At 43.3% G+C, this 67,319-nt stretch overlaps 1 long non-coding RNA gene and 1 pseudogene across 1 annotated transcript; both read left to right on the top strand.

Moving 5' to 3' along the window:
• Nucleotides 1-7,814: 7,814 nt before the first annotated feature.
• Nucleotides 7,815-42,498, top strand: LOC119857643. Its single transcript, XR_005293651.1, has 4 exons — nucleotides 7,815-7,944; nucleotides 8,083-8,269; nucleotides 34,400-34,497; nucleotides 42,299-42,498. It is a non-coding gene; the product is annotated as an uncharacterized LOC119857643 (long non-coding RNA).
• A 393-nt stretch (nucleotides 42,499-42,891) lies between these two features.
• Nucleotides 42,892-43,847, top strand: LOC119857642 (annotated as a pseudogene).
• Nucleotides 43,848-67,319: the final 23,472 nt, after the last annotated feature.

Below are 67,319 nucleotides of genomic sequence, written 5' to 3'. Positions count from 1 at the left end.
GGATGACATGGGCCAGGGTTTTCCCCCTTCTTCCTCTACCTGTCAAGAGTGGAATTCAGCACATCAGGACCCAAGATCTATTGGAGGCCTGATCATCTGGCTGGAGGCTGAGTGTGTCACTGTTTTGCCTTGGGGAAGCTTCTCCTCAAGTCCTAGCTCCAACTGGGAGTTAACAAATCCCTTTGTGTGGGTGGAGGTTGATCATCCTATCCATGGCCTGTCCTCCATTTTGGACTTTTTTCCAAACAAAGGTCCTAGTGCAGTGAGTATTGAGAAGCAGATAAGAGACTAGGAGAAGTACAGACTGGGGTTGGGGGCATAGTGAAGGGAGCCACAAGGTTACTGCCAGCTAGAGGTGGGGGAGTGGTGAGGGGAAGCACTGGCTGGGCACGGAGAAGGGTAAATGTGGAGATGATGGTGTATAGGCTTCTTGTCTGGATTTTCCTTTCTCATGGGAGAAAGAAAAATAATTCCAACTGCCCTCCCTTGGAGTTCTCTGGATCGTGGGAATGGCTGAGGGTATTTCCAGGCTCTGACACATGTTCATGTCAGATTTATTGTTCTCCATAACTTGCATAACACATGCTGTTTGCCGGCCTGGAAAAAACAACCACTTTTGATACCACACGAGCGTTTTGAAACCTCTTTAGGACCTGGGAGAGGGGGAGCCAAAAAACTGCAGTGCTCAGGGTCCCACTATAATCAGATTGAGTTCTGTTTGAGAGAGAAAAGTGACCAAGTTGGAATTGCCCTTGGAACCCTTCCGAGGTGCAGAAATGGGTGACGCACCAAAAGAATCTTTGGCCAAAAGGTTGTCTAGGATCAGTGTTTAAATTCTTCTGGTTCACAGCAGTCCAGAGCTAGATAATTTGAGGGAACCATTCACCATCTCTCATAAACATATGCTGTCTGCTCACCTGCATTTTTGGGGTGACCTTTTCTTTTGAAGTGCCAATTTTGACAATGGCCTCTTTACTTGACCAGGCTCAGGAATGTAGGTGTGAGACAAGATACGATGGTGTGGTTTGAGGGTCAGATTAACTCTCTGATCAGAGACTCCTTTTATTTAGAACACTGCTAGACTTCAGCCTATCCACCCCAATGATACAAGGATAATGGTCCGGTTTAAACTGTCATCTGTTGTTTAATTGACTAGCGTGTAAAGTGCCCCACAGGTTTTGACTTTGGAAGGAAGGTCCAGTAGTTAGGGCCATAGTCTGAGACTAGAGAGACCTGGATTTAATTCCTGGCTCTACCATGGATTTCCTCTGTGACCCTGGGCAAGCTGACTAGTAGCTCTGTAAGCTGAGGATAATAGCACTGTCCCACTTCACAGATGTTTTGTGAGTAGAAATGATGATCAGATGGTGAGGCAGCCATATAAACACCTAAGAGATGTATAGAAATTGCTGAACTTCCAATTTCTACAGCCTACTGATTTTTTTTCAACTGTTTTCTTCAATATTGAAGTTGATACACTGCTTTCTAATTCAGTTTCGTATTACTTAAGTTACTGCTTAAGCATTCCTAATCAGTGACTTTTTTTCCCTCCTGTCAGGGTTCCCTCCCCACTCTGAACTCTAGGGTACAGATGTGGAGACCCGCATGAAAAACCCCCCAAGCTTATTTTTACGAGCTTAGGTTAAAACTTTCCCAAGGCACATATTTCGCCTTGTCTTTGAACAGTATGCTGCCAACACGTGATTTAGACAAAGAACAGGGAAAGGACCACTTGGAGTTCCTATTTCCCCAAAATATCTCCCCAAGGATATCCCCCCTTACACCCTCTTTCCTGGGGAGGCTTGAGAATAAAGAAGGTAAGCACAAACCGGCCTTGGATTTTTAAGACCCAAAAAAACCAATCGGATTCTTAAAAAACAGAACTTTATTAGAAGAACAAAAAAAATGGTAAGAGAACAACTCTGTAAGATCAGAATGGAAGATAATCTTACAGGCAGTCGGATTCAGAACGTAAGGTTTTGCCTAGAAGGATTCTCTAAGTTACAAAAAGACACAAAAACAGGAATACATATTTCCTCCAGCACAGTGAATTTCACAAGCCAAAACAAAGAAAACCTAACGCATTTTCTAGCTAGATTACTTACTAACTTTACAGGAGTTGGAAGGCTTGCATCCTTGATCTGTTTCTGGCAAAGGCATCACACAGACGAACAAAAGTCTTTTCCCTCCCCCCTCAAGATTTGAAAGTATCTTGTCCCCTTGTTGGTCATTTTGGGTCAGGTGCCAGCTAGGTTACCTTAGCTTCTTAACCCTTTACAGGTAAAAGGACTTTGCTTTTGGTCAGGAGGGATTTCATAGCACTGTATACAGAAAGGTGGTTACCCTTCCCTTTATATTTATGACACTTCCCTAGTAAATCAACTTTAAAACAAGACATCATGCTACAGTGTTTTTGAATATAAATATGTTCATTACAATGTTAGTAGTAGTATATTTGCTCAATGTGACTTTTAGCATAAGCCACACATTTTTGACTGTGAGCACTCTTACAAGAGTTTGTGTTTTTACTTGTAAGTGAATTTAAAATCAATAAGCTCAAGGAATAGCAAAATCCATACATCTGTCTGAAAAATATTTGGGCGCGTCTCCTAACATTCAAGTGATGTGTGTTGGTCTCCTGTTCTGATCTGATTGAAGTCAACAAATAACATTCCTGCTACTTAGTCATCAGTAATAAATAATTGATGCCAAAAAGTTTATGGCTCTCAATGCCATGTAATCTAGCTTCTCTTACGGCTTTTAAAAGCCTAATGAGTGAGCGCTGCAGCTCTTTGGTCTTTTAAACCTGAATTTAGCTGGAAAGCATTTTAGTGGTAAGATGGCCTGACATGGATAAATAGAGGTGATTTCAATGCGAATACCCCTGGAGACGGGTGAATGCTACAGAAATCTATCTGAGCATCCATCTTCTGCGGTTTTCTGGAGGCCCCTGTAACTGTGCTATCTATGCACTCTCCAACAATTCAAGACAGCACTGAGGGTTCCCTCATTGACATACTCTCATAGCCTCCCTTGTTTCTGTGGGGATATTTGTCCGTTGGCCTTTTCACATATAAGTTTGCACAAAAACACCCACTAGCACTAGAAACCTAACATTATGGTCACCTGATCAGGTACTGGAAACAGTACATGTCATATAACTGACCAATCATATAATTTGCCTTAAAAAATAAAAAGAGCAAAGGCTGAACCAGTGGCCACTTTCTGAACAAGCTGTAGGCAGAAACGGTTCTTCAAACAACTGCAGAAAGGGAATGGGTCTGTAAAATTCAGTTAGGCAATTTGCAGATGGAAAAATTAAGCTTCACGGAATGAATATATTGCACTCTGTGAACAGTTTGACCAGCTGTAGCCACCACTATAGGTAGGGTCTTGCTCTATTACTGGGTGATGGATGTAAGACTTGTGTAGTTGTGAGCACTCAACCCTGATCAGATGGCTAATAAATGGTCCAGCAGGCATGTGTTTGTATGGTGTGTGTCACTTGAATGGTGCATGCCTCGGCCACAGAGCTGTTTGTCCATCAGGCGAGTTTATTACCAAGGCTAGAATTACCCTGGAGGATTCAAGCCACAGATTCTGGAAAGGAGACAGAAATGGAAAACTCGCAGGATCTGCCAGCTGCAGGTTAATATTTTTAATTTTTTATTTTTTTATAGTCTAAATACTATAGAGATTTTTACAGTGCTGCATTTGAACATTTAAGTAATTGGGAGCAAATGAAAAGCTGAGAGTAGATAGACGATCCCTTCTCACTTAGAGAACGGGCAAATACTCGGAGACAAATGACAGAATAGGCTTGGTGTCCCTAGATCCTGCCTTGTCCACACACTTTGAAGTGCAATGTGTTTGCCTCTTTAGTTTTGCTTGGATTGCTGATTGCTTCTGAAGGCAGATATGAAGCCAAACTCTCCCTTGAAAGGGCCCCATTGAACAGCTGTAAAATGACAAACCTCACACATTTAGGCATTCCTTACACACCCAATACATAAGATGACACCAACTCAGCTGATTTGAGGGAGGTGTTCTGACAGCCTGATGACATTACTTTCAGTACAGATAAGCCCAGGAGGTTATCTCAAGTGCAGCGATATCCTTTAAAAAAGTGAGGAGGAGAATCTACTTTGCACCATGTCACCATGGATAAAAACCTTTTGATGAGTGACAGCACACAGTTAGTGTGTTCCAAGATCCAATGCCTTCTAAGGGCATCTGAGCATGAAGAGGCGCAGCCAGATACAAACAAGAGTCAATGAAGCAGACATAATATATGGCCAATATTTTCAAGCTCGGGTGCCTATATTTAGGTACCTACATCTATTTATAGGCCCTTAAATAAGTAGCCTGTTTTGACAAAGGAGCTGAGCACTTTATGCACCCATTGACTTGAATGAAATACAGGGGTGCCCACCCTTCTAAATGTCAGATCGCTTTTAAGTAGCTGCCTAAATGTAGGTATTTGGTTTTGAAAATATACATTTATGTTGGCTTTTGCGCTACTTTTACTCTTGGACATATGTTGCTAAACTTGGATCCCTGTGCAAACTCTTCCAAAACATAGAGAGTTTTGATTTTCCAGGGGTCTGGTTCAGGCTCATCTCCAGTCATCTTTAATTGCTTATTAGAAATAAGAATTAATAACCCTGCTAAAAATAAACAGAATTCAGCTGGCAACATTTGTTTAGCTTAAGTTTAGGATTTTGTGGTGTCTGATGTCAAGCAGTTAGCCAAAACTCTCAAACGAGTGAGGCCATTTAGTGGCCCGTTTCTTCCACCTGCAAAACGCCTTATGGGCATTCCGAGTGCCTAAAGAAGCAAAGATCTGGTCCACCAATGTAGCCATTCCTGGAGTAAATATCCTGTTGCTTATGACCTCGCAATATAAGCCAATGCTGATTGGCCAAAACTGACATCACTCCTAGAATGCTGCCTTTAAAAGCACCACATGCAGGAGAATGCCATAAAAAGACTATTCTCCTCCTTTCGTGCTCCTTTCAGTATGTGGAGTAGCAGTACGTAATTTATGGAGCTAGGTAAGTGCTGGCAGCCAACTCCATACTTCTGTCCCTTTATCATATCCTGTTGTTGCTTTCCAGTGAAAAATACCAGCAGACATTCAAGGTTATTTCCGTTTCATGGTATACTGTGTTTGCAGCCTGATTACATCGACACCACTTAGAGGTTTCCTGGTGTGCTCTAGTTTTACTGCTCTTGCATCGTGGATTTCTCTTTACAGACAATATAGCATTAAGGCTGCAACGTTTTTGGTTGGAATAGTCCTGTATTTTCTGACCAGGCTTTGACTTTTTTCCAGCTTCTTGTTTTTGTTTTTGCTATCTTCCGGCTGATACTTACTGAATTGCCCAGACTGTCTGCTCCTCAGATGTTTTAGTTCATGTGCTTGATAGACATTTGATATTAAGTAGAATCCTTACCAAGAATGGGATTCAAAAAAGGAGTTTATATGAACAGCCAGAGCTAAAATAGCAAGAATTCTAACACACCATGTACACACATGAGTTTTGGAAGGGTTACAAAACTCTCATACTTCAGGGTATAAGCCAACCTATATCTAAAATAGGTTAGGAAGTAAGTTTCCCCTTGGACTAGCTATTTCATAACTGTTTCTTAGAGAAATGCAAGAAATTCTGCAGAAACATCTGGCCTAGATGGAGCACGAGTCTGATTTGGACAGAGGGTACTGGATTAGCTGAATCACAGCTCTGTTCTGATTTGGCTGTCTTAATTCTTTTTATATTCTGGACTGTAAACTGTATATGGATTGAAGCTTTGGCTCTCCTGTTCTTCTGTGCTTTAAAATGCATGAAAGGGATTAGGATTCAATTTGTTCTCCATTCTGAATACTTGTTCTTCAACTGCATGTTAAGCTCAGCTAACAGGTTGTGTCCCTGACCATTGATGGATCTATCCTCCATGAATTTATGTAATTCTTTTTTAATCCAGTTATCTTTTGGCCTTCACAACATTCCATCACAATGAGTTCCACAGGTTGACTCTGTTTTGTGAAGAAGTACTTTGTTTTAAACCTGCTGCCTATTAATTTCATCAGGTGACCCCTGGTTTTTGTATTATGTAAAGAGGTAAATAATACTTCCTTATTCATTTTCTCCACATGCCTTATGACTTTATAGAGCTCTGTCATATCCTTCCTTCATCACCTCTTTTCTAAGATGAGCAGTGCCAATCCTTTTAATGGCTCCTCAGATAGAAGCTGTTCCATACCCCCAAGACATTTTTGTTGCCCTACCATAGGTGCCAATTCTCTGGGTGCTCCAGGGCTGGAGCGCCCATGGAGAAAAATAAGAAGGTGCTTAGCACCCACCGGCAGCCAAGCTACCTACTCTCCCCTCTGCCCCACTAAATCCCTCCCACACTGGCAATCCTGCTGATCACTCATCCCTCTCCCTCCCAGCGCCTCCTGCCCAGCGCGAAGAGCTGTTTCACGGCATTCAGGTCAGCTCTGGGAGGGAGGGGGAGGAGTGGGGACACGGTGCACTCAGGGGAGGGGGCAGAAAGAGGAAGGGGCTTGGGAGAAGGGGTGGAGTGGGGGCAGGGAAGGGGTGGGGGCTAGGGGGAAGATGTGAAGTGGGAGAGGGACCTGGTGGGGGGGGTAAAGCACCCACTCCCAGGGGAAGTTGGCATCTATGTGCCCTTCTCTGAACTTTTTCCAATTCTAATGTATCTTTTGAGATGGGATGACCAGAACTGCATGCATTATTCAAGTTGTGGGCATACCATGGATTACATAGTGGTATTATGAAATTTTCTGTTTTATCTATCCCTTTCCTAATGGTTCCTAACATTGTTCGTTTTCTTGACTGCTGCTGCACACTGAGCATGTTTTCAGAGAACTATTCATGATGATACCAAGATCTTTCTTGAGATCTAACAGCTAATTTAGGCCCCATCATTGTATGTGTACAGTTGGGATTGTTTTTTAGTGTGTACTACTTTGCATTTATCAACATTGAATTTTATCTGCCATTTTGTTGACCAGTCACCCAGTTTTGTAAGATCCCTTTGTAACTCTTTGCAGCCTTTTTTTAACTTAATTATCTTGAATAATTCTGTATCATCAGCAAACTTTGCCACCTCACTGTTTACCCTTTTTTCAGGATGATTTATGAACAGCCCAGGTTCCAGTACAGATAACTGGGGGACCTTGCTATCTATGTCACTCCACTGTGTAAACTGGCCATTTTTTCCTACCCTTTGTTTCCTAACTTCTAACCAGTTACTGATCAATCAGAGGACCTTCCCTCTTATCCCAGGACTGCTTCCTTTGCTTAAAAGCTTCTTCCTTTGCTTTGGTGAGGGACCCTGCCAAAGGCTTTCTGAAAGCCTAAGTACACTATAGCCACTGGATCACCCTTGTCCACATGCTTGCTGACCTGTTCAAAGAAGTTTAATAGATTGGTGAGGCATGATTTCCTTTTACTAAAGTCATGTTGAATCTTTCCCAACAAATAGTGTTCATCTGTTTCTGATGATTCTGTTCTTTAAGTTAGTTGCAGCCAGTTTGCCTGGTACTAAAGTTAAGCTTACTGGCCTGTAACAGCCAGTGTCGTAGGTCAGCTAGCTTTTAAGGGAGTCATGCATTCAGCCTCACCTGTAACTAGTTTACCTCTCAGACTAGCAATCAGGTGATGGAAAGAATCCTGTGACTAGGATCCAGGCTTGTTGGGAGGAAACCATGTGATTAGGCACCAGGCCCTCAGCTGGGGGAGGACTAAAAACCTTGAACCAAGGACTGGGATCCAGTAGGAAATATGCTGTTACTTAAATGTTCTTCTGTTAACCAGCCAGATTCTCACCAGGGGAGAGGTATAGTGAAAACATCTGCAATATGGAGTTTGATTCACTGTGGGAAAAGGACATTTGAGGCAAGGGAAGCCAGATTAGGTAAACCCTGCTGCAGATAGTAACCTAAAGGCATTATCCACTGCTAATAGCAATTGTAACTAATACAGTGTAAATGTATGGCTGTCCCCAGCATATGTATGCAGATGTCTAGAGAAGGGGAATTCAACTCTCTTTCAGGTTGTACTGTCCACCATAAACTTCTATAGATCTGAGTCTCTTTAGACTGCTCTGGCCATATAAAGGGACCTTAAAGTGGGGACGGAGAGCAAATCAACGCAGTGCCTTAGTATGGAGATGAGAATCAAACCTTACAGTTCTCTCCCTTCATTGCTGTCTCAGTGAATGCATGCACAGTATGTGCCCGGTGAGTTCTAGTTTGGATTATTCTTTTAACTTCTTCAAAGTCATTGGATAACATTTCTAAAGAAGGTCATTGCCCTGCCTTTTCCTTGGCAGTTTAAATAAAGCTAGTCTTTCATAGCCATTGCAGCTCTGTTAGAAAGAAACAATTGATTTAAAGTTTGATTTGAATTTTTTTACAAGTTTGTATGTTTTTACAAAATTGATTTTCAAATGTGACCTAAACCCTGTTCTGTTTTTGCTAGGTTAATTGTAGGTTTATTATTTACTTGATGTTTAAATGTATATATTTCAGAAGATCAAAATTAGGGATAAATATAGCTGTAAAAAACATTGCCTAGATTTTTAGTGGAGCTCATGGTAGAAATCTCCTGCTAGATGTTGCAGTAGTTGTAATTCATTTTCTTCTTCACATATATACCTGAGACTCTTGAGATAAATTTTCAGATTCCACCGGATACTTTCTCTATCAGATTATCAAATTAAAGGCGTGAAACTCCAAGCTACTCCAGGGTGACAAGACAAACCTTGCTCTCTGGGAAAATGAATTAACCTACTGGAATTCCAGATATGAGGGCCCAGATCTGATAAATCAGTGTAGCTCTGTTGAGCTCAGTGATGTTAGGCTGGTTTACACTGACTGAAAATCTGGCTCTGTGAATGAGAACCTTAATGGATACATTACTTTGAATTTTGACAGCAGGTTTTTCCATACAGGACAGTAACCAAAAGCTGCCCACTGTAATCAAACTTAAGGGCTTGTATGTTTGGCTATTTTTCTCTGCTGCTATTCAAATCTTAATGAATATTGAACATTTGCATCTAAACCCAAATGTACTTTGATAGTAACAGGAGATTTGGAAACCTTAACTCCAGTGTCAGTTCTACAAGGGGGATACAGTGTGTGATTCTGGCAGTGATCTTCCCATGTGGGCTTATGTTTAGAGAAAAGCTGTTATCTCTTCCACTATAACTACCTGTAATTTATTACGTTTGATTGTCAAGGTTCATCTGTTGGGATCCTTTACTCCCCTACCAACTCTTTTGAAGGGATTATTCTGGATTTACAGCAGTGTCAATGAGAAAAATCTGCCCCTCAGTCTTGTTTTGCTTTCCTAACACGGCTAATTATTAGAGATGCTGTCAGGAAGCCTAATCTTCTGTAAGAGCTTTCAACAATAAAGTTGAGTATGTTGTTGTTTCTTCTGTACTATTTCCATCTCCAGTGCATTTCCTTTCTCTAGAGAGAAAGGGGTTTGGAGTAACACTCCTGCAGTAGATAACAGGGTGGCAGTGAGTGAAGAAAGGAACAGTGTTTGTTTTCTACAGCTCTGTCCCATGAATAGCCCTTGAAAAATAGCACCAGAAGGAGATGCACGTGGATAAGGAGGGTTGCCAACTGATGTAGGGGCCGATTCTGTTCTCATTGATGTTGATGGCAAAACTCCCATTGAGTTCCATTTATTATTTGTTTCTGCCCGTGCATCTTGGAGACTTTCATCTACAATGTCACGAGCCCGACTGTGACAGCTCAGGAAGAGTAAGTAAAGTTAAAGCCTTACAAACTACTGCCTCTAAAGACATAAACATAAAGCCCCTTTCCCCTGGGAAGAGGAGTTACAGCAAAGGTGGAATTCAACCATCTGCTGAGCCCTGCTCCACTCCAGTTACAGCTCCAGCTGGAAGCAAGACTCGGTGTAGTGCTGTCCTCAGAAGCTGTAGCACAAGCATAGCTCCTGTCCTGCTACCCTTCCTCTCCTGTGTAGGTGGGAGTTCCCAGAGGGGTGGTGTCATGGCTAGAACACTGCTGCACTCAGGGAAGCCCTGCTGAAGTCTGCTGAATAACGTCTTGGGGCTAGAGTCTGCAGGTGGTTTAGAGCAGCCCTGGAGCTGCCCTAAACTATGTTTGGGATGAACTGGCCCCAGGATTCCAGAAAATCAACCACCCCACAACGTCAGCCTCACTCATAGGATGCTGACCACAGCTGATGGTTGAGCGATTGTCTGCTTGTTTCTGTGCATAAATAGCCCCATTTCTGCTGCCATCTTAAAAACAAAAACGCTAGGAAACCACCATATGTTACTGTCTATTCAAAACCATCTATCGTTCATTAGTAGTGCAGAAGGCTAAGTAGCCCCTAAACATGCTCCCATGCAGGGATCTCACCAGATTTGCCCTTGTGTCTTTTTCCGCATGACACATGCAATTTTGGGTTCTTCTTCTAAATATCTCCATGTTTTTATACCACCCCTCTCTTTCTTTGTCTGCTTGGAGTATATGACATTACACCACCCCTGTGATGGGGCTGTATAATGCCCTGTCACCTAGAGACTTTGTAAAGTGCTGTGTAAATGAAGCAGAGAGGGAGGAAGCATTTTGTTTTGGCTCCTCCACGGAGGCCAAGTAAATAGTTAAGTAGAAATAGAATAATAGACTTTGGGGGACAAAGTAACAATTCAGCTGAAGGTGCTTGGGGGAATGTTGTTCCAGAACTGAGGGCTGGGAGACTGAGTAACAATGGCTTCAGTTTATGTTGAGCTTCACACGCTTTATGATCTGTTGCCAAGATCAACCCGGGAGAGAGGAACTGAAAAATAACACGAATCGTGTGGCAGCAGAGATACCCGGCAGCATATCCTGCTCCCTGTAAATATGCCTGGGAGTTAAAAGAGAAATATTGGTGCTATTGTGATGAAGTTAGATTTAAAAATAGAAAGAAACATAGTTTTGGGGGTGATAAAAATTGTGCTCCAGTTGGGCTTCTTTATAATGCAGGTCTGGAAAGAAAACGCTTCATGGGTTTTGTAAGTGCATATAAAAGCATTTTGCTTCTCTGTTAAAACGTGAGTGCTCTGCCTTATCTACATTTTCATTGTGATAATGCTACTCTGGTTGCTCTAAGAGGTTTAGATGGGTTTTACATACCATCATCTATTGTTGTACATAAATATCTGCAGCACTATACTAGATTTCCTATTGCCATATATTCGGTGGAAGGCTAGCTAGGGCCCTGAGCCTGCAAACATTTGCACACATTGCTTAGCTTTATGTCCAGTGACATCAATTGATGTGCTCAGAGTGAGTGAAGTGAAGCACGTGCCCCAGTCCTTTGTAGGATTGAGGCCAGGCAGTTTTCAGAGAACTTGCCTGGCAGTTAAGTCTAGTGGAAGCAAACTTTCTCCAGAAATGCTTTGCCCATGGAAGCTGTTGTGATCCAATTTCAACTGCTGCTAAATTTACTTCTCGTTCTGTTCTTGAGGGCCATGTTTTTGTTGTGGTGACATTCAGTAATTAATCTGGTGGAGTCCACTTGTTTAATTCTGTCCATCAAATTAGCATAATCGGCACATTTCTGTTAATAAATATGAATAAATAAGATGCTGATCCTGAGATGCAGACATCGTGCTGCAGTGAGGGTCCAGGGCTGTCCCCTTCTCTCTGAGCCTGGGTCTCCTGGAAGCTAGCATCATCCCGCTCCAGATAGCAAGAGGATTTGGAAAGGGACAGGTCTGGGAGGGAGCTAATGGGGCTGTGACCTCCAGGAGGAGCTCAGAGCATCACTTAGTGGCACTCTCTGCATACACCAGCATGTTGAGGATGACAGGGGTGGGACCAGGGGGATATTTTAGGGCCTGAGACACTACTGAGGCCCCCAGACCATTTTTAGGGAAGCTCAGGCCATGGTCTGATGTTTGGGATGGGCAGGAATCACTGCACACGAATGCTGAAATTCTCTTTTGTAATGGGAAAATGTGAATTCTCATTGCTGATGTCAATTTGGAACCCTAGTGCCTTGAGAAATGCAATCAAAGGAACTGGCTAAGCTCTGAGATCCGTTGCATTAATATGTCAGAAACACGGGTACCTTTGTTTTGCTTTTTCTTTAATAGGATATATACTTTCTGGGACTAATGGGAGGAAGAAGTTCATTTCAGCCATATCCTCCTCCAGGCCCGCCGACAGTAATTCCAGGGCCAGTGCTGTCCCTAGGCGGGTGCTGGGCTCAGGGTGGAAGTGATGAATCAGTCACTTCCAGGCCGACTGTGCTGGCCAATCGTGCCCGCCTGCAGGGCCCGGAGCAGTTGCCCCGATTTGCCTAACCCTAGGGATGGCTCTGCCCATGGCAGAACAGTCAATGGGACCCCTAGAAAGGTCCGCCTGACATTTGGGATGCTGCACCTGTGCTGGCTGGTGCTCAGCAAGCTGCTGCTGGGAGCACTTTTCCGCCACGGCCAGGGCTTCCAAATGCCTGCCCGGCTGCCTCTGATGGTACCACCCTATGGCATGCCCAGGTGATTTAAAAGGGCCTGGGGCTCCCAGCCGCCGGCACCGCTACTGTGGCAGTGGCTGGGGGCCCCCAGGCCCTTTTAAATTGCCCGGCCCCTGGGCAATTGGCCCCTTTGTCCCCCCCCACCCCCCAGTCAGTGGGCCTGTCCTCCTCCACTTCTGGATTTTCAAGCACATGTATTGGGATGTGGGGGGCTGCAAGTGTGTGTTCTCTCTAGCTTGGAATTCCCAATGATTTGGCTTCACACCACCCCAACACAGGGCAATGACTATTAGATGTAATCTGTCTCATGAGCTTTTGTTCAAAGGTTCCTGTACTTCATTCAAACTGTATGAAATGAAAGATGAGGCTTGATCTTGCTGGGGGGGCGTGCAGAGCTGGTGCTGGGGACTTTCTGTTGAGGTAGTGAAGTTGTTCTTCAATCAGGCGATGCTAAACTATCACGGAAAAAATTTCAAAAATGGAAGTCTCCCTCCCTCCCATGATGGCTTTGAATTGATTGGTTATTGAGCAGGTACTGGAGGTTGATGGGCTTGCTGGGCTCCTATTGCTTGTGACAGTTTGACAGAAGCCCCTGTGCCTTGTGTTCTGATGGGTTTGGGAAACCAAAACTGCTTACTTGATTAGTATGTCAACAGCCCTCCTCTGGATCTGAGAGACAGAGTGAACCTGTACCAGTTCCAGTGAAATGTAATTGTCTGTTTGGATTTGATTTAGTCCCACGCAAAGTGCCCGTCTTGTGGGTAGGTGATTCTCTTGAGCCCAACAGACTGCTTGGCAACTTCTAACCTTTCAGGTTTTGGAAAGCGGCAGCCTGGTGGAATGCAATTCCTTTCCTTCCACTCTGATCCCTCCGTGAGGAGGTGGCTTGTTTGCTCCTTGGGCCTTCAGGTGGACTCTGGGCGCAGGAGTGCTTGCACAATTACGATGGAAGCCCAAAGCCACTGAGCAAGCCCTGAAGATCCTGGGAGGTGGGGCAGGTCAAGCACTCTGTTGACCGACAGCAGCAACCTAACAAACGATGCAACATCACAATTTCACCAGTGCCAGGCCACTTATGGCTGTAAACAGCCCTCCCAATGCACGCCTTGATGGAAACTGGTCAGCGCTTGAGGAACCATTTTCTGTATTTGGTAACTCAACACCACTCGGTGACGCATAAGGAGAGATCCGCTCACATAGAAGTAGAAAAGTTCAGGTGATTTAAATAAACATATCCCACTTCATTTCTGTCTGCAAGCTAACTAAATTCAGGCCTTTCCCTGGGGAGTCCAAATACATCTTGATCCTCATGGATAAACAGCAAGAACCAGAGATTCATAGATTTTTATTTATTTATTTAAGGCCAGAAGGGACCATTAGCTCATCTGAATTTCAGGCCACTGAATTTCACACTGTTGAATCCAATAACTAATTTTTCGCTAACGCCTATCTGCCAGAAATACATCCTGTCTTCATCTGAAAATTTCAAGACTTGGTGAATCCACAACTTCCCTTGGTAATTTGTTCCAATGGCTAATCGTCTTCCCTGTTAAAAACTTATGCCTTATTTCTAATTTGTCTTGTGTTAACTTCCAGCCACTGTTGCTTCTCATGCCTTTCTCTGCTAGGTTAAAGACCCCTTTAGTAGCTGGTATTTTTCTCCCCATTAAGGTACTTGTACAAATCAACTCACCACTCAATCTTCTCTTTGATAAACTAAGCAGATTGAGCGCCTTCAGTCTCTCGCTGTAAGGCTTTTTTTTTTTTTTTCCCCCAGCCCTTGAATCATTTTTGTGGCTCTTAGATATGTCACAGATAACGTACATTCCTGGTACTAAGCATCAAAAATCTGGTTTGCTTCCCACGCAAAATTCCCTGAGCTAGGGAAGTTTATCCTTGGGCAGTGAAAAAGACATGAGATATGTTGTGTGCCATGGGGTGAATTTAATTAAAAGAACCAACCACACATTGCTGAGGCAATCCTCTCCCACAAGGTATTGGGAAAGCACCACCTTTGATTCTAGCTGTCATCTCAAGACAAGTACCTAAGTGTCTCAACAGGAGAAAGGGAAAAACTCTGAGCTGGATCTCATACAAGTACATGGCTGTTCCAGCAGCTTGTAACTAGGGTCCTGTTCCAAAGCCCAGCTTCTCTAGAAGATTAAATCAGCGAAAGGAAGTGAGAAAAGAACAAACAGATTTTAGAAGAACCAACAAGCCTGTATGAACACACAGCCTGACTGTGTACCCAACTGCTGTGGGAGACGATAATGTTTGATAAGGGAGACGAAAGCACAACATGGGGGCAGTGAAACAGCTCAGGGGCCTTGTGCTGATTCTGGACATGCTCGTTAGCATTCCAGAGAACAATTCCACCCGTGATACTGGGGCTAGGCCAGACAGGACATGTTTGACTATCCTGTAGAAAAGAATGCTATGAGATGGTGACAACCTGAGTTTTGCATGTCTCTGTGCACAGAAGGAAGGACGTAGACTTAGAAGGTGAGAAGAGAGCAGACTTGATTAATTAAATGTGCAGCAATTAGAAGGCCCTTGGGGGAGGGTTTTAAACTGGAGGGTAACACTGCCCAAGATGAAAACTGGATTGTTCACAAGGCTTTCAGGCCCCAGTTCAGCAAAGCAGTTACATGTGTGCTTAAGTCCATCCCTAATCAGCAAAACACTTAGGCACATGCTGAGCTTTAAGCATATGGGAATTAAGCACTTATCAAAAACTGGGCTGCTTTGCTGAGTAGGGAGGGACTGCTGAATTAGAAGCTAAATCATGGCAAAATTAGTATACACAGTAATTACTCTTGGCCTCTGTGGTGCAAACCCCAGAGTTAGAAGGGTTAGAGGGATGAAACTCTCTGCTCCCTCTACAGGTGTAAAGCCAGCTAGGGCCAGCCTCATTTACATAAATTATAAAGTTGCTTACCCAGAGTTCTGTATTCTGTGTGGTGTTGCTTTATCTGGAATTTGTCTACATTCTGATTGTTACTTGACTGTACTGGTAAAAGGGCATAGGAATTGTGCAAGATAAAGTAACTCACTCTCTGTGAAAAGAAAAGGAGTACTTGTGGCACCTTAGAGACTAACAAATTTATTAGAGCATAAGCTTTCGTGAGCTACAGCTCACTTCACGAAAGCTTATGCTCTAATAAATTTGTTAGTCTCTAAGGTGCCACAAGTACTCCTTTTCTTTTTGAGAATACAGACTAACACGGCTGCTACTCACTCTCTGTGATGATTGATTTTATATTTTCTTCCAGGTTGTTAATAAAAATGTTAAATAAGATAGGGCCAAAAACCGATCCCTGTGGGATCCCACTAGAAACCCACCTGTTCAATGATGATTTCCCATTTAAAATGACATTTTGAGACCCGTCTGTTAGCCAGCTTTTATCCATATAATGCGTGCCATGTTAATTTTATAGTCTAGTTTTTTAATCAGAATATCGTGTGGTACCAGGTCAAATGCCTTACAGAAGTCTAAAGAGATTACATCAACACTGCTACCTTTATCAGCCAAAATTGTAATCTCACCAAAAAAAATCAAGTTGGTATGACAGGATATATTTTCCATAAAACTATGTTGATTGGCATTAATTACATTATCTTCCATTCATTCTTTGTTAATCAAGTTCAATATTAGCCTCCCCATTACCTTGCCCGGGACTGATGTCAGACTGACAAACCTGTAATTACCTGGGTCATCCCATTTATCCTTTTTAAATATTGGCACATTGGCACATTTCTTCGAGACTTTTGGAACTTCCCCAGTGTTCCAAATTTTATTGAAAATCAAAATTAACTGTCCAGTGAGCTCCTCAGTCTGCAGAGACCCTAAGTGTTGTGTTTTTTTTGCTTAGAGTTTCCCACCTGGAGACTCTGATCTGGGTCCACAGTGATTTTGGGGGACTGGACAGGCCCAGACTGAACTGGCAGTGGTAGCAGCAGAGAGTTGGCTTTGCAGCAGGGCCTGTGGTGGGGTGTCCTATCCCTTTAAGCAGAATCGGCTCTAGGCACCAGCAAAACAAGCAGGTGCTTGGGGTGGCACATTTCTAGGGGCAGCATTCCGGCGCCAGCTATGTCGCCCTTAGAAATGTGCCCCCGCCACCTCAACTTGCCTCTGCTCTGCCTCCACCCACTCCGCTGAGTGCGCCGCCGCTGCTCGGCTTCTTCTCCCTCCCTCCCAGGCTTGCTGCGTGTGAAACAGCTGTTTGGTGCGGCAAGCCTGGGAGGAGAAGCCGAGCGGTGGCATGCTTGCGGGAGGTGGCAGTGGTGGAGTGGAGGCAAGCTGGGGCAGGGAGTGGTTCTTCTACCTCCCCCCATTACTTCCTTTGCTTCTCCCCCCCCCTCGCTCCCCTCCGCTCTGCCTGCTCCCCTGAACGCGCTGCCTCTCCATCGCCTGAGAGGGAGGGGGGAGAAGCGGAGCAGCGGCATGTTCAGGGGAGCAGGTGGAGCGGAGGTGAGCTGTTGCGGGGGGGAGCTGCAGGACGTGGGGGGAGGCAAATGCGGCACGCCCGGGGGAGGAGGCAGGGCTGGGGATTTGGGGAATGGGTGGAGTTGGGGCGGAGCCGGGGGTATGGGGGAAAAAAAGCGGGGGCGGCCAAAAAATGTTTTGCTTGGGGCGGCAAAAGTCCTAGACCTGACCCTGCCTTTAAGAAACAGTCTGGAGCTCACAATAGCCTGGAGGCAATCCAGGAGCCCTTCCCCATCCTAGGTCTGGGATATAGAAACTGGAGGAGGAAGCTAAACAGGGGACAAGCAGCAACTCTAGCTTGTACTGGTTGCAAGCCCACAGTCTCAAGCCTGATGTAGGCCTAGCTAGAGACTTGGTTTTTCTTACTATAAGCTTGGTTGGTCTGTCTCAAGGCTCTGAGGAAAGGGCCTTATAAACTTGGTGAAACTGCTGCTCTCCTGATCTGGCACCAAGGAAAAGGGAGGAAACCTGTCTGCCTCCTGAAATATAGAGGAAAATTAGGAGCTTTGATGGCCAAGGTTGGTATGGAGGCCTTCTTAAAGGGGACATGTTTGATGGCTGCCCCTTCTCAGATCCTGCACTGCGCCAACAGAGCTGACTTGGCAGTTCCCTGACAGCTTGCAGCGATGCAGAGTAAATGTGTAGTAAGGTGTGACCAGACTAATAGTGACAGAGTTGTTGTCACAGAGCTGGACCAGGAAGCCATACATCCAAGTGGGACATGGTGGTTTGGACATCTCTGGACTAGAAAGACAGGCAGAGAATGGTCACCCATGGTGACTAGTGAGTCCGAGTGGAACTGAGAGAGGCATTTTAGGTGGATGGGAATTATTGTGGGACTATGCGTACTGGACCTCAACAAGCCAGACAGCTCATAGATTAGAACTGAGGGATTAGCCACACTCCTGGCACAGGGTTTGGGTTTTGCTCATTTTATTACATGTAAATATTTAGATGGTTATTTTTTCTCTTGTTTTGGTTTTTCCCTTCCCCCCAAGAAAAAGCATTTGTGATTCCATGTTCCTAAGGGCTCCAGAGTGTTTAAGAGCAGAGAAGAACAACCTGCAAAAATGACCAGGGAGGTTATTTTTTTAATTTCCCAGAGCTAGAAGTAAGAGTCCAGTTTGGGGTGGTGGCTCGAGGCATAGTCATAATTATTTTAGAAAAGAACCTCTAGGCCCACTGAGCCAAGTCCTTTTGCTGCTATTGGCACCTGGGGGCAGAGAGACACATGATGACCTGCAGTATTACCTGATAAATACGTACATAGTAGTTCTATTATTGGGTATATCTGCTATATCACGTGGGTCCCAAAATGACTAATTCTCACTGCGGAGAATAAGACTAAAGTAGTAAATTATGTACTCCTGGCTCCAATTTTACAACTTGTGTTGATGCTGAGTAGCACTCTCACAAGCAGTCCTCTTGAAGTAGAACCTCCATTCCAAGAGTTACACTTGTCCCTATGAGGGGCCAGAAACATCCTTTGTGGCCTGTGTTTCCAACCAAAACTAACCAAAACAGCTTCAGTTTTGCATGTTGCAGATGAGCAACAGATTAGGAATGATTTATCTGAATCAGTTGGTGAAGAACTTCAAATATCTCGCAGACAATTCATGAAAAATATGATTACATTCATCAGATAAATTAAATGCCTTGCCATAAAATTATTCACTCAGCTATACTAAATACTTTCTTACCAGCTGTAGAGTATTATATTTTGGCCTACAATTTAAGAATCACTTATCCACAGATGATCGGTTCCAAAGGATGATCATCGACCCATCTAAACAGTGACATGGGTGTAATCAGAGGAGGGATCATTTTTCAAGTTTGATATGTCAGTTTTCCCTCTTAATAAACCCTTTGCACTCAGCTGGACTGTGCTCGTTTTCTGTTACATTGTCGTAAATCTTCTGTAGCTAATTCTCAAAAGGAGGAATATTTCAAATGTTTCTGATTTAATCAGGACAGGTAGCAGTGTGATTACTCTCTTATCTTGCAAAGCTAAGCAATTAAATACCTCCAAGGCACTCCACAGCAGACTTTAGAAGCCTGCCTTAGCTTTTTTTTTTTAATTAGTCATTGTGATCTCAGACAGACAGGGCCATGAATCAGCAAGAGTTCAGCCAATATACTAGGTGAAATTAATCAGCTCTTATGTCTGATCTGAATGTTTTACATCATGTTGTCTTGCAAACCAATTTCTTTAAAGTCTACATGAAAAAAGAAATGGAATGTCTGATGACAGTAGCCTGCAGAGTCAAATCCAGTGACCTCAAGATTGCCTCCAAAATGGAGCATTCAGAACCCAAGCTTCTGGATGCAAACGGAAGCAGGTGCAGCTGTGAATCTGACCAACAAAATATGCCACCTGAAGCTGCTTTCAGATATTAGATTATGCCAAGCATATGACTCTACTGGAGAGGAGACTACATAAAATTACTTAACATATTTTACAAATTTCATTCTTCAGTACACTTTCTTAAAGTACTTTTCCCTCAGTTTAGTGGAAGGCTGGGATACACTTGCTGAAGTGCCAATCAAGACTATATGTCAAGCTAACTCACTAGTTGCTCCCAATGTCCTAAGAAGACTATTGGTTGGCTGGCACTTCATGGTGCACTGTAGGCACTGATACCATAGTGTGTGGGCAGACAACTATGTGTGTACTGAGCCCTACGGATGTCACGGGTGATAATGTAGGCTCAGCAATGAGCCTGCATGCTGCACGGTGCAAGGTTGGGTGTTAAATGGGAAGCAAAAGGATCAGAGACCAATCTGAGTAATCAGAAACACGTTATGGATTTGACATTTGGCCTCATATCTGTAAAAGAGGAGTGAGTTTTCTTGATATCAGTATTTTCTTGAGTCACACAGCAACTTCTTAAATGTTTTATATATGCTTCTCAATAAGGGTATCATAGCCATTTGAACTAAGAATCAAGGGGAGAGCCACTTCATGGTTTCAAAATGTTAATGAGGTCTTTGGATGGAAGTCACTATAGAAATACAAAATATTAGTGTATGCCAGGCATTCTACAAACTTGAATGTTTATGGTGATGATGGAAGGATCAATGACTTTGGATTTCAGTTCTGCTGATTAGGTGGAGCAGTTTCTCCACTACCCACTCCCACTGGTCTTCTAATTGGGTTATGGCAACAGCTCTTCACAGATAGGGACAGTTGCTTTGTGTTTGTGCATGTAGCTTGTCCAATTTAGTGTTGGATTTTCAAAAATGCTTCATGTTGGCCTAACTTTCCCAATGAAGTCAATGGGAGCACAGGTAGGGCAATGGGAAAGTTGAACCAAAGTCAGTGGGGCTGGTGGCTTCCTTGCCTCTGGGTAGTTTTCTCCCACCCTCAGTTGATTGTATAGAATCTACAAATCCCTTATGCACACGCTCGCTTGCTCGCTCTCTCTCTCTCATACATATATGCTCATTCTGTATTTCCTTTGGAGTATGTGACTTGGTTTTGTTTCTGCCTGAACATTCTCTGGTTGTTGTAATTTGGTGGTACGGTCTATTTTAGTGGTTGCAATATGTACTTTTATTTTCTAGGGAAGTGAGGAAAATTTTCATTTGCCTCATGTATTTTGTGCCAGCAGTGAGTCAAGGAAAGGTCTGATTCAGGCTTCAACTCTCAGTTCTGGACTTCCTGGTATGTGCTCTGACACCTAGAATATTACAGGGAGCATTCACGATTAAAAAAAATTTTCACTTTTCCTAGGGGATTGTTTACTTTACTCACTTTTTTTGGATACCTCTCAAGTGTCTCTTGTCACACTCCTTTTAGACCCCAATTTACCTCTGTCTCCCACAGAGTTACGGTGATTGGCAATCTTCTGTTATAAATACTAAAGCTGGGTAGGAGCTAGAATTTCCATTTTGTGGGAAATTTTGCCGTTTTGAAACTTGCTTTTTATTCCACGGATTCACCCTTGTCCATATGCTTGTTGACCCCCTCAAAGAATTCTAATAGGTTGGTGAGGCATGATTTCCCTTTACAAAAGCTGTGTTGACTCTTTCCCAGTATGTTCGTATAAGTGTCTGATAATTCTGTTTTTTCTTGTAGTTTCAACCAATTTGGCTGTTACTGAAGTTAGGCTTCAGTGAGTACAGCATATCTGTATTCCTTCACAGGATTTAGTGGTCAAATCCTTTGCTTCACAACCTTCAGAATCAGGAAGTTGATTCAATCTCCATTGAAGGCAAAGATGACTGTTGTTGCACATACAAAGTATTATGGAGACAAAAGAATAAAAAAAAAATAAAAAAAATAAAAAAAAAAGTTTGATCATAAAGTTTCTCTCACCAACATGATCCACGGCTGTGGGCTACGGAGGGCCTGAGTTGGCCATACGGCTCTTTTCATCTGTTGCACTCACATGAGCTCAGTAAAGGGAGAGAGATGCTAGATGAACTTTTCAATTTCTTTGCTGCAGTCTGACTTTCACAATCAGTAAGAGTAAATCTCCGCAGGAGCATCTTAGCTGGAATTTATTTTGAATTCAATGTTAACAAATACAAGCAGCTTCCTAGGCTGTTTGCATAGTTTCCAGGTCAGTCACGGCCAAGCTCAAGGCAATTTTCAGAGAGGTTGCAGATCAGAAATTGTAGGGAGACCTGATGGGAAGTGGGAGGAAGGCCACGCTTTCTTGAACTCAAAGGGGTACAGAGAAGGGAGAGTTTAATTGTAACATGAAAAACATTTGATCTTGTTAAGAAAAAGCTCAGCTACATTCTGAAACAAAGCTGCGACAGTTGGAAAATCCTGCATTAATTTCCAAAGATATTGCACATACGGTAGCTAAATGACATAAGCCCTGCTGTTGCTACAGCATGTTCCCCTGCTAGCTATGCAAATAGATTGTCACTCACCCCAATATGCCTACATGACTTGGTTGTGATTACATGGCCCTGGAATTGCTTTCTCCTGGGTAAATGACTCCATAGGCACGCGCACGCGGGCATGCACAACAGGGAATAGAAATGGTGCTCAGCTCTGTGACTCCAGTACACTTTAGTTAATGAGTCTAGGTATTGGCTAGACAGGGTCAGCAGTCCATTCATCACTGGACTGACGTGGGCTCAATTGCGGAAGGGGAGGTAATGCACTACATATCGAGCAAATTGGGTCTTTTGCCTTTCCACTCCCCCCCAAAACCTTCCCCCCCCCCCCCCCCCAAGAACAAACAGATTGTATTGTGACTTGCTGATGTATGAAATGCAAAAAATCCTGTGTCAGGAAATGTACCTGCCTCAAATGCATATTAATCCACAGACTATTGTGTTACCTTTGTTTGCTGGAGTTCTCTGCAGTGGATAGAGAGAAAGGCAGAGAGTCATTGGCCTTTACCTTGAACAAGTGTCTTAATCCTTTTGTTTACAATATATTTAATTACACTGGACCACATCCTTAGCACTGTCTACATTTGTCCCAGTATTTACACCTTGAATGGGGTACATCCCATTCATGCCTGCCAACTCTCAGCATCTGGAACCCTTGTTATTGTTTGTATTATGATAACACCCACTCCCTGTGAGATTGTGGCCAAGCTGTACAAACACATAGACCCAGTCCTTGCACTGAAGAGCTTACCATCCAAATAGAGAAGACAGAGAAAGAAGTATTTTACAGATGGAGAACTCAGTCACAGGGTATAATTTCAAAAGCAACTTGTGATCTCTCTGAAAACCTATAGGTTAAAACCAGCACCTTTAACTCTAACTGGAAATGTACTGGAATCTAATGCAGATCCTGGTGCATGCGTGTAACATAATCCTTTTATGAAACTTTACTTAATAAGCAGGCCATGGCATTGTGCACTAGTTTCCATTTCTGATTTCCAATCCAATCTCATAGATATTTGTGTCATTATGATATTTGTGATAAGGCCTGAATCAGAGAGAAAATGGAGCATTCTTCTTGCCAGGCATACATGGGACAACATGCTGTTAGGCCTGGTCTACACTGGGGGAGGGGGGATCGATCTAAGATGCGTCGACTTCAGCTACACTATTCTCGTAGCTGAAGTTGCGTATCTTAGATCGACTTAGAATCACTTACTTTGTGTCCTTGTGGCGCAGAATTGATGGCCGCCGCTCCCCCATTGACTCCGCTTCCGCCTCTCGGCCTGGTGGAGTTCCGGAGTCGGCGGCAGACCGATCAGGGATCGATTTCTCTCTTCTACACTAGATGTGATAAATCAATCCCCAATAGATCGATCACTAGCCACCGATCCGGCGGGTAGTGTAGACGTGGTCTTAGCCATAGCTGCTACTGGGGCATATAGAATGAGGATGAGTGAACTGGTTTGGATACACTCTGACATCCCATAAACGAAATAATAAACCCTCTCCCCCTATCTTTTAACCTCAACCAAATTTTTCTGAGGCTTGTGCCTGTTAGCTTTTCCCTGTTCTTGAACGCCATATATTGGCGCTTGGGACAATCAAGGTCTGAGGTCAAGTGCCGAAATATTGCTAGAAAGCTTGCCATCATGTGACTTTCAGTTTTGCAGACCTACGAGGTTTGGATAGTTTGGAAACTCTTTAAGTGCCTAGTTTATAGCAGGCTACATAAAAAGCACTAGTAAACTATGTACAGACTAAAATTTCACACAATGACATGTTTATGTTGCTCTATATACCATACACTGAAATGTAAGTACAATATTTATAGTCCAATCAATTTATTTTATAATTATATGGTAAAAATGAGAAAGTAAGCAATTTTTCAGTAATAGTGAGGTCTGATTTTGTAAGCAAATAGTTTTTAAGTGAAGTGAAACTTGGGAGTACGCAAGACAAATCAGACTCCTGAAAGAGGTACAGTAGTCTGGAGAGGTTGAGAGCCACTGCCCCAGAGACCAGTCCATTACTCCTTTAGAACCCAGCCATCAAATTCCAAAGAAGAAACCCATTAACTAAAGTTTCCTGCTTGGTTATTTCACCATCTTGTGCTGGTGTGAAAGAAAAACAAAACAGTAGATGATTCAAAAGTGGATCTGTGCCTGGGGAACCCTGGCAGCAAGAAGACACCTGTAAAGTTTCTGATTGTTATATTTTGGCATTATGACTTCTTTCTATCACAGTAATGCTCCCAGAATAAAGACAACTATCACCTAACTCTATCAAGAATGACAGCAGGGTCTCATATTGCCCCTTCTAGCAGAGTGTAAAATGCAGCAAAATGAGGGCGTGCTCTGTACATTAACCAGCCAAACACACACACACACACACACACACACATACATTTGACATAGGCGCAACCTAATGCACACCCTTGGTTTGTCCCCTCCTGAGGCAGTGTACGCTTGGCACGCTTTATTCCTCAGCCCCAGCAGCCTTTTGCTGCTGCTATTGTACCTGTGCCCTGAGAGCCTGACGCTCCTTCCCAGCTAATCACAATGGGAAAAAAGATTGGAACGTGCAAGTGAGTGGCCAGTGGTAGGGGTCAAAGCTTCAAATGGTGTAAATCAGCCTAGCACCACTGTTGTGGAGGAAGCTACTCTGATTGATTGGCACCAGCTGAGGGCCTGGTACTAGTACTTTATTTAACAGCACACTGTGTCATCCTGTGCTTCAAAGCCTGCGACGCTGCTCATCTCTCATGTGATGCCAGGATTACTAGTCTCCTGTGTTCAGGTGCTGCCATGCCAGCCGTCTCCTGTGTATTAAAGCTCCCTCTTCACAACAACAGAAATATTTGTTCTCTTCTCCTTCAGAGAAGAGAGTGCTAAGGAAAATCCCCTCTCGCCTTGCCAATGGGCAGCATTATGGCATTTGTTAGTATGAAAAGATTAAATGAAGGTTTGAGTATAGTGCTTTCCTGTTTCCCTCTCTAGCATGCCTGCAAAGCAGGAGCCATTATCGGACCTTTCTGCTTGGGGCCACTCTAGAATGTAGTTGTAGGTTTTCATTTTCCTAGCTATTCACACACTAAATTGGGGTTCCAAAACTGTATGGAGGTCCAGGTAGGGAAGGCTGTGCCTCCCTAAACAGCCTGGCTCCTGGCTCCTGCCCCCTATCTGCCCCCTCCCACTTCCCGCCATCTGACTGCCCCCCTCAGAACCCTCGACCCATCCAACACCCTCTGCTCCTTGTCCTCTGATTCACCCCCTATCTGACCACCCCCTATCTATCCCCCCTGTCCTCTGACTGTCCTGACCCCTATCTACCCCCTTGCCCCCTGACAGGCTCCCCAGGACTCCCATTCCTATCCAACCGCCCCCTGTTACCTGTCCCCTGATGGGCCCCCCACAGAACCTCTGACCCATCCAACTGCTCCCTGTCCCCTGACTGCCCCCCAGGACTTCCTGCCCCTTATCCAACCCCCCTGCTCCCCGCCCCCTTACCATGCCGCTCGGAGCACCAGGACTGGTAGCTGTGCTGCCCTGCAGGAGCTTGCAGTCCTGCTGCCCAGAGAACTGGTGGTGTGGTGAGATGAGGCTGCCTGGGAGAGGGGATAGCAGGGGAGGCCCCAGGAGCTAGCCTCCCCTGCAAGGAGCTCAAGGGCCTGGCAGGAAGGTCCTGTGGGCCAGGTGTGGCCCAGGGCTGTAGTTTGCACACCTCTGCACTACATCCTGGGCCTGATTGTGAGTTGAGGGAATCAAAGTGTAGGGGGCTGGCAAGGCTGGGGCTAAGTCAGCCCTGGAAACAGGATGAGCCATATCTGGGTTGAATCAAGTGTTCGCAGGACAAAAAAAGCAGGAAGTTGCTAGTAATTTGGGAGAGTTTAAGAAACTGCACCTAGTCCTGTAGGTGCTGCATGAAGTAGTAAGAAGGCTCCTTCAGGGCCCTGAGTCAACAGGAGGAAGGCACTGTCCAAGAAGTTTGTAGAGAAGGTCAAACTCCAGGCAGGGGATACCAGTAAGCAGACAGACAGATGATCCTCAGGGAGGAGGGACCGTGCTCGACTGAAACTGGGATAAAGGCTGTGGGACTGCTTGTGGGGATTGTTTGTTTCAATTAGCTTTGAACAGTGAGTTCTTAAAGGGGTCCTGGAAAGAGAGAACACGGGCAAGCTGCTGTAAAGGGACCTCTGACCATGAAGAGGCACTCAGCTGATGGCCACGATACTACAGGGAAACCAAATGGGTGTAGCTTAAGCCTATCTGGAGGCTTGCTGGAGGATTCTCTGCACCTTGAAGTCTTTAAACCATGATTTGAGGACTTCAGTAGCTCAGACATAGGTGAGAGGTTTATCCCAGGAGTGGGTGGGTGAGAATCTGTGGCCTGCATTGTGCAGGGGGTCAGACTAGACGATTATAATGGTCCCTTCTGACCTTGCTATCTATGAGTCTCTGAGTCTGTCTCTGGTCCCCTCAACAAGTATGTAACGCCAGCTTAGTCTCACTCACATAGTGGTAGTAGGGTTGCCAGGTGTCCGGTTTTTGCCCAGTCAAAAAGGGACCCTGGCGGCTCCGGTCAGCAGTCGTTAAAAGTCTGGGAGGTGGTGCAGGCAGGCTCCCTACCCAGCTCTGTGTGGCTCCCAGGAAGCTATGATGTGTCCCTCTGGCTCCTAAGTGTAAGGGCGGCCATGGGGGCTCCATGCGCTGCCCCCACCCCGGGCGTTCCTGGCCACCGGGAGCTGGTGCCCGCGGATGGGAGCAGCTCGCAGAGCTGGATGGATGTGTTGCTGCATCCCAGGAATTGCATGAGGAAGTGCTGCCTGGAGCCCTCGCCCCCGCACATACGCCAACCCCCTGCCCCAGCCCGGAGCCCCCTCTCGCATCCTGAACCCCTCATTTGTGGCCCCACCCTGGAACCTGCACCCCCAGCAAGAACTCTCACCCTCCCACACCCCAACCCCCTGCCCCAGCCTGGTGAAAACGAGCCAGTGAGCGAGGGTGGAGGAGAACGAACGAACGATGGAGGGAGGGGGGATGGAGTGAGTGAGGGTGGGAGCTTGAAGAAGAGGTGAGGCAGGGGCGGGGCCTCAGGGAAGGAGCAGGTGGGGCAAGTGTGTTCAGTTTTCTGCCATTAGAAAGGTGGCAACCCTAAGTGATAGATAGGTGCTTACTAGCCCCCACACTATACTGGCAGGAGGGGATTTGCATACAAGTATAGCTGCAGCTGTGGTGCAAACCCTTAGGGTAAATGTACTGATCTGGTATGAATTGTGACTTGTATCAGTGCAGCTCGTCCTGCCTGCAAACTGGGTTGTGGTGTCGTGGCTAAACCTTGGAACTGCTGCAGTCAATGTACAAACCCAGCATATATCCCATCCTATGCATTGTATGCAGTCTCTGGGGAAACAGTACATGGCTGTCAGCACTCTTCATCTCTAGTGAACTGGTGATATTTCATGCATGCAGGATTTTGAACTGGGGGAGGCTTGAATAGAGTAGTACATTGTGGAAGGCAGGCTGAAGCACTGAGTGTTTAGAGGAGATAAGTGTTCTTTCTCTGACCAGGACATGACCAGACAGGTTTCCTGATCCCTAGCCTACACCTGCCCCTCCTTGAGACAATACTTTTATCTATGAAGGAAATGTACAGACAAGCAGGAGCAAATTACAGCTGCGAGCCCACTGGTGTGACCTGAACAAATAGCATCTCTATTTACAATCTACAGTATCCTAATGCTGGTGCAGCTCCCAGGACAGGGAGTGATTACAGGGGACACATCCCAAGATAATAGCACAGCCAAATGCAATCTCTGAACTACATAAAGCAGGGAGGGTGGGTAAAAGGGTGAGTGTCTTTTAAAGTGACATTAATAAGGCCTAATAGGGAAAAGAGTATGTGAAAGAGAAGATTGTGCTTAAAAAGAGGTAGAAGAATCTAGAGTGGGGACCAGAGCCTATCCCTGCATGTGTCTAGTGCGTCTATGTACCTGTGCTCCACATATGATCTACTCAAGACAGTTAAGTCCAAAGCAGACTGCAAAGAGTTACAAAGGGATTTCACAAAACTGGGTGACTGGGCAACAAAATGGCAGATGAAATTCAACGTTGATAAATGCAAAGTAATGCACACTGGAAAACATAATCCCAGCTATACATATAAATTGATGGGGTCTAATTTACCTGTTATCACTCAAGAGATCTTGGAGTCACTGTGGATAGCTCTTTGAAACCATACACTCAATATGCAGCAGCAGTCAAAAAAGTGAACAGAATGGTGGGAATCGTTAAGAAAGGGATAGATAATAAGATGGAAAATATCATGTTGCCTCTATGTAAATCTTGAATACTGTGTGCAGATGTGGTCACTCCATCTCAAAAAAGATATATTGGGATTGGAAAAGGTTCAGAAAAGGGCAACAAAAATGATGAGGGCTATGGAACGGCTTCTGTATGAGGAGAGATTAATAAGACTGGCACTGTTCAATTTGGAAAAGAGACGACTAAGGGGGGATATGACAGAGGTCTATAAAATCATGACTGGTGTGGAGAAAGTAAATAAGGACGTGTTATTTACTCCTCCTCATAACACAGGAACTAGAGATCACCAAATGAAATTAATAGGCAACCGGTTTAAAACAAACACAAGGATGTATTTCTTCACACAACACACAGTCAACCTGTGGAACTCTTTGTCAGAGGATGTTATGAAGGCCAAGACTATAACAGGTTTCAAAAAAGAACTGGATAAGTTCATGGAGAATAGACTATTAGCCAGGATGGATAGGGATGGTGTCCCTAGCCTGTGTTTTCCAGAAGCTGGGAATGGATGACAGGGGATGGATCACTTTATGATTACCTGTTCAGTTTATTCCCTTTGAGGCACCTGGCACTGACCACTGTCAGAAGACGGGATTTTGGGCTAGACCTTTAGTCTGACCCACTATGGCCGTCCTTATGTTCTTATGTTCTTATATAAGCATTCAAAAAGTGCCTAAGACTCAGGTCCTTAAAGGTATTTAGATGCCCAACTCCCATTGATTAAAATACCTTTGAGGAGCTTGGCTTAACTGATTTAGGAGCACAAGACTCTTGAGTCTCCACCACTGGCAATTTTTAAACTGAGGCTGGATGTTTTTCTAATAGAGATGCTCTAGTTGAAGCAAGAATCCAGGGATGTTCTGTGGCCTGGGTTAGGCAGGAGATCAGACTGTGTGATCACAGTGGCCTTAGGAGCACACTTACTTTCATCATTCTAGGTCAAGTAGACACCCTGAAAATCCCACCCATAATCTGAAGACTTGCTTGGCCCTTACATGTAGCTTGGTCTGACATGTAAATGGAGAGCTCATCTTCAGCTATCACCTCTGGCTCCAGCTATCTATTATACACCCGTGCTCCATATCAGTGTTCCACGTTGCACTCCTACTATTTCATTCTATCACAGGGCCCTCAGCAGAACCAAATCATCAGCTGTGCTTTGGAAATACGATGGACAAATGAGTCAATTCTATGCTCTTTGCTTTTCTGCCTGTGTTGAGCCCAGTCCTACTCCTATTGCTGACAATGGCAAAACTCCCAATGACTTCAGTAGTAGCCTGACCAATCCCATTTTGTTGGGAAAGCAACTCAGGTCTTGGTTATCCTGAGGCTCTTTTATGCCATTCTGGCAACAAAAAGGGGCTTTAAGTAGGTGGAGATAGCCCTGAGAATCCCTCTGTCCAGGGGCCTCCCACCTGGTGTAGAACTGATGTAAATACTAGACCATCATCCTTGCTCCAGGCAGGAGGCATGGCCTGAGAGAACTGTACCATGGCCAGTCTCCAATTCTCAGGGCTCATTGTGAGAAGAAAAGCAGAGTGTAGTTAGAGCGGCCTTAGGACCCTGCACAGCCCTAGTGTATGACAAGCATGAAGATGGCTATTCCCCAAGCCTCATTCTTGTTGCAAGTGCAAGAATGGAGTAACTGAGAAGCAGACCCCTGGAGTTTACAAAGGAAGCACTATTAAAGGAGCAGAAAAAGAAGATTACTTGAGATCTGACATCTAAACTTTAGCTCTCCAGATGTATTGATCCCTCATCTTCTTTCAAAAATAATACATTTATTTAAGGAGTCAGATGAAAATGTATTTTGCCAGTATAAAAACAAGATCATTGTTTAGACACACCCCCCATCTCCATCTCAGTGAGTGCTCTAAATATCCATCTTCTGCCAGAAGTCCTCTTGCTCATCGCAGTTGTTACCAGCTCTTGTAAACCACTCTGCAGTGTCAATAAACTACATCAGCTGTGCAGCACAGTGAGTGCCTGCCAAAGACAAGCTCAACTATTTGGGGAGAGATTCATGCTTCAGCATCTTCTTGCAGGGGACGGTGTTTCCTAATGGAGATGTTCACATAAGAGTTCTTTCTGGAACTGTTTTAAAAATTGAGAATTATTAGACTTGGTTATAAGATTGTGTCAAGGAAAAGGATACTGGAGAGTTGCATAGCTGGCAGATTGGGTCAGGTTTCATTAGCATAGTCTCCAGCTGATAGTATGTTATGAACTTGCTAATGAAGTCAAAGAATGACTTGGCTATATTTACTTGACACACCATTTGCTCGCCTAGGCACCGGTTCAGGAAAGAACTTAAGTATGCAATTTATTCAGGACAGAACTTATGCATGTGCTTGGCTTTGTTTCCGTTTTTAAAGCCAGGTACTATGTTTGCCTTTCTCCAGTCCTCTGGGACCTCACCCATCCTCCATGAGTTCTCAAAGATCATTGTTAATGGTTCCAAGATTGTATAGCTAGTTCCTTAAGTACACCAGGATGAATTTCATCAAGTGCTGCCAACCTGAATCCATCTAATTTATCTAAATAGTCTTTATCCTGTTCTTTCCTTATTTTGGCTTGTGTTCCTTCCCCCTTGTTCAAATTAAGTGTGTTGAGAATCTGGTCACCATTAACTTTTTTAATGAGGACTGAAGTAAAGTGCATTAAACACCTCAGCCTTCTTGATGTCATTAATTATTAGCTCACCTTCCCCACTAAGTAGAGGACCTTTCCTTAATCTTTCTCTTGCACCTAATGTATTTAAAGAACGTCGTCTTATTGCCTTTTATGTCCCTGGCTAGGTGTAACTCATTTTGTGCTTTAGCCTTCCTGATTTTGTCCCTATGTGGTTAGGCTATTGTGTTGTACTGTACTCCTCCTTAGCAATTCATCAATGTTTCCACCATTTTGTAGGATTCCTTTTTATATTCAGGTCATTAGAGAGGTCCTGATGGAGTTCTTTCACTGTTCACTTCATCACATAGGACCAGATTCTGATACTCTTACTTACCATGAGTTGTACCTTACTTCCCGGTTAATCCCATTCACTTCAGTGGGGTCGCTTGGAGTGAGATACCCTTACTTGTGTTGTGTTGGAGTCTGGCTCTGTATTTCTAAGCGCTTTAAGAGAAATAATGTATATGATGGCTTGCAAAAGCATTTTAAAATCAATAAAGGGGTGGGAGTGTGCAGAAGGGGACTGACTTATACCACAGTGGTATTTTGGGTGTACTTTTTATAATGCTTTGGGGAGGGGGAAGCAAGTTGCATACAGAGAATAGTAAATGAAAGAGTTAGAACTCAATCCAATCTTATAATTTTAACCTTCGTATGCTCTTCTGCTTTGAAAATGTTAGGCTGTTGAACATTGATGAACGTAGCAGCCATTTCAATATACTGTATACGTTGTGAAGTTAGTTCAAATCAGCATCCCAATATTGTAATCTAATCTCTTAAAATATGTAATAGACAGATGAAAAATTCCTGTGTTGTTAATGTGGGTACCTGATTTCCCCCCATGACTAAGATAAACACTAGCATTCTAAGGGTGGTTGTTGTTGTTTTTTTATGTTCAAGAAAAGCTCTACTTGGGTAAGAAAGTCATGTGACCAAACTGACCTCTCAAGCCTAGACGTATTTCAGCAAGGCAGGACTTTTATCTTTGCAGCTGGTCTCTTTGGGTTTTTTGTTTTTGTTTTTTAAATCAGGCAAGAGATTTGAGTCTTCTGTGGCACAGAACTAGTACTGAAACGATGCCAGAGCCAAGCTCGGGTAGTTCCCAGCAGATGCCTCTAGACCACTGTTTCTCAAATGTGGCCACCATGGCTTTTCTTGTGGCCACAGCCTCCTGGGTGATGATGGTGAGGGGAATAACCCCTTGCCAGGGCCGCCAGCAGGGACTGGTCTCTGTCCCCTTCTGGCGCTGCAAACACTGTGGGAGCAGGCAGCCAGCGTGAGTTTCCCACCTTCCTGGGGACGCTGGGGCCCAGGCTTATGCCCTCGAGTGGTGGGCGACAGGCTCTGGATGTGCAGCAGCAGGCTCCATCCCCCGGCCGCAGGGCTCCAGGCTCATGCCCCGCACATCAACCCTGGCTCCCACTGCCTCCTCCAGTCCCCATCTGTGCACCAGGACCCCAGGCTCCTGCCATGGGCTCACCTCCCCCATCTCCCGGACTCTCTCAGCCTCCCATCTATCCCCCCATCGCCCCTTGGGCCCCTACCCACCTCCCCATCCAGGGCTTAATTTGTCCCCCAGCTTGCCCGGGCTGAGTAAGTCTGCTGTGAAAAGTGATAGTTAATATCACTTTTCCCAGCCTCCAAGCTAGCTACAAAGTCTGCTATGAAAAGTGATTTTAACAAATATACAAATGTCATTTTTCACAGTAGCAGACTTACTAGCTAGCAAGGCTTTAAAAAAAAAGCAAACATGCAAAGCATCTTATTTGTGTTTCTATTCTGTTCAGGTCCAGTAAAGAATAGAGACAACTGTCCATTATTTTTAATTATTGAGTCTGCAAGAAAAACCCTACATAAATGGCAATGATTTGGACATGTATATGTGCATATTTATTTGTTTTTCCTAAAGTTAATTAAGTATTTTAGGAAAAATTGTCAGAGCGGCCACCAGCAAAAGTTGGTGGCCACACTCTGAGGCCACCCAAAATTTTGTTGCAAGAACCCCTGCTCTAGACCTTTCAGGAGAGGAGGTCAGATGAAATGAAAGTGCTTGGCTACTCAGAACAAGTGATGGCAGCCTGATTCCAAAACTTCCTGCACCTCACCTATAGAACTGTCTGCTTTTCAGGTTGGCGATCGGAAATGTTGGATTCATGGCTCTAGTACTAAAATCCTTGGAGTTACACCAGGATCAGAACATGAGTGAGTGGAGGATCAGATTCCTTGTCCAGAATGGTTTGAGAGTGTGACATTGTCTACCAGGGGTCATTTAAGAAAGGAGGACTAAGAACAGACAGCTTGAATGTAATTCCAGAAAGAGCATTCCTAAGAAACATAAATGTGACAATAATACAAACAGGACTTTTCAACAAAAAAGGTCTAGGTAACAGATGGTGATTTGAGCAAAGCTAGGGAAAGTAAGTTATCAGATGTCCCCCTGTCCTGGGGACTGTCTCAGAAACACAACAGGGGAATGTGGACTGGGAAAAGGAGGGATGCACAGAAAAGGAGATATTTTAATTCAGCATTTCTTCTGGAACTAGGGCTGGGTTGACATTGCTAGCTAGAAACTGGAAATGAGTTGCCTGTTTACATATTTTAAGATGAAATGTTAACGGAGTAAATGCCACATAAATAAACATCAGAAACAATATCAAGCACTACTTGAAGAGAGAGATTAGTAGAGCAAGCTCCTCCGCTGATGTAAACCAGCATTGTTCCATTGACTTCTGTGAAACCACTTTGATTTGAGGAGCTGGCTTCTAGATTTCCAGAGGTGGAAAGACATTTTATTTTAGCAATAAAAAGAGCTATGTCTTCCCCTTCTTTCAGGGGCACAAGAAGAAGTGTAGAGAAGGAAAGCGTAAAACAACACTTCTGTTTTAAATGGCCGATGCTTTAGAAGTGGCCGAAAGGAAGGATTATCTGGTTGTTAGAGGTCTAGCTTGGAACTCGGGAGAGACTTTGGTTCAAAGACCTGCTCCCCCATAGATTTCCTGTGTGACCTTGGGAAGTGTCATTTAGTTTCTCTGTGCCTCAGTTACCCAGCTGTAAAATGGGGACAGTAGCACTTCCCTAACCCACAGGAGTGTTGTGAAGCTAAATGCATTTGAGATTGTGAGATGCTCGGATACTGTGGTTAAGAGGGTCATTTAAATACCTTAGTTAGACTCAAATACAGAAAACAACCCCTAGGTCAACCCAACAAGAAGTTACCAAGAAATTCTACTGGCTAGAGAGATGCCATAGGGTAGGAAATCTTATTAGAGCCTGTGATGACAGTGAAAGCTTAATTCAAAACTTCTAAAGTTCTGCGTGATGAAGAGATGCAGCATTAGCTATCCAGAAACTGCTTTCCTGGCACTGGGAAGGTCAGTTCCTTTGTATTTCATATCCTGTACTGTACAGATCATTCTTTTTCAGAGAAGTCTGCTGTCATGCTCCACTATTTGGTTAGTGGTCACTGCCTGTATGGCGCTAGGGGTCCCCTCTAATAGACCTTCTCTTTTCTTTCCATCTTCCTCCAGAATTGTTTGTTGGCCACAAAGTCAAGCCGCTGATTCAGAAAGAGAAGAAAATGCAGCAGTGGTTCTAAAAGACGCTCCCGTTTCTTCACAATGTTCTGGTGAGTGATTGTGCCCCAAACCACAATGGGCAAAAAGCAAACACTTAAACAGCAGTAAGATCAGGCAGTGCCTAACAGCAGCTTGAAGAATAGGTTTGGAAGCATCACAAAGTGTGCTGCAGAATAGCAATCTGCAGCAAAGGGCAGTGACTTATTTTTAATGTGTAGAACCAAAAGGCAGCATAGACATCCCACTATAGATACAACAACATTGGGTTTAGACATGGTAGGACAGGAGGAATGGAAATGCAGGCATAGATGGAGGAAGGCCTATAGAAGGTATCCAAACCATACTTGTCTCCGTAGAGAAATAAGCAAAGATGTCGGGAACTCTCTGTGTTTTAATCCCTGCTTTGTTAATGACTCAGTGCTTGGCTTTGGGCCTCTCATTGGTTCATTTCTCTGTGCCTCAGTACCCTAGTGCAGGACACATTTGATATTGTGAAGATTAGTTAATATGGAGTACATCACTTTTGCAGATGCAGCAGTAAGCCTCATTGTACTGGGTCAGGCTGGGTATCTTGCCCAAACCCATTTTGAATGTCAAGCAATATGGTCACCATTATATTAATCTGGTTGTGCTTTTTTCCCTAACAGTGTCAATGGGATTCCTTAGTTAGAATGGGAAAGATCACAAGTAACTTGTGACTCTCAAGTATTAGAAATAATAAACTTTGTGTGTAAAAGAGGCTCGTTCTTCTAAATCTAGCTGCCTGGTATGCTCAGCATGGTCTTTTTTACATCACAACTCCCTGCCCTGGAAGTGTTTGTGATGGGAGCTGTGTGAAACCTTCCACCTTCTTCAGAGATTCCACAGGAAACCCAACTCTCAGTGTTCCAAGGAAACCTCTGCCCAGGTTCAACCAGCTGGGTGGAAGGTTTGCCTGAGTGTCAAAGATCGATGGCTTCACCCTTCACTCGCTGGCTAGTGTAGCTGATCAGGCACACAGGAGGGAATAAGCTGTTCCATGAAAATGAGCTAAATAGCTTCCTCCAGCCCCAGAGCATGGGGGAAGAATTGGAACTCTGAGTCACAGTTCACTTTCTGGTCTGCTCATGGGACCATGCAGCGCTGCCCTGACTTACTGTGGACAGTAATAAGAAAAGGAGTACTTGTGGCACCTTAGAGACTAACAAATTTATTAGAGCATAAGCTTTTGTGAGCTACAGCTCACTTCATCAAATGCATCCGATGAAGTGAGCTGTAGCTTACGAAAGCTTATGCTCTAATAAATTTGTTAGTCTCTAAGGTGCCACAAGTACTCCTTTTCTTTTTGCGAATACAGACTAACACGGCTGCTACTCTGAAACCTGTGGACAGTAATGTCTCACTCTAGCCCTTAGTAGTCTTCAGCCAGTTCCCCTTGCCAATGCAGAGTTGTTCCTGGGTGCTTTGACTAATCCTGTTTTAAATTATTCATACAGTAGGATCACACTTTTTCCCTTTGGAGACCATACCCCTCTTTTTTAGTAAATTTTACCATTGAGAATTATTTGTCCTGATCTTAAAGCCTACGTTTTTCTTTTGCTTCATTTCAGCCCATTATCCTTAGTGATACCCCTTTACAACTTCCTGAACAATTCTTCTTCCTCACTGATATTTACACCCTTTAAATCAGGGCTTTGGAGTGGAGCCCGGAGCTGGAGTGCGGAGCAGCTCCAGAACAGTGGAGCTGCAGGTTTTTGCCTGGAGCTGGGGCAGAGCCGGAGCACAGCTCCAAAGCCCTGCTTTAAATACTTTTAAGCAGTTATTGTATTTCTTTTCTATGGTCAGTTAGCCAAAGGATTCAGAATTGCTCTTTCCAAGTGTCGTCTTGGGTCATTCCCTCCAGCTCTTCATCTTAGTTGCTTTGTTCTGAAAATTCTGTATAACGTTTTGACTTCCAGTTGGCAGCATTGTTGGTTAGATGTGGTGTCCCCAATGGCATATGGAGGGAGTATTACTTATCTGGTCCAGGACATTGTGCCCCTGTGACTGTGGCCCAAAACTGAATGGACAGTTTTACTTGGCTATTGAGCTAATACCTAGAGATGGTCCAGAGCTTCAAATTTCCAGTACACATTTTTGCCCCCCACATAAGAGACGCAGGATGTTTGGACACAGGGTTTTGATTTAACCCATTAGATAAGAGCCAAACTTGGATTCTAGCTCCAGGTTTGGATTCTGAATTCTCCAAAGTCTGGACAGGGGTTTTGAAATTATCCCTTCTTTGATTTGCTGCATGCTGCTACCCCTGTTCTGTTCTACCCTCGTCTATTCTGACTACTCTCACAGCATCACCTTCCCATCAAGCACCTGTTTTCCCAACACTATCCTAAGGATTGCAGCTACAATATGTAGCTGCTAATCAATATCCCTCTGCAGCTGGTTCCTAGAGTCATTGACAGCCTGATTCCACTCCACTGAACTCAGCGGGCATCTTTCCCTTAATTTCAATGGGGAATGGATCAGTCCCTCCGACATTTTGGTGGGTGCATGCTGTTCTCCCCACCCCACTCTGCCTACAAATCTCTGCCAACCATGATGTGATGTTGTTTTAAGCCCATCACTCAGTTAAAACATTCTGCTGTAGCTTGCAACGTCTGTTTTCAGTGTATCCAGTTTTACTGAGATGTTATCTCTTTGCCATGCTGGTGAAATGTCATGCTGAAGCAGACTGTACCTTGGAATTCCACTCATGCATATGCTCTTGCACCACGACTGCCAATTTATCTCTGGTTGTAATAGAAGATAATATGATCGCTTTGCAGGGCACTGTTATAGTAATCCCACAAGTGGACAAGACCATATAATCCTCACATTCCATGCAGGGAAAAAAGCTCCATAGATCTAAACATAAATGACCAAGGGTGTATTATTTTAGGTTTGAAAGCTTGGAGGCAGGGTTTAAAGGCCAGCCTAATGGCATTTTTTTCATGAGCTGTCTTAAGTCCCCTTGTCTCTTGCTAGTATTGCATCAGACAGCAGTGACATACTTCGGTGCAGAATCTGTAGCTTCCTCTGTTCTCTGGGCACTTTAAGCCTTTGTATGTGACTGAACTAAGCAAACTGGAGACTTGGAGCAAATGCTGGCTCTGATCTAAATTTCTTTTGATCCCAGGACTGTCACAAAACATATAACAGCCCTATAAATGGATAAAGTCAGATTGTAAGCCTGCTTCTGGATGTTTCATGCTATTCCAGTTTGCATGCATTCTCTGTCCCCTTGGAACTGGGAGACGGACTAGTAATGTGAGAGAGAGTTTTCACTGCCAGGCAGATCTTCCTTCTACCATGGACAAGCTCAGCTTTACTGTAAATTAGAGAAGCCTTAGGCTGACTCATACTGCCCTGCATCCAGGTTAGCAACTGAGAATAGCCAGAACTCAGCCTAGATGAGCCCCAGCTGCCTTCCCGTAAAGTCCCCTGCACTAGGGCAGGCCACTGTAGAGCCATTGAACAGCTCTGTGCCCTTATGTTGGGGGGATTCCATGAGGGCTGTTTCTGCTCGTTTACGCCATGTTTCCATCATTGATAAAGCTAAATGTTTGTCACAACCGTGACAAAATCTGGGATTTATGGGGTTGTTTCCCAAAATGTTAGAATCTTTGCCACCCCTTTTTGTGTGTGTGCGCAGTGCGTATTTGTGTTCAAATATGAAGTCAGAGCTGCACAACTGTGAGCCAGATCCTTGTCAAGTAGCATCACTGAAGTTAGTTAAACAACCGCAAACAAACCGTAACTATTAATTAAATGATGTCAGTTTGGAAGGAGGTCTCAAGTAGGGCTCCACAGGGAACTGTTCTGGGTCTTGGTGTTGTTTAACATATTTATTAATGACCTGGATGTTGGTATAGAGCATACTTATCAAATTTGCATATGACACAAAGCTGGGGGTCGTTGCCAACATTTTGGAGGACATAGCTAAAATTCAGAGGGAGCTTGATAAATTGAAGAACTGGGCTGTAGATGACAAAATAAAATTCAACAATGACACATGTAAGGTACTAAACTTAAGGAAAAAAAACAAATGCATAAGCACAGAATGGAGGATAACTGGCTTGGCAGCAGAACTGCTGAGAAGGATCTGGGAGTTGTGGTGGATCACAACCTCAGCCTGAGTCAGCATGTTGCAAAAAAAGGAAATGAAATTTTAGGTTGCTTTAACAGAGGCATAGCATGCAAGTCATGGGAGATGATAGTACCACTCCACTCGGTGCTGGGTAAGCCTCAGCTGGAGTAGTGTGTCAAATTTTGGTCTCCAATGTATAGAAGGGATGTAGAGAAACTGGAAAGAATCCAGAGGTGAGGAAAAATGATGATCAACAGGATGGAATGCAAGCCATATGAGCAAAGGCTGAAGGAACTGTGTATGTTTAGTTTAGAAAAGAGGCGATTAAGGGGGAACATGATAGCGGTCTTCATATACTTGAAAGGCTGCCATAAAAAGATGGAGAAAAGTTGTTCTCTCTTGCCACAAAGGGCAGGACAAGAGGCAATCCGATTCAAACTGCAGCATAGAAGATTTAGATTAAATCTCAGGAAAAACTTCCTAACTGTAAGAACAGTAGGTCAATGGAACAGATGGTCTAGAGAGGTCATGGAAGCTCCTTCACTGGAGATTTTCAAAAGGAGGCTGGTTAGGATGGTTTAGACCCAACAAATCCTGTATCTTAGCAGGGGGTTAGATTAGATGACCCTTGCGATCCCTTCTAACTCTATGATTCCAAGTTAATGCCAATACAACACCTGAGGATCTGGTCCTCGGTAGTTCAGATATACAGACCATGCTTTATCAAAGCCTGATATACTAGCCAGTGCTCTCTGAAATGTTCTGGGCCAGATCCATGACTGGTGTAAATCAGCCTTGACTTCAAATACAGCTATCATGTATTCCACCAGCTTGAGGGTCTAGTTCTTTATCTATATTTCATTCTGCTAATTTATATGCTTTTAAACTACTACGGGCTCCTACTCAACCGTTTTCTAATAGAAAATAAACCTACTAGTAATTAGAGCTGTTTTGAAAACTTCACAAGCACTTAAAATATCAACTTCATTTTAGGTGACTTTTGCTAGCAATTATGTTTAATGAAAATGTAGTTTCTGTCAAAATTTTACAACCAGCTGCTACTAATTTAAAATATGGGGAGCCATGCTTTTTGTATTTTTAGAAAACTAAAATGATCCCTTGCAAGTTTGGTATAGTTCTTGCTGTAACAAACAATCGGCCTGAATTGTAATTAAATCTGGAAGATGGCAGCCTTTATCGGTTATTCAGAAGGATGGCAGGCTATATAGAACAGATACATTGGACATTTTTAATAGAATGTAATGGGCTATCTCTGTAAATCCTCACTCAGTCAATGCTCTCACTGACTGATCAGCATCTCTGAAAATCAGGCCACTTACATGAGTGCTGAAGGCCTGAGTCCTGCAAAGATTTACTCACATGCTTAATGTTAAAAGTTAAGCATGTGCATCAGTCAGTCTTTTCAAGATCAGGGTCTAATGGTGGATTAAGATGCTTAACTTTAGGCATTCACGTTCAAAAACTTCGGCCTGATCATATTTTTTAAGCCATTTCCATTGTTTTGGATACATACACAACCACATGCTTTGGAAAAATTACTAGAGTTTGTTTATTTTGTTAAAGTGAACCAGAACCAAACTGGCTTGTTCCTTTCTGAGCTGTTTGTCTTTTGTTCCTTCTTTCTTTATACAGGGTTGCTTTTCTCCTCTTGAGCAACTTTGCTCCTCATAGTTCATGCTTGTATTCCCTTTCTTGCTCTTCTTTGGAAAATACTTCCCTAATTATAACTCTCAAAAGCAGTGGAGGTAAGAAAACACAAAAGAAAAAGACAGACAATTTCTGCATGATGGTGTTGGTTTGCTTTATCTCAGAGGATTCTGTGATCAGACAAAATTTCCCTTTCCTACTGTGATGGTCTATCCAGTTACTATCCAAGGGCCATTTGATATAAATTGGAATGATTTGAAATCTATTTAATCCCTTTGGAAAGTATGACGAAAAGAGGTCTAACGTTTGGTCTAACGTTTCAGGCAAGGACAGCAAAAACCTAGTTAGCATTTGAAAGGGCCATCAGCATGAAGGGGTATCTATTCACAGTGCGGCAGTGTGGATACCTATAGGGGTATGCAAAGAGGATTGTGTCTATATTGAACACCTCCTCGGTTCAAAGCGGCCTTTGAAATGATCCATGCTAGGTAGTGAAAGGAGATGAGGATTTCTGTTCTCTGTGGAGTGAGCTGGAACACACAATGGAAGATGGTCCAGCAGGCTCAATGCTCATTGTGTACCTTAGAGAATCTGAAACTGAGGCTGCACTAGCCTTTTTTCTCTAAAATTTCCCTCTGTTGCTAGCAGGGATGCAGCTCCATGGGAGGTAGCAGAGGTGGGAACACTGGTGTAGAGAAAGCATTAATGAGCTATCAGCATTTTAAGCACCATGGCCCAGTGGGTAGGGCAGCAGAATGGCAGGCTGGAGCTCTGGGTTCTCTTCCTGGCTCTGGGTGAATTTGGTCAGGCATCTTCTATCCTCTCTGGCTCTTTTCCCCTCCTGCCCTTTGTCTCTCTTGTCTGTTTAGGTAGCCAGCTCTTCAGGGCAGGGACTATTTTTTGTGACCGTACCATGTCTTGCACAATGGGGCCCTGATCTTAGCTGGGCACTCTGGGCATTCCCACAATAAATATAAAAGGTTCTAGATGATATTGAGGTACAGTAGAATCTCAGTGTTACGAACACCAGAGTTACAAACTGACCAGCCAACCACACACCTAATTTGGAATCAGAAATACTCAATCAGGCAGCCGCAGAGACAAAAACAACAACAACAAAAACCCCAATACAGTACAGTTCCGTGTTAAACATAAACTTCTAAAAAAAATAAAGGGAAAGCAGCATTTTTCTTCTGCATAGTCGTTTCAAAGCTGTGTTAAGTCAAAGTTCAGTTGTAAACTTTTGAAAGAACAACCATGTTTTGTTCAGTTATGAATGTTTCAGAGTTACGAACAACCACCATTCCCGAGGTGTTCATAACGCTGAGGTTCTACTGTAAAAACACGGGAGGCTTCAGATGTTCTTTGTACATTACAGCTCCTCATTATTGCTTCCACAGGTAGAGCTGCACAGTGGGAGCAGCTGTGGGAAATTCTAGGGGGAAAAGGCTAGTGGAGACAAAGCCTATGAGAGGAGAGACACCTGAGCTCTAGGAAGTGAGTACTTGAGTCATAAAAACAACAAGGAGTCTAGTGGCACCTTAAAGACTAAAGATTTATTTGAGCATAAGCTTTCATGGGTAAAGAAGTGGGGTTTTTACCCACGAACGCTTATGCTCAAATAAATCTGTTAGTCTTTAAGGTGCTACTGAACTCCTTGTTGTTTTTGTGGATACAGACTAACACGGCTACCCCCTGCTACTTGAGTCATGGAACTGTAACTCCAAATCTTTTCCTCATCTCCTGATGCCGTTACCTACACCTGGGATTAGACAGGCTTGTGTTACCTTTCATTCGCTCCCCTTAGATACTTTTGATTTAGGCTGATGGAGCAATCTTGTGGATTGTGGGGAAAGGAAATGAACTTCTGCTGTCTACGGAGAGACTGAATAAGGGGGAAAGCTTAGAGCTAACCAGGTCTGGAAAGCAGGGTGAAAGGTATTTAGGTGCCTAACTCCCATTGATTTCTGTGGGAATTAAGTACTTAAATATCTTGCCACTTAAATTTCCAAATGATGTCGCTGAAATTTATTGTATTTCTGGCTGCTTTATAACACAGGATTTTTCCTCGATTGTTTCAGCAATATTAGAACAAAATCCCCATACCACCTTGTGAAAGAAGAAGAAACAAATGTTTCAGCATCTTGATAAACTTCCATGAATCACACTGAATAAAATGAAGGAATCTGAAGAGAACTTAATGAGGAATGTGCAGGGAACATGTCTGGTTCTCTATGTAACTAGCTTGGAGATGGTAATGAAAAATAAAACCAATGCCATTTGTTTGAGAAATAAAAAAGTGTTTTGAAAAGAAGTGAGATTACAAATGCAACTAGAGAGTGACTTGCTGCTTAGAGCAAAGTTTAACATCATCAGCAGTGGATCATCAGAACAGTGACTTATGTTTCCCCCCTCCCCCAGGGCTGGCACCCGTATTGGGATATGCCATGTTTGTAATCTTCTACTATACTGGGAGCCCTCCAAAGCAGAAGTGACATGGAAAGAATCCCAGAGTTTCCATCTGTTGAATTCCCAAATGACAGTAACTTAATGCCTCATGCAGAGGATACACTCCAATTTATTACTGGTGTAGCTGATCAAACTGCCTTAGCTCCTAGTCATGCATTATTAATTGAGCTCAGAGAGAGAGAGAGAAACTGGCGATAGCTGGAAAGGGGATTCAGTGGATTTGAAAGGGGAAAATGTCCAATTCATCTTTGTTAAAACCAGACTCATCATAACCTGTGAGAAATACGGGTTGATGGTTGGAATTGAAAGGACAGTAGAGCACCTTTCAAGGACAAAGATGCTACCAGTGGGGCTGAGTTCCTTTAGGACAATAAGAAAGACCGTTTACAATCATTTGTAAGAGCTGCCTAGGAGATGGATGGGGGAGGGATGTGTGCATAGGAATCAACAGTAAAATATAAAGTACTTAGAGTGTTTGCTTCTGCTGAGTATCTGGGCACAGGAATACTTTGTAATTGTGTGAGTTGCCACAGTGCCAAATCCTGTACAGATTGTGAAACCCCATATGCAGCATGAGCCAGCTGCATGCCCAACCGACTGATCCTGGGGCAGGTTTGCCTGCCGCTCAAAGATGGCGGAGTACGTGCAGGTGCTGAGGTGGGCGCTGCAGCAACTCGGGGGTCATGGCGGCCTCCACGGTGCCCTCTGGCAGCTGCTCAGGGTCAACGATTTGAAGACCAGTGCTCTCGTAGGTGTTGACAAATATGGAAACAAATACTACAAAGACAAAAAGTATTTTTTGGTCGTCCTAGATTGGTTGACTATACGACTGAAATGAATGGCAAAAACACATTCTGGGAAATGGACGGAAGCATGGTGCCACTGGAATGGCATTGTTGGCTTCACTGCATAACTGAAGACCCTCCAACTACTCATCCACCAGCTGCTCGTAAATGAATTTGTGGTTCTCCCAAATGAAATCTGAGTGGCACTCCTGGGCAATATGTCCCTTTCTCTACAACGCGTAAAAAGATACAGGAGTGGGTCCCACCTACGACTGCTAACAAATAATTGGAAAGCCTGACTTACCTAAAACTAGGTTCTCAATGTAAACTGTACCTTCATTGTTTGGTTGGTTTAAAACAAAAGCCTCTGACAAAAGTAAAAAAAAAACCCCAAAACCCTTGAGGTGGAGGGAGCCTGTAGCTCATAAAAATCAGCTCTCGGGCCTGAATTAACGCTCTGTGCTTCCTAGCCCCCTCACTCCCTCCTGAAGTGAATCCAGAACTTACCCCAGAGCTAAGGTTGCTGTGACTCCTCCGCAGGTCCAGCCAGGGAAAGGGGGGACAAATAAGAGAGTCCCCCCCACATTCCTCTCTCAAGCAAAACAACCTACACAATTGTCGAGTCCGTCACATGGTGAATCATAGCACATGAAGTGTAACCTGTCCACCCCCCACCACACACACACAGAAGCAATGGGACTCAGCATCACCCCTGGTCACTACTAACCTCTCCCAGCCCCACCTTTTATGGATGACCAGCCAATCACAGTCCCAGTCATAGAGGCACTGGCATTGACCAACAGCAGCTCCCTCATAAGGGAGAGCCACCTAGTGGGTGTGGCCCCAGTCCTGTCCTGCAATCCAGAGCCTGCATGGAGGACGGACACCCTCCTTAGCTTTTTTCTGAGTGTGGATTGCAATTCAGTGCATAGGGGGTCTTGGGGGTGTTCCCCCCTCTCATTCCTGCCTGATTAACACCCCTGTGGCAACTACTAGGACATAGTTAATAAATTTGTAGCTGTTTTAATGCAATTTAGCAGCTGAAGACCAGGAGGAGGGACTGGCCCATATAACCAGCCAGCTCTCTGGGCAGCGAGTGTCTTGCAGACTACCAGTGGCCATAGATCCTGGGCTGACCACCTCTGGCTTAGGAGGAGGAGAAAAGGCCATTCCCAATGTTTGCAGCACGGGCGTAACCACAGAGTACCAGATATTACAAATTTACAGGCTCTGCTGGAGGCTTTGCCACCATGCTGAGAAGCAACGATAGCACCCTGGAATTCAGCCTCGTCGATGTGTCTTGTGACATTATAAGCCATACTTTTGGCTAGCCCCAACCTGACCTCCAGAAGTGTCCCCCACACTATGGTGTGTGCATGAAATTTGAATGTATTTAGGCAAAGGGCATTGCAGATGCAAATCAGGGAGCTGGGTGATCCTGTCTAAGGTGCTATACACACAGTATTGCCTGGTTTTAGGCTGTGATGTAGATACACTGAGCCAGATCCTGAACTAATGTCAGTTAGGATCTGCCCATTTACACTTGCTGAGGATCTGGCCTTGTGATAATAGCTTTTTCCAGGGCTTTTTTGTACCTTCTCTGATCCTGGTGGAAAGTGCAAACAAATTAGTGAACATTTATGATCCTTTGAAGAGGTTCCATCTGGCGCAGCTAAAGTTCTGGGTCAGTTTTAATGTAGGTTTAAATGGTTCATTAAATCTCCCCGCACTTCCCCTTTCCTGTTGATAAATGGATGTAAATAGTAATAGTTTCCAAAGGACAGAATTGTAGCATAACTTGAATTAATACATCCATTACTCCCAAATCATCCTCTTTGGAGAAATGCAAACTTCTGATCTCGGCTCTCTTGCTGCAATATATTCTGGAAAAGATTGCCTTAAGCAATTAGTTTTAATGAGCGTTCGGGAATCCACATGGCTTCAGTATTTGTTTAGCACTGTGGTACATGTCCCTATTGAGGTAAAGCAAATTTCCATATTAATGTGTAAATTTACAAGACAGGCTTGCTTAAGGCTTTGTGTTCTTTTAGCTTTGATCCTCCTCCCGCTGAAGTCAATGGCAAAACTTTCATTGACTTCAGCAGGAGTAGGATCATGCTTCTAAACAGAAGCGGAACTGGTGAACCCAAGTGTGTGCATTTGCCATATGTTGTTTTCTCTTCCCCTCTGCTTTCCTCTTCCCCTCTATCTGCTTTATCAAAGAAATGGAGCTGATCACTGGGTGTTTACACAGGGAGTGTAACTCAAGCTCCAAAGTGAATTGTTTTTGTCAGGGGCATCTAGGTACTGCTTGTTGTTTCAGCTGACCTCTTCCATGTCTTCTCCACTGGCCTCTCAAATGGCTGGGGGTGGGGGGAGTTTACTGCGGTGCGTCTAATGCAAGGTCTTCCTTGGGTTCAATTTTTCTATTGTAATTTTCCTTTGACTCATCAGTGTGTCTGAACTACTCACTTCCTCTTTTGTATCATGTTTGAATAAGCTACTGTGGGAGCACTTCTCCACCCAAGGGCCAAATTCTGCAACATGTATTCACTGTGAATGAGTAACACTTAGTCATCTGAGTAGTTCCACAGGATGCCATAAATGGGTGTTGCATGGGCTCTTTTGGTAGTACCGTCACCTCCGGTCACCCATTCAAAATCCATTCTGGTCTCTTAGGTTCTTGTATTACAGACACCACTGTTGATATCAGAGTGCCTTCACCAGGACCAAGTTCACGTTCTCAACAAGTCCTGCACATGCTTCACTATAAGCCCATCCTTTGAAAATATGGCCCTTAAGGTCAAGAAAGGTATATGAATTATTCTGTGTATCAGCTGCATTGGTCTGGACAGCCAGAAGAGAACTCCTTACTTTGTAAGGGTGTGAAACACACCAAATTCCCTTTCTCAGTTATGTCTCTCTAGTGGCTACACCAGCAGAATGGAGAACAGTCAGTTCAGAGACTGACAATCCCAGCTGAAACATGTCAATTTTGAATATTCCATTAAAAAAAAATAAATAAACAGGAGGGTGTGTAAAATATTTGAGCCTCGGAGCATTTGCAGTGTGTGTCCCAACAAGAGATTATGTGTGGGTTTTATACAATTATTTACTCTGATTAATAACAAAAGATAGTAACTATAGTAACTGCGATATCTCATGCCCCTCTGATATGCAGATCATTTTCTTAAAGAAACAGAGAAATCCCCCAAATGTTTAGAGTATGTTTTGTCTTTTTTAAGAACAGGATGAATAAATAAACTATAACTTTCATAGGGCCAGATCCTCAGCTGGCGTAAATCCACGTAGCTCTATTCAAGTCAGTGGTGCTATCTTGAGTTACAACAGCTGGGGATGTGGGCCATATAATTTAGTGACTTCTTGTAAGGTTGCTTTTCAGGACTTTCAGGAAATATCTTCCACTTTCCCTTGTTATGTTTTTTTGGGTGGGTGTATGTTTGTATTTTTTTTTTAATTTTGGACGCCCTGCGCATGCAAACACATACTCTGTTCCAGAATCATTTTTTTTAATGTAACCATAATCTGTTTTGAATGTGATTTTATTTTCGTTGCTGAAATTGTGGGATCCTGTTCTCTTCCATTTAGGTTCAACTGTTTTCCCATCACTGTAGTATCTGAACTGGTGCATTCATCTGTGAAAATAAGGTTCTATGAAGTTATCACTCTCTAGTGAGATTTTGCTTATATCGTTTAGACTAATGTCCAGTGATGCTGGGCCCTTGTCTTTACTGGTTACACCAGGGTACATGCCAGGGATGCCGACCAGTACTTCCTCCATTCATTCCAAAGCAAAGTCCTCTCCAAGTTCAGTACTGGTCTGTATAGCCCTTTATGTACTACCTTCATGCTTCCAGGTGGGTCAAGGAAAATATGGGTTGGCCAGATCCCATTGTAGTTACTACTCTACTTGCTGAGTTCTGGGTCAAGTGGCTACTCAGTTGTCCCAGTTCTCCTGAGGAGTTACTCCAGCTGAGAGTTGGGGTTCAAGGGTTGGGCACTGCAGAGAGCGGCAAGGGGCTAACGGGCTGTTTGCACAGAGAAGAGCACAGGCAGGCAGGAAAGGGTGAGGAGTCAAGTAGCCAATGTTCTTGCAAAGACAGATGACGGATTACAGGGGAGCATCACATGCAGGGACAGAAGCTTCTTCTCTTACCCCAGTTTCATCCTGGATCCCTCACATAGTCAGCTAAACAAGTACATAGTAGCATTCTGTAGACTCCTCATTATTATGTATTTATTTATGTGTATTACCATAGCTCCTAGGAGCCCTAGACATGGACCAGGATCCTATTGTGCTTGGTGCTGTACAAACTCAATCTTTTCCTTGTACAGATTTTCCACTGTGCCCAGGAGAAACTGTCTCTTGTGCAAATGCACTACATTTGTCCCTACGGTTGTGATTACCCACAGCCAGTCTAATATCCTTGAATATCATGCAAAGTTCTCTTCCCCATGGCCCCTTTCCTTTTCCCTATATCCCCCTGAAGTAGGCTGGTTTCTGTCCCGAGGTTGGGTGATCTTATGTAATTTCCTAACACTTGGCTTACTTCCTACCAAATCAGGCTTTCTTCAGCAATGGGGTATTGATTTGCTTAGAGATGGCTGTCTCCGCAGAAGGTCTGAGTGCTTCATAATTTATTGAACGGCAGCCTAAGGTTTTTGCTGATTACCACTGCTTATGCTATTTGGGTTAACAGCAATCTAGTGCAGGCAATGACATCGTACGTATGTGATTGTTCTTTCTGGTGTCTCTTTCAGAAAAAAAATATATGGAGGAAGAATTCATCTTGAGATATCAAGAGCTTTAGCTCTGTTTTTTTCCCCAATGTCCTGCCTCTAAGGTACATTATTACTAGCATCAGATTTCCTTATGTATAGACCATTAAGTACTTAAGGCTCTCTATGCACTTAGCCAAGTATTTTGCCAAAAAAAACTAGAATTTCTGTGCTTTAAAGGCATAAAGTCTTCCATTTGTTTCTTAATTATAGGGTTGAATACACAATTAAACTGCAGCTATGTCTCTACATGCATGGAATGTAACACCACTTCACTTTGTCTCACATGAAAGACAACTCGTAAAAGCCATAGATGAGTAATAAAACTGTAAGAACACTTATAAGAAAGGAAAGAACCCTTTTTAAACAAAAATAAAAAACGTTCAGTAAATCATTGATCTTTTTGGGGTTATGTTCCTGCGGATAAAAGACAAAAATCTCTTGGTCAGGAAGTGACTCTGTCTGAGAACTGTACTTCCGGAAAATGTGGTTTTTGTGGTAGAGAGCCCATCTGCTCTAACCACAAAGAGGGTGGGGCCCTTAATAAATGATATGCAGCCTGGATGTAGAAAATGCTGACTTGCTCACTGTAAATCAGGCAAATCCAGTGCTTAGACCCACTATGCAGCGTCACTCCTGGTCCCGTTTCAGTTTAGATTACGGTAGTGGCAGATTCTAAAAACTTGCTCGTATTAAAGGATGATGCCACATTTAGCTGCAGCAGCACATTAGAGGTGATTTTATAGGGGCTGAGCCTGCACCATGGAAGTGAACGGTAATTTTTCCACTGGCTTCTATGGGAGCATGACTGAGCTCATAATAATGTGTCCTGCAAAAGGCTGCAGACCTGATTCCAACTCTACTCCTGCACTTGGGGCAGGGACAGGAGCAGGGGACAAAGGTGGCTTTAAGCCACATTTCTGCTTCTATATGCCAAGTCCAGGTGGGAGCTGAGCTGGCCTGCCATCTATTTAGAGCAGCTTCAGGGCTGCTCTTTATTTACTCTCTGCTTCTTGTGGCCTCCTGTGAATCCAGGAAAGCAAAGAACAGCTGTTGTCCCTCTAGCCATGTCCCTCTCCCCTGATCCTCCCCAGTCCTGGACACTGGGAGTAGTGCCAATGTAGAGCCATTTCACCAGAGCTGCATCAGCTGGGGCACCTGCTTCTGCCCATTAAAGGTTTTTTTTATGCTGCCAGAGCAACATAAGGGAGTCTGAGCATGTGAGAGACTCCATCTTTGTGTATACACATGAAGTGTATTAGGAAAGAAACAAGCTTATAAATCCAAAATATGATTGACAGCAATCAAACAGAAACTTGGGCTTTTGTACATAGATAAATAGAGGCAATAAGACAGTGCCTATAACAAATACACCCCGTTACTCTTGCTGTTACTTTAAAAGAAATGTGCCCTCTGTTTCCTAGCAGAATCATCATCAAAGCTTGAAAGAAGCATCAGCAAAGAGATGCCGCCTTCACACAGAGCATTTAATCTTCATTTTAACCTGTGATTTTCCACTGAAAGATCAAATTAGCTGCTTCAGATACATGCCTAATTAAATGTTTTTCTTGCCCCCCTTCCAGTGCCAAATTCCTGCATAATAAAACAAGTTTTATCACCCAGCAGAATTATTTTTTTAGTCAGAACATGCTTGTCATTCTCACAAATTAGATTAAAAAGGGTGGGTTTAGCCACATTTCTGCACGCTAATAAAACAAAATGGTTAACAATCCTCACTGGGCTAAAAATGCTGTTTTGCAGACTGCAGAGACCAATATGGGTAGTGCTACCTCACTGTGAATTGAAATGCAAATACGCATTGTACTGCATACCAGTCACAGCCCATTGTGGGTCTCTGAAGCTGAAGTTTAGTGACCTTGTAAAGGAAACATGTAGGCTGTGCAATTGCATTTTTAAGAAAGCATAATAGGGCTTTTGTCTTCTGTTTTTTTCCTGTGTAGCATGTTACAGCTGGTTTTCAAGCCTACCTTAATCTGCACCTATTATTTCTGGACAGTTCTCTTGCCAATTCTACACTTTCTCTTTTTCCTCGCCTGGATATCTCAGCAGATAGCTAACGTTTTTGCAGTAATTGATCATTTACTAATTTTTGTGTGTGGGTATTTGCAGAATCATAGCCTTAATGTTCATTGGACACCCACATGACAAGAGCATAAACGCACCCAATGGTAAGGTCTCCAGGACCAAGAGCAATGACCCATTCTAAAACCCAGTGGGTAGGCCCTGATACCGCAGTCTGTCCTATTGGGCACAGCACTTAAGCATATACTTAAGTCCCATTGATTTAAAGTTCAGTACTAGTGAGTAGCAATAAAAATAAGTATATACTTAAGTGCTTTGTCTGAACCGGGTCCTTTACAGCCAGTGCGATTCCTTACTGCTTTCATATCAAGAACCAAGTAGTCATTCTTTTCTTCTTACCTTGAGCTTTCATGAGAGCAAAGGACCCGTTTCTGCCATGAAAATGATGACATCCATGTGTAACACACATGTCCAATTTCTACCGGTGGTAAATACAGAAAGGAATAGAATTTTTGCTATTTTCAGCACGTAAAATCTGAGCTCCCTGGCTGAAAGGTGAAAATTTACCATGGATCAAATGTCCATTTGTGTATGTAACTACAAGGAAGGTTGGTACAGAAATTTCATGCAGACTTACTGGGGAAGTGGTTGTTGGGTGGTTTGGGACAGATGAAGTGATCTGAGGCATCCATAGTGCATTTGGAATAAGTTATGTGGTTTGGGTTTGTTTGTTAAACAGGATATTTTAAAGTAAAATTCCCATCTGTAAAATGCAGTCCCTGTTCTTTTTAATTTGTTGTTTTATAATTTAAAAACTAACTTTAAATAGTTGATAATCACAGGTCTCTGCAGTGGGTGTTGTTTTAAGCACCAGGATCTGACAGTCGCTGTAGCTCACGAAAGCTTATGCTCAAATAAATTTGTTAGTCTCTAAGGTGCCACAAGTCCTCCTTTTCTTTTTGTGGATACAGACTAACACGGCTGCTACTCTGAAAGCTGCTTTCACTGCAATACATAGATAAGCAATACATGTTCTCAAACTCCTGGCTGTAAGGAATGGTGCACGAAAGAGAATAACTTAGAAACATCAGTGTGAACCAGGATCCTAAAACGTTGAATATTCCGGGGTCCCCAGAAGACCACTAATGCCATTGTGGGACGTGGGAGGACCTGCAATGGCGTTGGGAGGCAGAGAACTCCCTGCTAAGTCAATTTAACTCTCATGCCACCCAATGCCTGCAAGGGCTTCGAATGAGTTCTAATGAGCATCAGAGGTATTGTGGGGGTAGAGCTTTGTCAGGCTCATGGTGGGATGGAGTTCAGCAGGACCCCAAACAACTTCCTAAGGCTTATCTTGATGGAACTGGGGCTGCCAGCAAACCTCTTAAAGCTCACCATTGTGGGACATGGGGAGCCTCTGATTAACCTCCTAAGACTTGCCAAAGGACTGATGCACTTTCCTGGGTGTCACCCTGTTCCCATCTACCACCTTATAGGCCACGGGAGATGTACTCCACTGCAGTCTTAGGGAGAGTGTAGGAGGGAGAATCAGGAAATCGGGAGGAGATGGAAAGCTCCTCTTTGTTCCCTTCACTCCCTAGTCACTGCACAAACACAGGGTAAGAAACAATTCCTGCCCCAGGGAGCTTACAATCTAAATAGACAAGGCAGCCAAAGGATAGAAAAAAGGGACACAGCACAGAAGCAGAAGGGTGGTCCCTGAGGCCCTGAGTGGTTAAGTGACTTACCCAAGCACATACAGGAAACAAGAGACAGAGTGCAGAACAGAGTCCAAGTCAAATCATAAGACCATCATTCTGTCCTATACATGTACATAGACCGCACTGTAAATTAGGGGATTTGTATACATTGTGCATTTTAAATATCTTTCACTCCTGCTTGATGTTGCAAAAGAAATTAGTTCATAACTATTCTTATTTCTTAGTTGTATTGCGCTAGCACCTGGAAACCCCAGTCACGCACCAGGACCTCATTGTGCAAAGTGCTGTACAAACATAGCACAAAGATGGCCTCTGCCCCCAGTGAACTTACTGTTTAAGTGTGAGGTGACAGTTGGATACAGATGGGTGTGAAGAGAAGGAAACCACTAGGCGAAAGGTACACAATGCTTTATAACCTTACGCTACATTTTCTTAGACTACGGTTGCAGTGTTCCGTTTCTTCCAAAGTAACGTAACACTTCTCCATTTTAATTAAGAGATACACATGCTTCACCCTGGGATGTGAGACTGTATGAGCCAGATACTAGTGGAGTTAAAAATGGAAGAGCTATATAAGCATACGTTCTATAATAAACAAATGCTGGCAACTCAATGGAGCTCATGTCCTATACAGGAGTTCCCAAATTAGATATTTTTGTTTAAATGACATTGCTGCCCTTACAGCTTTTCTCACCAGCTGTTCTGTGGAGTAATATGTTCTATATTCGTTTGTTTACCTTGTCTGCTGTAGGAACGGTTCCCATGACTGTTTCTATTAGGGAGAAGAGAACACCTGCAAGGAGAGTTTGACCCCCATAATTTTCAATTCCAAAATTACTTGTTCTTAAGCATCAGTGTGAGTCATGTAAAAAACTATATTTCAAAAGGAAATTAAGTGCTGGTAGTAGGGAGTAGCACCTGGGACATCAGCGGTTGGTATAATGTCCTTCAGAATTCCACCTCACATCAGTGATAACACTGAGTTCTTTGAAACAAAGTAAGTGCTCCAGAGTTGTCTCCTATTGTTAATACTAGAAGCTGGGTATTATGCAATCTTGTAACAAGGAGAGAGTCCCTGCCCTAATGATTTAACAATCTAATCAGATGACTTCAGCTGCAGCTGAATGAGAACTGATCCGATGAAGTGAGCTGTAGCTCACGAAAGCTTATGCTCTAATAAATTTGTTAGTCTCTAAGGTGCCACAAGTACTCCTTTCCTTCCAGTTTTGGCTCTCATCTGAAACCATGTCAAAGTGGCGATTTCAGATTTAGGGATGCAAATCCCTATGTCTGATATTCCCTACCATTCTGTGTTGGGGTGGCGGCCTCAGGGTCCTGCCACACTCATCCCAGGAAAGGAGTAATGAAGAAGTCCTCTAAGCAGGCTAGAGTGGCTGCAGGGGAAGCAGCCAATCAGAGAGGCTGCAGGGAGCAGCCAATGAGGTCCCAGCAAGCTCAAATAAAAGGAGCTGAAAGGGCTTAGCTAGATCAATCTGCTTGCAGAGATATGAGGAGCAAGTGGTGGTCCTGGCTGGCTGTAAGGGCTAAGGCAGGTGTGCTGGCAGGGTCTGGGGAAGTGAGGGCACAACTTCTGGTTGGCTGCCAGCACTCACTTGAAACAGACTCTGGCGAAGTAGCCCAACAAAATAGTTAAAGGAATGTGGCACATGGCTGCTACTTAGAGGGTCCCTGGGCTGGGACCCCCGCCCCTAACATGGGAATGTAGACAAGCCCAGGGAAGGGACTGTCTGTGGAACTGTTATCCCCTGAAGGGGGGCTGATCTAGACTGACCCAGCTGGAGAGCTGGGGTCAGAGGACTAAAAGGCAGGTGAAGAGCTCCCAGGGAGGAAGCCTGAGCAGGAACCTTCACATGTAAGATGGCCAACTAGGGTACTAGTTGAAGTGAGCTGTAGCTCATGAAAGCTTATGCTCAAATAAATTTGTTAGTCTCTAACGTGTCACAAGTCCTCCTTTTCTTTTTGCGGATACAGACTAACACGGCTGCTACGCTGAAACAGAGTACTGAGATAAGTCCTATTGGTCAGACTGAGGACTGGAGCCTGGGGAGGACTACAGGACGTTACTGAGGGCTTTGAGATGGGCCTGGTTGGATAGCATACCCCAGAAAGGGGGACAGTGTAGGTGGCTTGACCAGGGAATTGAGTCACAGTAGACCCACCAAGAGATCCATCAGCTGAAAGGGGGTGGTTGTGAGAGGCAAGTGCTGATCCCATTACACCTTCCCTGCCTCTGAAATTCAACAGAGCTCCAATTTGAAGTTCCAGTTCTGGCCCATCTCAAGTAAAGTGTTAGAAGCCAAATGCCTATGGTATGTGAGCCAGGCACCTAGAAGGTAATTAAAGATTTCACACCAGATACATCCTTATATGGTTGGATCCAACAGTTTTAATGCTCTATGATGCTAACAAAGCAATAAATAGGGGCCGTATCCTAAAGGAAAATCTGTCTCATAGAATTTAAAGCTGAAAAAGACCTGTTTAGCCCTTCTACCAGCCAGTGCAGGATTGTTCCTAACTATACATTTGCTAAAGGTATTTTTCCAGTCTAGTGCCAAGCACTGGCAATTTTCATCACTTCCCTAGTGAGGCTATTCTGCAATCTACTAGATAGGAAACATTTCCTGTTGTTTTAACTAATTTTTACCTATCTCAATTTATCTCATAAGCAACTTTGCTCCTGGAGCACATGATAGGAGTTTAATGAAACCATCCTTCTCTTTTTCCTTCCCTTTGGGTTCCATCCTGCTCTTCAAGAAGCAGGTATGATTTATGAAGTGTCTTGTTAAATTGGCTACTGTATTTGCACACATTTCCAAGGCTAATTTTGCAAGTTTCATGTTGATGTGTGCTCATGTACTAAAGAGTGAATTTTACCTCTTAGAACAAACTGTTCTAACTTAATTAGCAGGGCAATTAATTCATAGGCTGAAAAAATAAGTAGCTTGTGTTACAGAGTTACTGGACACCCAGAAAGGGATGTTTGTTTCCAGAGGACATCTTACTAGATGAGCTAAGAAGCCTTCTGGCCTTAAAATGGATGAATTAGTACTCCCCCAATTTTTGTGTCAGCTTCAAACTTTATTAGTGATGATTTTTTGTTTTTTTTTTCAGATTATTGATAAAAATGTTAAATAGTATAGGGCCAAGAACCAATGCCTGCAGGAACCCACTAGAAACATACCCATTCAATGATGAATCCTATTTATAATTACATTTTGAGACCTATCACTTAGCAGTTTTTAATCCATTTAATTTTATAATCTAGGTTTTTAAAATCAAAATGTCATGCAGTACCAAGTTAAACACCTTATTGGTATACTACATCAACAATATTACCTTGGTTCACCAAACTGATGATCACCTAAAAACAAGTTAGACAGGATCTGTTTTCCATGCTGATTGGCATTATTTATATTTCCCACCTTCAATTCTTTATTAGTCGAATCCCATATTATCCACTTCATTACCTTGCCTGGGATCAATCTCTGATTTACAGGCCTATTATCACCTGGGTCATCCCATTTCCCTTTTTTAAATATTGACACAACATTAGATTACTTCCAGTCTTCTGGAACTTCCCCGGTGTTCCACAGCACATTGAAAATCAACATTAATGTCCTCAACCAACTCTTTTTAAAACTCTGAATACAAGTTATCCAGATGGGTTGATTTTAAAATGTCTGTCTTGAGTAGCTGCTGCTTAATATCCTCCTGAGGTACTAGTGGAATGGAAAAAGTGCTATCATATGATATGAGTACATCATCTGGTTTTTCCCATCTGCAGAACAGAAATATTTATTGAATGCTTCTGCCTGTTCTGCATTATTATTGATAATTCTACCATTTCCATCTTGTAACGGACCAATACTATTGTCAGGATTCTTTTTGTTTCTAATATTATTTAGAAACTCCTTTTTATAGTCTGTAACTCTGCAGGCCATAGATTTCTCCTTGCATCCCTTTGCTTCCCTTATATTCATTGCTATCATCATCCCCTTTTTTCAGTTTGTTATGTTGTTTTCTTTTAATAGATGCTTTCACATCCTGTCTAAAACAGGTTGGGTTTTTTAACCAATATGGCCTTCTTCCTCAGTTGTGGGATTTTGACTTTTGGGGCATCTAGTAGTGTTCTTTAAATGATTCCCAATGATCATTCACATTTTTCTGATTAATTCTTCCTCCAAGCTGATTTGTCTCATAATTGTTTCAGTTTTGTGAAACTGTCCCTTTTAAAGTACCTATTATATATTACTGGTTTGGATTTTTATTCTGTTTGCACTTTATAAATGTGATCAAATGATGATCACTTGTACCTAAGTTACCATTAATTTTTAGTTCATACACTCATAGAAATGTAGGGCTGGAAGGGACCATGAGAAGTCACCAGGTCCAGCCCTCTGTGCTGTGGCAGAACCAAGTTAACCTAGACCATCCCTGACCAGTGTTTGTCCAACTTGTTTTTAAAAGCTTCCAATTATGGGAATTCCGTGTTCAGCCTTGGAAGTCTATTCCAGAGTTTAACTATCCTTATATTTGGAAAGTTTTTCCTAATATCTATCCTAAATATCCCTTGATGCAGATGGAGCCTAGGATTTCATGTCCTACCTTCCGTGGATATGGAGAACAGTTGCTCCCCATGCTCTTTAGAACAGCCTTTAACATATTTGAAGACTGTTATCAGGTCCCGCATCAGTCACCTTTTCTCAAGACTGAACATGCCCAGTCTTTTTAACCTTTCCTCACAGGTCAGGTTTTCTAAACTTTTTATCATTTTTGTTGCTCTTCTCTAAACTTTCTCTAATTTGTCCACATTTTTCCTAAATTGTGGTGCCCAGAATTTGACACAGTACCCCAGCTGGGACCTCACCAGTGCTGAGTAGAGTGGAAGAGTTTTATCTCCTGTGTCTTACATACAACACACCTGTTAAGATATCCCAGAATTGTATATGCCTTTTTATTAGAGCTGCATCACATTGATGACTTGTATTCAGTTTGTGGTCTGCTATAACCCCAGATCCTTTTCAGTAGTACTATCAGCTAAACAGTGATTCCTCATTTTGTAGTTGTGCATTTTATTTTTCTTTCCTAAATGTAGTACTTTTCACCTGTCTTTATTGAATTTCATCTTCTTGAATTCAGACCAATTCTCCACTTTGTCAAGGTCATTTTGAATTTTAAATCTGTTCTCCAGAATTCTTGCAATCCCTCCCAGCTTGACTGACCCCTGTGAGATCTCACTAGATACCCTCCCAATTTGACTGCAAACCATTGATAACTCTCTTTGAGTACTATCTTTCAACCAGCTGTGTATAATAATTTCTTTGTAGTAATTTCATCTAGACCACATTTCCATAGTTTGCTTATGAGAATGTCATGTGGAACTGTGTAAAAACCTTGCTAAAATCAAGGTGTATCATGTCTACTTATTCCCCCATCTCTGCTAGGTCAGTAATCCTGTCAAAGAGGGAAATTAAATTGGTTTGGCATGATTTGTTCATGCTGGCTATTTCTTAATGCTATTATCCTCCAGGGTCTTACAAATTGATTATTGAATAATTTGCTCCAGTATCTTTTGAGATATTGAAGTAATGCTGACTGGTCTATAATTCCACAGGTCCACATTGTTCCCCTTTTTTAAAAAGATAGGTACTATGTTTGCCCTTCTCCAGTCTTCTGAGACCTCTCCCATCCAGATCCCATCCATCCTTCAGGAGTTCTCAAATACAATTGCTAAAAGCTCCAAGCTTGCTTCAGCTAGGTTAAATACCTTAGGATGAATGTCAGGCACTGCTGACTTGAATACATCTAATTTATCTAAATATTCTTTAACCTGTTCTTTCCCTACTTTGGCTTGCATTCCTTCCCTCTGGTTGTCAATATTAATTGCGTTGAGTATCTAGTTGTCATTAACCTTTTTAGTGAAGACTAAAGAAAAATAGGCATTAAATATGTCATCTTTCTTGATGTCATCCGTTATTAGGTCTCTTTTCCTGCTAAGTAGAGGACCTACACCAGCGATGCCAGAAAGTTTGTAAAAGTGTGTGTGGGGTGGGGAGGTGGCAATGCCAATGCCAAGCACTGGGGGTGCCAGAGTGCTGGGAACCTTTTGGGAAAGGAGGAGTTTACACAGGAAGAATGGGCTCCACCTAAACCAAAATAGAACCAGATTGCTGGCATGTAAAATTAAAAAGGTCACAGAGGACTATTTAAACTAAGGGCTCAGGAAAGCCAACAGGTGCAGAGAAGCACACAGTTTGGACAGCAACATCCCTTAGGGGAGGATTTATTGATGGGGATTCTCTGTATCCTAGTGGGGAGGAAAGGATGGAAGCTAAAGTACACATAGGATCTGATGAGAAACAGTCAAATGAAAAGAAGTCTCCTTCAATTACATCGCATGAAGGCAGACAGCTAAAAAGTAACAAATTTTATAAGTATTTATATACAAATGCTAGAAGTCTAAATACTAAGATGGGTAAACTTGAGTGTCTGGTATTAAATGAGGATATTGATATAATAGGCATCACAGAAACTTGGTGGAATGATGATAATCAATAGCACATGGTAATACCAGGATAGAAGATATATAGGAAGACAGAACAGGTTGTGCTGGTGGGAGAGTAGCACTATATGTGAAAGAGCATAGAATCAAATGAAGTAAAAATCTTAAGTGAACCAAACTATACCATAGAATCTCTATGAATAATAATTCTATGCTCTAATAATAAGAATATAGCAGTAGGGATATATTACCAACCACCTGACCAGGATGGTGATAGTAACTGTGAAATGCTCAGGGAGATTAGAGAGGCTATAAAAACAAAAAACTCAATAATAATAATAATGGGGGATTTCAGCTGTCCCCCTATTGACTGGGTACATGTCATTTCAGGACAGGATGCAGAAATATAATTTATTGACACCATAAATGACTGTTTCTTGGAGCAGCTAGTCCTGGAACCCACAAGAGGAGAGACAATTCTTGATTTAGTCCTAAGTGGAGCACAGGATCTGGTCCAAGAGGTGAATATACCTGAACCGCTTGGTAAAAGTGACCATAATTAAATTTAACATCCCTGGGGGGGAATAACACCAAAGAAGACCACCACAATAGCATTTAATTTCAGAAAAAGGGAACTACACAAAAATGAGGAAGATAGCTAAACAGAAATTAAAAGGTACAGTCCCCAAAATGAAATGCCTGCAAGCTGCATGGAAACTTAAAAAACCCCCAAACACCATAGTAGAGGCTCAAATTAAATGTATGCCCCAAATTAAAAAAACATCGTAAGAGGATCAAAAAAGTGCCACCATGGCTAATCAACAAAGTTAAAAGAAGTGGTTAGGAGCAAAAAGGCATCCTTTAAAAATTAGAAATGTAATCTTTTGGAGGGAAATAGAAAGGAGCATAAGATCTGGCAAGTTGAGTGTAAAAGTATAATTAGGAAGGCCAAAAAAGAATTTGAAGAGCACCTAGCCAAAGACTTAAAAACTAACAGCAAAAAAAAATTTTTAAGTACATCAGAAGCAGGAAGCCTGCCACACAGTAAGTGAGTCTACTGGACAACTGAGGTTCTAAAGGAGCACTCAAGGATGACAAGATCATTGAGGAGAAACTACATGAATTCTTTGCATTAATCTTCACTGAACAGGATGTGAGGGAGGTTCCTACATCTGAGCCATTCTTTTTAGGTGACAGATCTGAGGAACTGTCCCAGATTGAAGTGTATTAGAGGAGGTTTTGCAACAAAATGGTACTTTAAACAGTAATAAGTCACCAGGACCAGATGGTATTCACCCAAGAGTTCTGAAGGAACTCAAATATGAAATTGCAGAACTACTAACTGTGGTACGTAACCTATCATTTAAATCAGCTTCGGTACCAGATGACTGGAGGATAGCTACTCTGACACCAATTTGTAAAAAAGGCTCCAGAGGTGATCATGGCACTTACAGGCTAGTAAGCCTCACTTCAGTACGAGACAAATTGGTTGAAACAAGAACAGAATTATCAGATACATACGTGAAAACAACACTTTGGGAAAGAGGCAACATGACTTTTGTAATGGGAAATCATGCCTCACTAATCTATTAGAATTCTTTGAGAGGGTCAACAAACATGGACAAGGGTGATCCAGAGGATATAGTGTACTTGGACTTTCAGAAAGCTTTTGACAAGGTTCCTCAACAAAGGCTTTTATGCAAAGTAAACAATCATGGGATAAGAGGGAAGGTCCTCCCATGGATCAATAACTGGTTAAAAGACAGGAATAAATGATCAGTTTTCAGAATGGAGAGAAGTAATAGTGGTGTCCGCTAAGAATCTGTCCTGGGACCAGAGCTTTTCAATATATTCATAAATGATCTGGAAAAAGGGGCAAAGAGTGAGGTGACAAAATTTGCCACATAGCTGTGTCCAGCTGCTGCACTGACTGTTTGGCAGGCTTCCTGCTTCTGATGTACTTAAAAAAAATTGCTGTTAGTTTTTGAGTCTTTGGCTATTTGCTCTACAAATTATTTTGTGACCTGCCTAATAATACTTTTACACTTGCTGGAGTTAGTGTTCTTTTCTATTTTCCTTAGGATTTAAGAAGGGAGCATAAACTCTGGTTTATGCTGTGTGATGGTGTGGACTCCCCACACTGGCCCTGCAAGAGGTATAGTAAGTCAGATGGGCCCAAATTAGGCTGGAAGCTGGGGAGATTTAGGCTGGAGGCAGCTAATTAAGGACAGGCTCACCTGTGCAGGAACAGGCCTGGCCTGTATAAATCCAGGCAGCAGGCCGCAGAGAGGGGGACTGCTGCTGCTGCAAAAGACTACAGGGAAGTAGGCTGCAGTCACTCCCTGAGTGGCGGGAGCTGGAGGCTGTCAAGCCCAGAGATGAGGGAAGCTAGATATGTAGGAAGAAGGCCAGGGAAACAGCAGCAAGAAGTAGGACTGTGGCTCCTTTTTATAGGGTCCCTGGGCTAGAACCCAGTGTAGAGGCCAGGCCTGGGTTCCCTACCAGCCACTGGGCAGTGGCAAGGGCATTGGAAGTACCAGCCAGCCAGGGGTCTGGAAAGACTGTGAATTCCTCTGAAGGAGAGGATTTTGGTGACCTGGCTGGAGGGCCAAGCTACAGAGAGGAAGCTGCAGACCCAGGAGTGAGCAGGGCAGCAGAGCGAGACAAGATGGGAGAAGACAACACTAGAGGGAGAAAGCAAGCTGGCAGAACTTATCCCCAGGATGGCCAACAGGAGGTGCCACTTGCAGTGAGTGGACACTATCACACTTTTGTTTGTCACTCCTCCTCCCCTTTTTCCTCTCTGATCCTTCCTAAATAGGTTAAACCAGTGACTTTTAACATTCCAGTCCTGTGAATTAGCCCACCAAGCTTCAGTAATACCAACTAGATTAAATTTAATGCTTACAAATGAGCAACTCCAATTCATCTTTGTTACCCGGGTCCTAGTATTGGTGTCTAGGCAATTAAAAATTTCTTCTCTTCTTATCCTCTGGTTCCCTGATTAATTTTATTCATGGCATCTTGACTCTGTGCTAAATGAGAGCTCATATCTTCCCTCTTTTTTTAATCCTCCCCTTTTGTTGTTTTAATGCCCTCCTGCCTACTCTAGCCAGCCTGTCCCCAAAGAGATTGGTTCCCCTTTTATGAGGTGGTGGTCACACAAACTGTATAACCCTTTCTCTCCATAGAAGGTACAGCAGTGTTCCACAAAACCAAAACCCTCCACCCCTTACCTAGCCAGAGGTTCACTTTCAGAATCTTCTGCCTTCTGTCTTCACTGACTAATGGGAGAGGAAACACTTCAGAGAAGATTGCTTTTGGACATTCTTCTTCAGTATGCTTCCAAGTTCCCAGAAGTTCTCTATTATCTGCAACTTTTGCTGTGAAGCGGTCATTAGTGTCAATGTGAACCATCACCAATGGATCCTTGCCTATCCAATCTTACAGTGATGTTAGAGATGCATCACTTGATTGTCCAAGGAGCTTATGTATTCTGCTGGTAAATTAATTGTTGTTGTTTTTTTTCTGGTGAAAATCTGACTTTTTTTAAATTAAGAGTTGCATTCTACTGCTCTGACTCTCACTGATTAGCACTTTATTCTGCGAGTAGCCCTTGCATGGTAAGATTCTATGGACAAGAGTAAAGCTGGTAGAATGTAGCTCAAAATTTCATTGGTATATATGGGTCAATTAACCCGCAATCTGATCTGTGCTTCTAACTTTCAAAGGAAATGGCTGAAAATAATCTCAAGGAGTGTAGGTGTAGTGGAGAGATCAGATAGGTAATATACGTAAGTTACGGGTAACTGTTCATCTCTAGCCTTTCACAGCCTGCCACCTCACTGGGGTTATATTTAGCTGAGGCATCTGTGGTGACAGTCATTTTTTCAGTATTTAGGAAATGCTAGTGCTGTCTTCTGGTTAGCTGCCAGGTGCTACTGGGGAAACATTTGTTGGGATTATTTTGGGAGCTCCCACAACCCGAGTGCCCATCAATCACTTCTGTGGAACTGATTCAAGTCAGTCGGGACTACATCAGTCTTACAAAGTCCTACTGCATGTTGGGGGAAGGCGGGGAGAAGAAAAGGAGAAGGCTCAAGCAAAGCATTCAGATTATTTAAAAAAAAAAAAAAAAAAAAAAAGCAAGTCCAGCTAGGATAAGCAGATCTGTACTAGGGCCCGCCCCAAAGCCCATTGAAGTCAGTGGAAGGACTCCCATTGGAGTTTTAATGGGCTTTGGATCAGGACCTAAAAATGCACTGGCAGACTGAAATCCTGCAGTATAGTATTTAAGCTAGCAAATAAAATAACTCTACATTTTCTGCACTCCATGTTGAAATCTTAAGGTATGCTTTCAAAATGCTGCCTGGAAAGAGAAACCAAATGGATGAGCTAATCCTCTGTCTTTACCATGTGTTCAGCATTATGTGATGCAGCAGAATTTTTAGCAAGAGCCTTATTGTTTCATTCAATATTGATTTCTTCCGGAAACGGTTCCAAAGTTGCTTTTTGTATTGGTCTCTCTCCTTGTTTAAGAGGCAGAATGCAGTAAATAATCAGAATTAAGTGAAGGGAAAGAGGTTAGCAGACTGCAAAATGCTTTATAAGAATCATCACTACTGGATGCATAGTGTCTTAAGCTCTTTATTTTTTATTTAACAGATAATGACATTTTTAATATGTACCTTTGTAGCAGCTGCATCAAGAAAATGTTTTGAGACATTATGGCTCTAAAACCGCAGTTCTCAAACTGTGGGTCAGGACCTAATTTTAATGGGTACCATTGCTGCCGTTAGACTTGCTGGGTCCCAGGGCTGAAGCCAAAGCCTGAGGGCTTCAGCCCTAGGTGGCAGGGCTCAGGTTACAGCCCCCCTCCCCAGGAGCTGAAGCCCTTGGGCTTTGGCTCCCCCACCCAGGGAGGTGGGGCTTGGGCGGGCTCAAGGTTTGGTTCTCTCCCCGCCCCGCACCCTCCTGGTTCATGTAGTCATTTTTGTTGTCAGAAGGGGGTCATGGTGCAATGAAGTTAGAGAACCCCAGCTCTAAAGAACTATTCTGTCAGACCCTGACACGCTTTATTTTCCAATGTGACATTTTCCTTGCGTCCCTATCAAGTCGTCATGTACCTTTTGTAAATGTCCTTTTTTATCTCACTTTTTGATCTGAGGTTCTGATCCTTGCACCTGCACTTCATGGGTAGTCCCTGCACCCCACCTTGACATCCTTCCCCCTGAGTTCAATAACACTGCATAATCACAAGGGTCAACTTACATAGATGCCGTTGGAGGATCAGAGCCAAAGTCTAAATCACAGTTATCAGTAATACTAAGGCTGGAACCCCATTGGGGATACTATCTCCCCATGTTCTTGGATTTTTTTCACTTCCTCCTTCTCTCTCTATTCTTCTTTCTCACCCTTCCCCTGCCCCATAACCTCCTTATCATGGATTGATCATATACAAGGACAGGACAGAGCAGGGAATGCATCTGCTGGGAAAAGGCCTTTTCAAAGAGGTGGGTTTTACCTTTAGCCCTGACCACAGTCATGTTTGCGCAGTCTGATATCTGCTGGTAAGCTACACCCATAGCCAGTCTCCCATTAGGAAGAGTGCTCCACAGCCTTTGCTGGAGAGTCTGATCAAGGGCCTCTCTACCTCCATCATTCCTGTGGCGCACCAAGGTCTTGTAGGGCTAGATGTTTGAATTCGGTCCCAAAACAGATAGCAGCCTGTGATGTTCATGGAGCACTGGTGCAATGTTCTCTTGCCAGCCTTTGTTGTTTCATAGGCAGACACCTGTGTGCTGTACTTGGAGTGTCTGCATGGCATTTACCTTAAATCCCTGGTAAAGTGGGTTACAGCAGTCAAGCCTGGAGGTAACAAAGGCCTGGATCATAGTGGGGAAATCCAGCCTTAAGGAACAGGGGATAGTCTCCTCGCCAGCTGAAGGTGACAGATGCATGGCTGTAGTGCTGAGCAATGTTGCTATTGTGGCAAGTGGTGGATGGATGCCCCCAGTTTCAAAGTAAGTCTTTCCTTCTTCCTGGCATCATGATTCAATCTTCCCTTGATTAAGTGTGAACTACTCATCATGCAGCTGCTTATTTCTTATTACACTGGAATAGGTCGTTCAAAAGTCATTCAGTCCAGGAACAAGGACAACACCATGTAATTTATGTAACTAACCAACATCAGTGAGTGATCTTCAAATTAAGGGCTCGCCTACGTGGCGAGTTAGTGCATGGCAAAGCAGGGTGTGAATCTGTTGCACGATAGCTTGCTGCACACTAAATTGCCATGTAGACCCTGCTACAGCACAGTAGTGGTTCCGTTGTTCATGGGAACAGGTTTCACACAGGAGTACGTCAGGGTTCACTATGCAACTTTTAGTGAGTAGCAGCAGGACCCACATAGCGCATCACTGCGCAGTAAACTAGGGCTCTGTAGATTCCCCCCCTGACTACCCGCACGCTAACTCGCTATGGAGACAAGCCTTAAGAATTATTTGCTGAAGGACATCTGTGAAGAGTTAAGAATATTTATACAAACTAGGGGATTTTTCAGTCTTGTAGATAATGAGAGGTGAAACTCATCAAAAACATTATTCATGGTGAATTCTGCACCCTCCTGTATTGTGTGTGTGTAGATCCCATTTCAGCTACTGCCCTGTGTGGACTTTGAGAAACATCCTTTCCGGAAAACTGTTTTCTGGGAGTCTACAAATTTCCATGATGATTTGTTGCTCCTACATCTTGTATACTATGGCAAAAGCAATTATTGGATTGCTACATCAGTTCCTGGTTTTGTGCTGGGCCTGGAAAGATATTTGATGCAAATCCCTTCCATCTGATACAAGATCACTTTGACTGATGCAAGCAGGTTTCCTCATGTCCATTTACCCAGGTTTGACGTATGTGGTTGTCACAAGTTAGTCATACCATCTGACTCTTGACAAAAGTTGCAAATCATCCAGCTGTTCATTTTGAAACCCCTTGGCAAGTATGTGATTGTGAAAACTATTTAATCACTTTCCAAACTAACATTAAGTCCTTTCTCCCCACTTGCTTTGTTCTCATATAGATGCTTACCTCTTCATGCAAATACTTACAGTTCTTATTATTTCAAGCAGGGGGTGCTGTGTTGCATGATGAAGTACAGAAGGAGCAGTGAGAGGACAAATTCCCTGCTACTGCCCAATTAATATGCCCCAAATCTATTGTGTAAAATGTGATAGGTCTTGTCTATACAGGAAAATTTATCTGGATTAAGGGAAAGTGTGAATTTAAAAAAAGAGTATTTATTCCCAATTAATTCCATGTGTGGATACACTTAATCTGCAATAGGAGTGCCTTGTTCTGGTTTATTTTAAGATACTTCCAAAATGGATTAATTTGGAAAAAGGTGCTCTTTGCTTTCTGGAATAAGGGATGTGTACATAGGGAAATTAATATGGATTAAGGTCAAGTGTGTATTTAAAGAGAAGTAGCTATTCCTGAATAATTCCACAAGTAGCAAAACCTACAGTGATGATCTCTGTTCACTTCTCTCTGCTGTACTAGCTGTGATGATCTGTACCATTTTTCATTAAGAATTGGTCTGATCCCACCAGACTACTTCATTCACTATATTGCTGTGTAGATGGTAATTACTTCTGATTGCTAGCTACGTGGTTTGGAGTCAAATAAGTGATTTGAAGTGAAAGACTCCACATCCCATTACAAAATACCAATCTACCAAGTCCCCTTTTAATACAAAGGCATTTATCAATAGCTAGTTATCATTCTACCTTCTAAAAACAAAAACCAATGCTATTGTTGTGTAAGTGAACTTAAAGGGATTGTTTCTCATTCTGTGTTTGTACAGTGCCTTGTGTAGCAAGGTTCCTGGCTGGCCTGAAGGCACTACCATAATAAACATAAGTGATTATGATGGTTTTATGCTATTAGTACTGACCCTATATTTGGGAATAAAGTACAACCATCTAAGCTGGATGGATCTTAACTAGGACCCAGGCCTGCAGCTCTTAGCCTCCATTGCAATCAGTGAGAGCATTCGTTTGAGTAAGGTCAGAAGGATCAAGTCTCTAGAGCCATGAGAGATTTAAACCATCTTTCTGAGCTAAGCTTGAGCCTATGGATGCTCTTTTATAGCCCCCAGACTCCTCTAGCCACACAACTGTACAGTACAGCTAAACACCATCCTGGAACTGCACGATGCACCTGTTGCTTGTGAGATTTCTCCAAGAGCTGCCACTCCTATTCAGCCTGGAACAAATCCACAGTGTCTTTAAATTCAGAGTTAAAGTGAAACATCCATCCTTGAGGTGCCCTGTTCAGCCTTGGAATTGCAGCATATATTCAATGTGCAAGATCTTCATTGATCTCTGCAATATATTGATAGCTGAGGATGGGATAAAAGATGACCATCAAGGTTTAAAATCCAAAATTGGACCTACCTTAATGTGCTTTATAACGTGCTTGGAGAGACCGTTTCTTTTATCAAACAATGATTAAAATAAATGTACCCCATATATTTATATTTTTGCATTTATTTTTTAGGGAAAGTCCCCTAACCTCTCTCTGCTCCTGCTTCCAAGACCAGATAACAGCTTCCCGTCCTCTGAGGGGAGGCTGTCAGGATGGATTACAGCTGGAAAAGTGCTTTGAAGGTGAAAAGTTCTGGACAGCCACATCATTATTATTGGGCCCAATCCTTTGGACTTTTAACTTGCAAGGCGGGGGAGAGAGGCTGGTTCAGTGTTTA

This window comes from Dermochelys coriacea, chromosome 6, assembly GCF_009764565.3.
Source record: "Dermochelys coriacea isolate rDerCor1 chromosome 6, rDerCor1.pri.v4, whole genome shotgun sequence".
Lineage (NCBI taxonomy): Eukaryota > Metazoa > Chordata > Testudines > Dermochelyidae > Dermochelys > Dermochelys coriacea.
Note: the sequence above shows the minus strand (reverse complement) of the source record. Positions and strands in the feature narration are given on the sequence as shown.